General features: G+C 37.4%; 2 protein-coding genes and 1 long non-coding RNA gene across 3 annotated transcripts; 2 read left to right on the top strand and 1 right to left on the bottom strand.

Moving 5' to 3' along the window:
• The first annotated feature begins 17,751 nt into the window (after positions 1 to 17,751).
• LOC132613174 (uncharacterized) lies at positions 17,752 to 18,483 on the top strand. Its single transcript, XM_060327222.1, has one exon. The coding sequence runs from the start codon at positions 17,752 to 17,754 to the stop codon at positions 18,481 to 18,483; it is 732 nt and encodes a 243-aa protein (XP_060183205.1).
• A 16,009-nt stretch (positions 18,484 to 34,492) lies between these two features.
• On the top strand, positions 34,493 to 35,471 carry LOC132612640 (nodulin-related protein 1-like). Its single transcript, XM_060326757.1, has one exon. The coding sequence runs from the start codon at positions 34,668 to 34,670 to the stop codon at positions 35,220 to 35,222; it is 555 nt and encodes a 184-aa protein (XP_060182740.1). The 5' UTR covers positions 34,493 to 34,667; the 3' UTR covers positions 35,223 to 35,471.
• Positions 35,472 to 37,147: 1,676 nt separating this feature from the next.
• LOC132612641 (uncharacterized) lies at positions 37,148 to 45,176 on the bottom strand. Its single transcript, XR_009571940.1, has 2 exons — positions 41,163 to 45,176; positions 37,148 to 40,167 (listed from the first exon to the last, which is right to left on the bottom strand). It is a non-coding gene; the product is annotated as an uncharacterized LOC132612641 (long non-coding RNA).
• Positions 45,177 to 72,089: the final 26,913 nt, after the last annotated feature.

Raw genomic sequence — 72,089 nt, forward strand, 5'->3', positions numbered from 1 at the left:
CGTTGAATGTAAGTAACAAACCCCAAACCCGAAGGAAAGGAAAATGGTAAACAATCATAAGCTACCATTTTAGCTATTTCTACACGCTCTTTTTTCTTGTCATACTTAAAATTTTTACCGGTTCGTGGGTCTATCGTCATTTGAATACCCCTCACATTTGAACCCGTTTGCTCTCCCCAAACATCCATATGTTTCTTTCTCATATGACCATTTAGTGTACCCGTTCCACCATCCTTACTAGTTTCTTGCTTAAAAGTAAATGTTTGTCCACATAGGGTACATTTAGCTGTTTGGCTTTCCCTATCCTTAGTCATAAATTTTCAAATTTTAGCGGTTGACTTACGAGTTCTAGGCGGTTTGCCTTGTGTATGTGATTGTGCAGGACATGTATCTCTTATGGGATTTTCGGGGGGTTGTGTTTCATCATCATCATCAATTTCATTAAAAGTGTCGGTATAATGTTGTTGCATTGCCTCATGACCTAAAAGTGGATTATTTCCACCAATATCAATACCTAAATTAGGTGTTTCTTCCACAAATGTTTCCTCATTAAGCCCACGCCTAACAATACCACTACTACCGGCACCACGTCTAAATCTCTTCGCCATTATTAAATAGAATTAATTTAAATCACACTCAAATAAATCACAAGAAAATGAATTGCAACAAATTAAATTGCTAGAATTAAATTGCGAAAAATAAAGATAGAGTTGGAACGAAGGTACCAAATTGCCGGACTAATTTCCAACAAAGTGAAGGCGGCTACAATTGCAAATCCATCAAAGCTACTTCGAATTGTTGCAAAATCACCAACTCCACCAACAATATTATAATTGCAAAATTAATAATTGAAACTATAATAAGACTTTATAATATTTATTTGAGAGAAATTTAAAGTGGCTAATTGTTGCAAAGTAACTATAATTGAGAGATTGAGATTTGAGAGAAAGAGAAGAGTGAATTGGTGTGGATTAAAATAAAAATGGAGAGGGGTTTATATAGGGATGGGGGATGGGTTAAAGTGTTAAAAAAAAAGTTTGGAGGGATTTGGGTGTTGGGGACCGTTGGCAACAGCCATTTTTGCAAATGGACCGTTCCCCAACAGTCCATTGGGCTGCCAGCAACGGCTACAAACTAATTTTTTTTTTTTTTTTTTTTTAAATCCACCGGTTAATCGGTTTCAAAAAAATTGAAACCGGACCGATATAAAATAAACGGTTAACCGGTTCAACCGATTCCGGTTTCGATTTTAATTTTACCGGTCCGGTTTCCGGTTTGAACCGGTAAAAAGGAACCGGTTGACGGGCTTACTCTTAATAAGAGGGAATAGAGGAGCTTGTTCTGCTGAATTGACTGATCTACCCTTAATATTTAACTTATTTCATTCGTCATTCTGGTATAAAATGATAAATATTTTTAACTTTGGGTCTTCACTTTGGTTTTATTCCTTTTGTTGCCGCCAAAGAAGTTGCACCTCTGGATCCCATTCGACGGGGACATTTCCTGACCTCCCTGACATCTGTTTGCTATGCACTTTCTCCTATGAGATAGTAAATTGTCCTTTTGTTTGCTTAAATTCTAATTATACCCCTTATTTGGTGTAATGTCTTAAAAGTTCTGCTGGGATATACATATTTTACAAATTAATTGATTCACCAACTATATTAATTTGTAGAAAAAGTAGCACCCTAATCAATTAAGTAACTACTCCAAGTTGAAAGAACAAAGGTGAAAACATTCTAATCCCTTTATTTATGTTGCATACAAAGAAATATTCTAATATTTAAAATTCTACTAAAAATACTTAGATTAGTTCTAAAGCTTGACAGAAATTGATGCATTAATTTTTTAATTAAAATTATCATAGTGAAATTATAAATTAAGGACATAATCATTATTTTGTACTACATCTATCCCATTGTATATGGCACAGTTGTAATTTCATTGTGAATTTTAATTTATTTTACTAATTTTCATCAGAAAAGTTATGAAATTTAAAATTTAAAATAAAAATTAAATAGCTTAACCCAATGAGAGGAACCTCACTAATTTTATGATTGCATCCCAGAACTTCATTTTTCATTTTTTCTTCTTAAATTGTTACACTTAAATTATTAACTTTACCAAATTTCAAATCCATTGCAGTTAATTAAATAAGTATTGACACACATAGAGCCTGTTTGGATGGACTTATGTCTATAAGCTGGAAACAGCTTATAAGCTAAAAAAAATAAGCCGGGATAGTCTAACTTATTTTTTTTTAGCTTATAAGCTCTTTTCAGCTTATAAGCTGCTTTAGATAAGCTAAGTCAAATGAGCCCAATTATTTTTTTGAGCTTATTTTAAGCACAAAATGACTTTAAGCTGGCCAGCCAAACACTCAAAAAAATCGAAAACAACTTATAAGTCAATCCAAACGGGCTCATAGTAACAAGTTAGAGCAATAGATGCTCTTCCAAATGTGAGCTAAAAGCTATAATGGCACTCGAAGGCTTTCCTTTTTCTATTTTTATTTTAACCTTACCCAGTTAATTCTTCAGATAAAATCAATAAAACTCCACCTCAAATTACCTAAGTTGTTAAATTCAACCAAGTCTTTATGAAATCAATAATAAAAAAAACCAATATTTCAATCATTTTACTCAGAACTTCGTTCTCGGTTTGCTTTGTAACTATTGAGTTGTAATAATTTTATCTAAGTATGCCTTTTTATCCCTATACATTCTTTTACTGGAAAAGCATGGGCTCCCTTTAAATACCAAGCAATGGCGAGAGCCATCAGTCATCACACCAGGCTAACTGTTATTGTGTCCTAAAAAAGTATAAAATATGTTGTCGTAATAACAAGAATTGATGAGAAAAGACTTATTTTAAAATTTTAAATTTGTTCCTTCATCATTTATCCATGACAATAAAAACTAGAGAGAGAAAAAAAATCATGTTCTATGTAGTGCTTGGGCCCGTGCTTGCACGGGCAAATCCTTTCTAGTTAGTAAAGAAGATGCAGATACAAGATTTAATTTAATTGGTTTACTTTTTATGTTTTTAGCAAAATTTATTGTATTCTTAAAATTATGAGCTTAAAATTTTATTTTTATTAAATTCAATTTGTATTAAAATTAATGGGTTCAATTGAACCCATAGATTGTGTTTACCCTAAAAAGAGTACGGTTAAATTTGTTTGTGGTTTAAAGGATACGTAAATTAATTTGTTATAAACAATGAACAAATAGCTGATAACAAGTAAGAAAATCAAGCCAATAAGTCGATATAAAGCATAAATGAAATAATTGAGCCTGGGCCTGTATGATCCTCGGAGAGAATTCTTTGATAAGTTTTCCTCCGGTGGAGCACTTGCACGCCTTAACCTTTGATAAATAGGTGTTGATCCGAGGCAAAAGAATAGTAAAAACATGCAAATTATAAGGACTAAATTGTATAAATTAATGTAAGAATGTGTATTTCGATGCCTTTTACAATGAGCTATTAGGCTCCCTTTATAGGTGCAATCATTAACAATGAGCTGCAGATTAATTCTAATAATGAATAATAAAAGACAATAAACGCTACTTTAATTCTAAAGTGTAACGCTTGCTACGAATCTGGACCGGTCACATAACGTTTATTTTCCATAAATGGCACGAACCAACTAGTCCGGAAAGGTTGCTTCGGGACTTCTTGTTCCGACCAAACAAAATGACTAAGCAACGTTTTAACTCCAACTGCCACGTGTTCCATTCCCATCATGCCATGTGTCGAGCTTTATTTTGTCATGTATACAGATAGTCCCCCCCCCCCCCCCCTTCCTGGTGGAGAAATGTGACACCGGGGAGTGGATTTGAAACGCCACCGAGACAATTCTTATCTTATGGAGAGAAAATGTTTCCTCTGACCCTAAATATGATGTACATCTTTTCGATTCTGACACTTCTTTCTACGTGTCTTCCTTGAGTTGGCTAAATTGGACAGTTCGAATTTCGAATCGATTCATAATAATGGAAACCTATATGATAAAAACCTCAAAACCCTTCATAATTTCTCTTTACATTTCTTGAATTCCTTTCTTCATCTTTCATTTTCTAAAATTCACCTTGCCTTCCAACCAATTTTGTATCTTCCAATATTTTTAATCGTCATTTCAATCATAAAAAGTATGGCCAAGAATAGACCTTCATCCACTTTTGTTCCATCTTTTTCATCAGCTCTTTGCCGCCGTCCGCTGGCGGCAATCCCCGGGTTCCAGTCAAAGAAACCTTCTATTCATACATCCTCAGCTCGTTCAACTTTAATGATGACTTTACCCCCAAAAAGGTGCTCGCTCAAAGCGATAAAGGTAAGATGGCCAAAAACTACCATTCCTCCATTATTGCTGCTACTCTCAAAATAGTCTCTGAGGACTGCAACTGACAAACCCTTTCTAAAATCATTCTTCCTGACCATGATGAAGATGTCACCAAACTCAGGTTGGGTTTTTCCAATGTATACACATATTCATTTACATTTGGTCTGGTACCGGTAATTGATCCGATCATAGAAATGTGCAAATGCTGCAACGTTTGCCTTACCCAAATTGGCCCATCTGTTTGGAGAGCAGTAGCTTGCATTCGATGATTGGCCAACAAAGCGGACCAACCCTTTATCCTTGATGATTTCATAAGGGTTTATACCACCAGGACATTTTGGGGTGGGATTATCACCCTATCAAAACGTGGTAAATCTACTCTTATCACCAGCCTAGATGATGACAATGATCGTGGCTAGATGGAAAGATTTGTTGCCGTTCCTACAACAAAAATTGTTGAAGAAAAAGACATGCCCATACTGAAAGCATGGAACCCAACACGTAAGTCTTTATCTTTTAAAATTTTCATTTCAACTTCGTGTTCACTTATCTTCTTTTATGTTCTTAAAGCTAACAAAATCAGACCTTCCACCGATTTGCGTTTTCCAGAATAGGTGCAAGCGCTTTTAGATGTTTTAAGTCGTGAATCCCGGACGTGGAAAAGGATTTCTCGTAAACGGTGGAAACCCAAAAATCGTGGTAACTTAAGTTGACCAAGGTGACCAAGGTTAAGTATCAAGGACAGTCGGGATTAGTAAAGAGAAATCGTAGCACCGAAAGAGGTGAGAGTTTTAAAAGAGGAATATTTTTAGGAATTTCAATGATCGTCAAACAAAAGAAAGACAATATGCCTATGGATAGCATGACAGCAGTACTACCTGAGACTAGAAAACATCTCTTGCGTCGTGAAATCATAAGTCACCGTTTATATCAAATCGTGAGAGTATATGTCATAGGACCATAGAAATAACCGTCCTGATGAAATGGCTAGTAAAATGGTGTGGGGACGACAATAAATACTTGAAGAAGGATGGAAGCTAGTTGAGTCTCAATTAGCCGCTGGTATAGGAGAGCCAAGGACTTAAAGAAGGAAGCACACTCATATTGAAAGGAAGTTGTAATTAAGTAAGATTTTATTTTAGTCTCATGCTTATGAGTTATTTTGTAATGATGTTAAGATTGGAGGAGAGGAAATTGGAGGAAAGATTCAAATATGGATTTAAAAATATTTTGAATAGTGGATTAGCTTGAGATATGATCATTAGTATGTTGTAAGTATAATCTTGTGATAGGGGATAACAACGATGATAATAAAATGTTGTATACAAGTGTATAAGGAATGGTGCTGAGGATTGTTGTATAGGTCGAATGGAGTCCCATTTGAATATAGATCCCTTGGCTATGGTATTTTTAACGCATTGGATGAGTAATCTGAGGTAAAGTAATTAATGAGAATAATAAGCCATTGGCAAGGAAATGCTATTGCAAGCCATCTGGGCGCTACCATAGGTGGAACTATGATGACATTGTAAGGAATTAAGGAGTTCGACAAAAGCATTAAAAAGGAGATGGAATGATATGTATATAAATCGATTAGTACTAAGAGCATAATCTAAAATAGCACTAGAGAAGCAAGCAAGGAAAAGTGCCACAGCTAAATAAGAAAGTTGCCCACTAGTGGAGAAATAGAGGGCTGCGAAATAGGAGGGACTAAGTCAACGGAAGGTGAAGTTATGGAAGTAGATGAAGATAAGATCGCAGTAAAAGGGTTCAAGGATATAAATAAAGGAGATGGACATTTAAGGAATTAAGAGATCCGCTTGATTGATAAACCGAAATGACAGATAATTGCGTCAGACTATGGAAAAGACTTATTAAGTGAGAATCGGGCAAAGATTAAAAGTAGAAGGAGAACCCCAAAGGAAATGATCAAAGGATATCACGTTTGATTGGAACAAGCGGCTGACAATGAGACCTCGTGGAACAAGCAACATGATGGCTCTTATTGGAAAAAGGGATGAATGAAGGTTACATACAAAGGAAAGAATGAAAAAATTCGAATTCGCTGCATGACTAGAAATCTTGGTTATTCTTCGACAAATTTCTGAATGCACCCCTAAGTTATTAGCCGAACTAAGGATCAGAAACTTTAAGAGTAAATTGAAGGAAAAGAATCATTAAGGAAGAGGTTAGAGATGTTTTCGATATAAGTACAAGAATTACCGTTAGTTAGCTAAGTGCCAGACGTCCAATTGAAGGAAAGAGAAATTAAGCGAGACATTTCTGTGTTACACTAGTTGAAAGATAAAGTACCGCAAGATTAATTCGACTGTGTAGAAAGCAAAGGATGCTAAAATGTGACCAGTCTCGAGGTTATATTTAAGGGAGGAAGAATAAGAATAAGTAAACAAGAAGACAAAGTCCTGGGACATCTGTGAAACGTAAGAAAGATACGTGGAGATCGAAGAGAACAAGAATTTCTGAATAAAAAGAAGATGGGATCAAAATTGGATAAAAATATGTGGTAAGTACTAGATGAAAGGGCATACAAGAATGTAAACAAAGAAGGCTGAAGAAACAAAGAGAGCGATAAAACATAAAGAGTTAGTAGACAGATAGATAATAAGAAAAGAGACGACCTTGAGTACGACGTAAATTTGGCCACAAAAGAAGAAGGATAAACTGCGTAATTCGGATAAGTTCAATTTTAAATGAGCAAGTAAGACTGCAACTAAGTAAAGTAAATACTGACAAATACAGGTAAGAACATTGACATCTACCTCAGAGCGAACTCTACCTCAACATTCGAGGACAAATGTTTTTTTTGGGGGGGGGGGGGGGGGGGAATGTTACCCCCGCACTTTCAGTGTTACACCCTGTACCTCGGAGAAGCACTGGTTAAATTTGAATGTAAGTATGTCGAGCTATGGCTAGGTAAAACAACTGTGGAGTGCGAGGAACGAAACATTGTTAAGTATATGGTTTAAGTAAAGGATGAATTATGATCTTGTAAGTCGTAATCGAGAAGTACAGCCTTGGAACCAAAGGACATGACCATTATCAAGTATGATTAGTGACAAACATCATGTAATGAGAGTTTCAGAAGATTTTGGGACCAAGCAAATCAACGAAAATAAGTTTGTCGAAAATTTGGAACAAGTTGGCAGAATTAAGGACAGAATTTTGCGTCAACTTTGGAGGGGTATGTATATCTCCAGGTATATGGACAGTTTTAAGGTGTTTCAAAAGCTTAAAATTAAGTTCGTCGAGTCTATTTTCCAACACAACAAACCGCTCATCGATACGACGTCGGAATAGAGAATTATGAACGTTACAAGTTAGGCGGGCAGAGCAGGGCGCGCTGCTACAGTGATGCCGACTTTGGCACCCTATATAAGGGGCAAAACCCCTTGTTTTCTTCACAGTTTTTTTTTCCAAATGCTCTAGAAAATTCAGCCACATATTAGAGCATATATATAACATAAAAGCGAGGATTTTGAGAGATTTCAAGTTACGGAGCATTAATCGAGGTCCGGACAACGTGTAGTCACAATTATAGTTTTGTCTTACGTTGGAATTGGCTTGGATTCAAAGTACATATTGAAGGTATTGCTGCTCTAGAAAGAGTAAGGTATGAATCTCTCCTTATTAATATTAATTTCAGTTTATTTATGGAGATAAAGTTATTACATAGTCGTATAATAAGTTGGATAGTTGAGAAACTTGGAAAACATCGTGTGAGATGTTTTATGGAGCCTATTGGTGTTGATAATGTTGTTGTGATGTTGGTATTTTTGTTGTTGTTGTTGGTTATTGGATTGTGATTTCGGGCTAGGCATATAAACAGGGGAGATGCTGTCCGAATTTCGGCAGATTCTAAATGGATTTAAATTAAGGGTTTAAGACGAGCGTATGATGATGATCCTAACAATAGTATGAATGGTCGTATATGTAGATTATGGGGCACGAATGATCTTAAGTGAATTGCAAGACAGAGAGTAAGTTGGAAGTCGAGAAATTATCTTCCAGGTATGTTAAGGCAAGTTCCTTTCTTCTAAAGGCATGATTCCTTTCTTATGAATCCAATAGGTATTTTCCAAATGTCCCATGATCCCTTTATGTGAATCCATAAATGTTTTCTAAGAATATTATTATTCTCAAAAGCTAGAGATTCATGATTCATAGAGTTCTTATGATGCTAAAGATAAACATGTTTTATGATGACGATGATCCTATTTCTAGAAACTCCTATGTTATAATTCCTTACATATGTTTCATAACATCCTTACTTCCAAAAGTTAGAGTTCATGATTCAAAGGCATGACTTCTTTCTTGATAATCCATAAATGTTTTCCAAAATGTCCTTATTTTCCGAGTCAAAGATTTATGATTCTATAAGCTTTTATGACAACAACAACGGATATGTTTTTACAATATGAATGACGATGCTAAAGATGAGAATGTTTCTATGAGGATTACGATGATGATGATGATTTCATATTTAAAAGTCCCAAGCTTATGATTTCAATGTGAATATGAGAATGTTGAGTTATTTTCGTGATTTTCTCGATTTTATTCATTGTTGTTGACCTCACCTTATAATAATTGTTCCTTCAAGGTGAGATATAGCGATGATGATTGCTCCATAATATAAATCGAAGGTTACCGACCTTACGTCACTCCGATAGAGTCGTAGCTTTTATTTGGCTCTCATGCATGCTTTATATATATATATATATATATATATATATATATATTTTCTCACACCGCGCCGCGCTATAGTCGGCTGGGCATGGCACATAGATGTGCACACCACTGCAGTGGGCATGTTATGATATCTCCTCGAACGCGGGCTAATGATGATAACACCGAGCCTTAATGGTCGAGCATGATACTATATATATGACACCGAGCCTTAATGGCCGGGCATGATACTATATATATGACACCGAGCCTTAATGGCCGGGCATGGTACTATGTATATGTATAGAAATGTTTTTTTTATACTCAGTACATTATTCGTACTGACGTCCCTTCTTGTGGACGCTGCGCTCATGCCCGCAGGTAGGCAGGGAGATGGATCAGACCAGTAGGTGTTCTATCAGCGGATTCTCATGAGCACTCCACTTACTTCGGAGCTGCAGTCTATTTTGTATTGTCCTTATGATCATTGTATTCTATGTTGAGGCTCGTAGACGTGTGTGTACAGTTAGATGTTTTATAGCTCCACAGGTTCATATTGTTGTATAATATTTTGGTGGCCTTGTCGGCCTTATTTTGAGCTCTTGATACTTTACTGTTAGCCTTGTCAGCTTTATGATATACGTTATGTTGTGGCGACCTTGTCGGTCCGCATATGAACATATGTGCTGAATGATCAGATATTTCTATGTTGGGCCTTTTCTGCGTACAGGTGTTCTTTGAGTTATGGTTTATAATGTTCAAAGTAACGGATAAGTCAGGTGATTCCCGGCCTACGGGTCGGAGCCCGTCATACTCCTGATAGGGGTGTGACAACTTGCTACACCTTTTTGGGTACAGAGTCGGTTCCGAGCACCAGGGCATTACGTGGAGCCACCGACCTTTGAGGCTATCATGTGGAGTATTCGAGGTGAGTTACTTGGTCGATCCGTGGCAGCGGACTCCCTCTATCCTTACTTTTGATTCTGTCATTTATTTCCGGACAATTGTACTTGTTTATTGAAACTTGTATTCGCGGATTTAGTAGATCTTATACTTATAACACCAGGTTTTGGGTGGTTTTGTAGTACTTACTGTATTTTATGATTATGAGACTTAGTTTATGACTTCAAATTTCCTTTACTTTATCTTTCCGCTGACTAAATTGTTTAAGTATTTATAACTTGGCTTAAGGTTCACTTACCGTTAAGTGTAGGTGCCTTCACAGCTAGTGTAAATTTAGAATGGTGACATTTTTTCTCACACTAAACAAAATTTCTTGACTGTTAAATAAACCCGAATAGGGAAAACAGATTAAAGTCAAAAACTCAATTTGAGTAACTATCGTCTCCATCGAATTCTTGGGATCCTTCCCCAGAGTTTTTGCCACCAATTAAAAGCATGTGTGTTCTTGATAGTCACCCAAAAATGGCTTTAATAGAAAGGAGAAAGAGAATAAGTGTGAGTAGGGGCAGAAGTGAGGAAGAACTATATATGAGTAGAAATTTTGTTACGGGAGAATTCTATTCAAGAGGCAGAGAAATTTAATACCCCTCCGTCCCAATTTATGTAGTACCTTTCAGATTTTGAGATTCAAACAAGTTTTCCTTTGACTGTAATTTTTTCATATATCTGTTAACTATTTTTAATTATCAATTATTATGACTTATAATGCTTTTTTACATAGTTTAGAAATATGTAAATATTATTTCAAAAGACTGAAAGATTTCATGCCAGAATTTACAGTCAAAATTAAATTATTTGACTCTCGAAATTCAATCTATGCCACATAAATTGGGACAGAGGGAGTAGAGAAAATGATATTATTGTTTAGTGAGCAGAACTAGCATATGTAAGGATGAATGATTCTAACAATGTGTTTGGTAAAAAAACGTTGATAAGCTGTTCTTTTGTTAGAATGACTAAAATACCTTTAAAATATTTGCAAAAAATTTATAAATTTAAAAGCATCTGTGTAAGGAAGAGGAGGAACTACCCATGCGGTGTGAAAAGGTAGTTAAAAGTTTTGTTTTAGGAAAGATATTTTGAGAATGAGAAAAAATATTAAGGATGAACAGTAAAATACTTGGTCAAACTAAATGTGCTTATAAGCTGAAAAGTCGATGATCAGCTTATGACTTTTGGCTTCTAAGCACATTGGTGTTTATGTTAACGCAAATAAATTAAAAATATTCTTAAAAACCCGTTTGACCAGCTTATAAACTTAGCCAAACATCCTCTAAGTTTTTAACATGGAAGATGAGCTTAGGATGGCTCTGGCCAAAAAGTGAATTTTACTAAGTCTAGAGTCTTTTTCTCCACAGACGTTAACCAAGGGGATATCTCCCAAATCACCCAAATCCTAAACATCAAACAAACTAAATCCATTGGGAAATATCTAGGGTTCCCTATTACGAATATGACCCCTAAAGCAAAAGATTACCAATTCATCTTGGATAATATGAACAATAGACTAAAGGGATGGAAAGATAAACTTTTTAGGATGGCTGGCAAATGCACACTTGCCCAATCGTTCTTAATGCCATCCCTGTACCCTCCATGCAAATGAACCTTCTCCCTACCTCTACTAGGAACTTCCTATGGGGATCCACTACTGAAAAAAGGAAAATCCATCTTATAATTAACTGGGACCTAGTGACCAAACCCAAGAAAGAAGGGGGCCTGGGTCTTAGCACTGCCAGTGGAAAGAATATGTCATTGCTATCCAGCCTTAACCGGAGATTCCAATGCAACAAGCATTCAATCTGGGCAAAAACACTCTACAATAAGTGCAAAAAACACAGACCCCAGTATGGAGTTCATCCCAAAGGAGGTGACTCTTACGTCTAGAAAAGCATTTCTAAAACTGATAGTACTTCTTGGGAAATAGGATCGGGTAAGTCAATAACCCTTTGGTTTGACAAATGGTTACCTTCCAACAGGACTCTTAGGGAACTAGTCCAGGGACCTCTTCCTCAGAACATGGATAACCTCACCATTCAATCCATAATTTTCAATAACTGGAATATTGATACAATTCCCTTTCACCTACCTTCTCATATCACTGCTGACATCCTTAATACTTATAGCTTTGAAAGAAGAATAGATTTTAAAGCTAAATGGATTAGCGATTTAAAAAGATTCAAGAGCAATATAACTTTCTTCAAATGGTTTGAATTAACAGGACAAATTCCAAACCAAAAGAAATCATTTTCCATGTTAGTCAACAAATGGTATACAAAAAATAAAGGAGTAATAGAATCTACAGCTCCTCCATTAGAAGAAATTTATATACCAGTAAATAAAGAAGTAATTACGGCTACCCCTTTCAAAAGAGAAGGAACCAATCTTGATAGTGATCTTAAGACAAAGGACATCAACAAGATAATCCAACAAAATAAGTATACCAATCAACTGTTACATGTAGTATCTAATCAGTTATCAAAAGATACTAACAAACAAACAGTTCCTTCAAAAACTATAACAAGCTCTAAAATAGAGAAACATCCAATATTTAAGCTACCAGAATTTTCAAAAGAAAAGTTCCCAGAATTACCAGATAAATTTAATCTCAAAGATGATTTTACAAAGCTAAAAATAAGTGAACAAAAACCCTCAAACAAAGCAAGTGCTAGCATTAAAGTACTTAGTTTTGAAGAGAAAATTGATTTAGAATTAGCTAAATTAAATAGTTTGAAAAACCTAAAAGAAAAATCGTCTGGAACGGTTAAAACTATATCAAAGGATTCCGAAAAAGAAATCCAGAAATTAACTATTAACCCAAGATATTCTACAAAAAAGAATTATTATAAAAGACCTTCCTTCCCAGATGTCCAATTTGAGGAAGATCAGTTTCGCTCTAGTACATCACATAGTGGCAGCGATATAGCTGAATGGAATATAGATGGGCTAGCAGAAAGCCAAATCTATAAAATATTACTTGAAATGGGTATTGCCATCACAACCTATAAGATTAAACATGCTGGAGATAGGTGTTATACCCCATTTTAACCGGAGTTAGAGCAGAGCGGAGTACAACATATTGGAGATTCCTAAATTGCTTTGTTTTAAGGAGTCGCCACCTAATTAATTTAACGGTGAATTAGGACACCTAAATATTAACTAAGGGAAAGTTAAAACTAAACCTCAATTAATAGTCTGCTTAACCAGTGTGATTCTAGGTAAGGGTTCTATATTATCCTAAAGGGAAGGGGTTAGGCATCCTTTAGAATCCGTTAACTTACGGTTATCCGACCAAACTTAGGTTAATTAATAAAGATTAAATATAGCGTTTAGATTTTAAGAAAAATAGCTTGTACATATTACTAAGGTTTTAAAGGAGATATAATAATGCCGTCTAAACTAACTTATAGAAAAATATAGTAATTTTCATAAAGGAAATGCTTTTAAAATGAGACTTATAAATGATGTTTAAACTTAAAAAATTAAAATATTAATGCTATCTTAAAATAATACTTATAAAAAATATAATAATTTATATGAAAAAGGTTTTAAATACAACTTATAAATGTTGCTAAGTTTTGAAATAATATGCCATTGAAACTTACAAAATATGAGTAAATTTCACATAATTAGGAAATGTTAAGAAAAGACTTGCCAATTTAAAGCTTGAGATAAAATTGCATTATATACAGAAAATCTAGACTCATTATAAACAGAGTGCAAAGAGGTTAAAATGATGGAAATGAAGCTTCAAAATTCTATTGATTAGATATGCTTTGTCTGATTTAAATTTCCCCTTTTTATAAATAGAATGCAAAGGGTGATGAATTCTCTTTCTATTTTCCTAACTTTATTTAACTAGGCTCGGATAAAATATGTTCAGTTGAGATGAATCTTGAAAACAATGTTTTATAACATATGCTTACATTATTATCTACATATTAATGACGTTTCGAAATCTTTAGGATAGTAAGTATGAATCATGGTTCCCTTTAGCTTAAATATATAATTATGCCATTTTGTAAATCAATTATTCTAAGAAAGATAAATGTTATAGGTATTGTAAATAGTTTAAACATAACAAAAGAGGATGAAACTCGGAGAATTATTTGTTGGTCTACCTGACTACCCCATCGCTAAAACTAAACCTACTAATTTTGCTAAGGTTAAGCTAAGAAAAAGAAAATAACAAAGAGTTAGCTGCATAATTAAATACACAAAATAAAGGAGGAGTGAAAATATAAATGGGCTCAGCCCATTTTAAAAGGGGCTGCTGCAATAGGACTGTTGTTGGGCTTTGGCCCCATATGCTGCTGCGTTTATGGGCTTTGGCCCGGATTTTCGTTTTCCATTTTTTTGCTGTGGACAGGACTGGGCAGAGAGGAGTAATATTTCATTGGGCCTTGGCCCAACACCGAATGCAGAAGACTGAGTCCCTCGGACTCGAAGGTCATGCATAAAACAAAGGAAAAGAATTAGTGCATGTCTAAATATTTATACTAAAGCATAAACAGTTTACATTTTTTTATCTAAACAAGCACACAAGTTGGACAAATGAATCACTAAGCGATAGCATAGTATTTAAGAAGAACAGTTAAGGCCTAAGGAATAACGGGAAGGGGAGCCCAAAAACCTATATGGGTCATTTATGAAAACTCAGCCCAGGGACAAACAAGTTTTAGCATGTAAAAGGAGGGCGAACAGAAGACCAAACTAGCACAAGACTATCCCGTATTAATAAAATATGGAAGTGATGTACCTTTGGTATACGGGATATACTCACTTCTATACACCCGTGAGGGTACAGCGATGAGTATACTCCGTGTACCTTGGTATATCCAGCAGAAAATCGACAGATTGGGAGGGAGGTAATGGGAAAACATGCCGAGATTTCTTATTATTCGAAATATCACATGAGTTGGCCATAATAGAATCAAATACGGCCAGCGATAGGTAGGTCTAATACGCAATGATATACAAGTCCTAGTAAACAGTTTCGGATGTAACCTTAAGCACCAACTTTTAAATCAAGGAATAAGAGGCATTCATTCGCAGGTATGCTCATAGAACAAATTGTGGGTAACTGGGCAAACAGACCCTGAAAGACTCACACAAAATGCATTCTTGTCATATTTGATCAACAGAGGACTCAAGGATTTTCCTAGCACATATCTAGCAGGCTTGCATGAGTAGAGGTTTAATACAGACAGCTACAGATCGATTGTCACAGGGGACATAATATGCTTGCAGGTTTCTTTAGACCAAAACATGACATTTAAGGAAACACCTTTAACAGGGTTCCAAGTCGACACACAGTTCAAGTTCAAACAGGACAGACAATAGGGTCTAAAAGGGGCTGACTGTATGAAAATCAGAAAGGATTATCAACAACACCAATTCTACTGATACTAGAGACCTTAAGACTCATTCTCAACTTTTCTTTTATCAACTGAAAAAGATCACTTAATCACAACAAGGCTATTCCTAGCAGAAAGCATCAGATTCTGATTTTACTAAAAAGGTATAAGGTTATACTAAAGAAAAAAAAAACAGAAACTAAAAGAAAAAACTTAAAAGAAAACAAGCAAATGAGGAGGAAATCTTTGAGAATATGATTCACAGATTCTACAGGTTGTATTTTGAAATCGATCAAGTCCTCCCACACAAATTCTGAGATTTTAGAATGCCAAAACCAAATCAGACTTAACCCAAATCATGAGCTTTATGATCTGAAACAGAATCATTGGGGAACATATGATAGTTTGGTTATTTTCAACACAAGCAAATGCCATTTAGTCTTAGCAATCATTTTTAATTCATGGGCTTACGAGTTATACTTATCATTTATAGAACAATACGAAGGCAGATTTGAACTCAAACAACACGCCATAGGGGAAATAACCACATTATGTCTGGATAGATTATAAGTGATTTTAAACTCCGATACTTGAACAAATATATAGGCACGTTTCAAATATCACATAAGTCTGACAAAATCAAACTTAACCAAAACCGGCACAATGTACTTAGTTAAAATGTATTAAGCTAAGCTAATCTACCAGACATGCTCAAAAAAATAAACTGAACTGAGACTGGTATACGCACATATCTTACTATATTGAACTGTCCAACATACCTATTGAAGCAAATTAAACCCAACTCAACACAGGAACATGCTTGACTATATAGATTAGTTACATTAACATATAACATGCCTAATTAATGCTAAAATTAATATCAACACATAGGCACGGATAATTTAAACCAGGAAGATACCAGAAAATGCAAACGAATAAAAGGGTAGTGAAATTACGGACCTTCTTCAGGTGCAGCGAAGTGAGGTTTCGAGTTTTCGATCTACACTCGAAAGATATTAAATCGGAGCTTGCGATGGTTTAGAGATTCTCGAGATTTCAAGAGCTTGTTTCCGAACTCAATTTCAGGGGATTTTGCGATTACAAAAAAAGCTTCATTTGCCAGCCCCTTCTCTGCGATTTTGAAAGTTTCAGTTTCTGGGGGTTTTTTTTTAAGTCAAGAAAATCTCCGTCTCTTCCGGGTTTTCTTTTCAAACCAAAAATTCAAAATCCCCCTATTTATAGGGTTCTTGGTTGAAGAACAAATGACGGAGGGAGAAGAGGAGTGGGGACAAGAGTATGGTGGAGCAGAGGGGAAGTGGGGGTGTCAGACGCGTGGGGTGTAGATGGTATGGGGTGTGTCAGTGGTGTCGGGTGAGCGGAGTGTGTCAGAGGAGAACATGGGTGTGACGAAGGTAGTGGAGGTGTCAGAGATGAAGTGGAAGTCACGTGGGGGGTATAGGTGCGGTGGAGATGGTGGCGACAGGATGGGGGGTGTGACAGAGGTGCCGGGTGGGTGGAGAAGTGGAAGGTGGATGGAGTTAGGGCGATGGCGACAGAGGTGGGTGATGACGAAGGTGGGTGGCGACGGAGAGATGGATGGAGACGGAGGAAGGAGAAGGCGATGGAAGCGATGAGGCGGAAGAAACGAGAAAGGCGATAGAGAGAGAGAGAGAAAAAAAATGAGCGGAAAAAATAAGGGAAACCCTACTTTTGGATGAAAAAAAAAATGGATCGGACCCGGTCCATTTGTGGACCGGGTCAATTTTTAGACTGAGTAATAAAAGGATGGGCTAGTGAATTAAAACATAGACTGATCTAAAAATTGAGATAAAAGATATGGGCTAGCCCAAAAAATATTAGGAGTTAATCGGAATTTGATTTGGGAGTCCGATAAATTAAAAATACGGACTGAGTGCACGAAATAGTTTGGCTTCTAAATTTAAATAAAAGGCCTGTTTAAACAACTTGTGTTAAAATATTGCTCAATATGAAATATGCAATCCTTAATGCTCAGATAAAAAATGGCGTTGCAATAGCCGTGCAATAATATTTCGAAAAATCCGCAATAAAATAAACACTATTATTTAATTATGCAAAGATACATGCAATGCGTGTGCCTGAGCTGGTAAAATGCCAAAATGATAAAAATTGTGAATTATAATAATAGTAATAAATAATAGTAATAATAATAATAATAATAAAATGATGGCTAGTGACTGTAATAGAAAAAATGAACGCCGGTATTGATAAGAGGCTAGTAATTATAGTAAAATACAATATATATATATTTTTTTAATTTTTTTCCAAAAATATTAGAAGCGTAAATAGGTATTTCGGAGGAGAGGCGGGACAAAATTGGGTGTCAACAATAGGTACGCAACAACCTTAATTATTTTTGGATTCACAGGAATGTTAAAAAATTGGTGGGATAACTATCTCTCTGAATATAATAGAGAACAAATTTTAGGTGCTGTATCAATAGACACCATAGTAAAAATGGATGGAAATAACCAAGTTGCAGAAGAAGAAGCAAGGGAAGATGCTTCAGCAACATTAATATATAGTATTGCTAAACACTTCATTGGAGAACCAAAACTTTTCCAAGATAGGAGTTTAGAATTATTAAACAATCTTAGCTGCCCAAAATTAGATGATTTTAGGTGGTATAAAGATATGTTTTTAGAAAAAGTCATGATAAGAGAAGACTATGGTAATGATTTCTGGAAAGAAAGATTTATTAGCGGTCTACCTTCATTATTCACCGAAAAGGTTAGAACCAAGATTAAAGATAGGTTTAATGGAAGAATTCCCTATGAAAACCTAACCTATGGAGATTTGATTAGTTTTATTAATGTGATAGGACTAGATCTATGCACAGATTTAAAACTAAAACATTTCTTGAAAAAAGATCAGCAACAATCTCGAATGGATCTAGGAAGTTTTTGTCAAGACTTTGGTTTTGAAAAAATCTCTGCCCCATCCAAGAAATCGAGTAAAATGGCTAAAAAAGCCACCACATCAAAATCTCATTATAGGAAAAAAAATTCAGATAAACCTTACAAGAAGAAAAGGTTTAAAAGATCACCAAAAAGGAATCTAGGAGATACATGCTGGACATGTGGCAAACCAGACCACAGATAAAGTGAATGTAAAGTCACTAATAAAAAGAAGAAGAAGATAAATCTTCTAGATGTAGATGATAAGGTAAAAAATGAACTCTACACTATTCTAGAAGAAAATGATAACACTTCATCTTCTTCTGTTGAAATTAGTGATATTGAAATCAACACAGACTATAGTTCTGATGAAATTAAGCAAAAACAAATATATTTTAGATCACACGAGGGGAAAACAATCAATGAAGATGAGACTCAAGAACAGAGACTACTAAGATTGAGTATCCACTAAGAGAATTTAAAATCATACGAGAGGAAAGATGCATGTCTAATATGTTGTAGCTTTCTATCCAAGATCGTTGGAATACCTTGTAGCTTACTAGTAACTACTCGAGATGCTAGAACTAATTTAAGTTCAATAGGAATAATATAATAGATTTCAGAGTTGAAACTTTAGGTGTTAATTATGTCGCCAACTTGTAGTCATTTTCATCATCCCAAAGCCAAGGCGAAAATTTCAATATTTTTACCTTGTTAAGTTGCGGATCTCCTTCATTAGCTTTGAGTTCATTGTTGTTCTTCTGGTTCTCCTTTAAAAGGGGTCGTGGGGGAAAAGCCCCAACCCCCCTATATATTGTATGTAAATATATAAAATATATTTTACAGATATATACTTATTCGATTCGGTTCGGTATTATTTCGGTTTATTTTTATAAAATTAAAAATCAACCTAATTATTCGGTACGGTTATAAATTTATATAAAAACCGTCGATTTTATTAAAAGAAACCTAAAAATCGGTTCGGTACGATACGATTCGGTCGGTTAAGTCGGTTTTTTGAAAACTATTGACACCCCTAATTAAAGCCATCAATAAGCCCAACTCCACTAATGATGCCTCTCCTGCATTGACATTAGTTGAGGGAGCCCTTCATGCACTTCAAATTGCTAATGTGTCGGAAGGATAAATTGCTCAAAACTCATATGGCGGAGCCCGGGGCAATCAGCCTTTGATGGCTGAAAGAAATCGAATCAAGCTTCCTCCCAGGCCATTAGAAATCGTTGATGGAAAGGTTGTCGTTGTATTTACGAAAGAAGAAAATAATATTATAGCTAGCCTAGTCCTGCACTAAATAAATTTTAAAAAACAAATTTACTTATAATACACCTAATAAAAAATATGGGGCCTCCTAAATTATGGGGCCTAGGGCAGCTGTTTCAGTAGCTTTATCCTTCGGCCGGCCACGAGCAGTGTACTCTTATTCAAGAAACTAGAGAAAGTAGGGAACTTCTTATCTTTTTTCAATATGGTAGAACAATGGTCGCAGATCAATATATTTGCTCATGGAGTGGTCTTATTAGTGAAACCTTTGTTATTATATTTTGTATGAAGTAAGGCTGATGAGTACAACTAAAAGCCTAAAACAGTGGTAGAATTGATGGCATTGTTAAGGTCTTCAGCATGCATTTTATATCTACGCTTTTGACAATGCCATTTTATCTTCTAGGCAGTTGCCAATTTTTATTTCCTTGTTGGACATTAAAGAGTCCTAGAACCTGGTATACAATACATTAAGGAGCCAAAGTAAGGAAAGAAAAATTTCTCCCTCCTTCCTGCTATATTCCCTGTTGAATTAAATGCTAAGAAATTAAAAAGATATTTTATCCTAACAAGAGTTTTAACCAAGACAGTAGACAACAGAATAACTAGCTCGTCTAGGAGTGTTTCTTAATGAAAAAAGAAGAGTTCTTCAGTTGCATCATCGTATTATGAACGATAAAATGAGAACTGCTCTTCAAGTGTTACATATATTTCTATAGCATTGTCAGACATCGATTTAAGTATTCCTTGTTTAAGATGTATGGCAATAAGATTGAAATTTTAATTTCTTTGTGTCAAGCTAAACCTTTTTCTGGTGATGAATCGGTAATGATCACTCTTGTATAACTAAATACAACATTGCTTTGAGCAACATCTAAGCAACTTTCAAGGATTAACACTTTAAGCCATGTCAGTTGCATGTTAATTAAGTTGTTCTTCTGTTAGGAAAATATGCTAGTTAATGAGTTTATATTTAACACGTCTAATCATGTTGGAAAAATAATACCTCTTCTCGTGTCTTTGACATCATCTCTTTCTATGTTCTATTTTTCTCATTAGCAGACGATTCTTTGAGCTCCTTAAGGTTATTTCTTTAAGAATTTTTGCTTTTACATTTGCTCATCTAAGCTATAGAAAATTTTGTTATTTGTCCGGAAAGTGTGATAAGTTGGGAAAAAAAAATTAGATGTTGCTACATCGAATAGCTTTTTTTTTTTTTTTGGGGAGGGGGGGGGGGGGGGGGGGGGGGGGGCAATAAACTGTAAATATTACCATACTAAACAAAACTGCATACACCTAAGAGGCACCTGATGTTTCAACCACCTTCCAGGAAGGGTGTTGAAGCTATCAACCCTCAAAAACTAAGTACAAAGTCTCTCAATGAGCCCCTCACACTTCCTAGCCTTCCTAGATCATCTGAAAAGGTATAGCCTTTCTCTAATTACAGTTTTCAGTTGCTGTACTACAAAATCAGTATTTACAGTGTGTCCTCTAAATATCTTCCAGTTTGTCCAGATGTAGTAGACAAGAGCCCCTAACACAGTTGCAGCTATCTCTCCTTCTTGAGACCTGTCCAGTGCTTCTGCTTTATCATCTGTAATGCATCCGTAATGCATCCGATATGGCCAACTTAGGTAATTGAAGTCGAGTCATTCGCTGCTTGCCATAGTTCTACAGCCCAGGTTCACTCTAAGAACAAATACCTGCTATCTTCAGGGGCTTGCAGATCACACATAACACACTCATCAGTTACACACACTATGCCCATGCTAATCAACCTTCTTCTAGTTGATAACTTTCCCTGAGCAGCTAACCACATTATGAATCTGTGTTTTGGTTGTAAGACTTTACTCCATACAAAGGCACTAGTTTCCAAAGATGGTCCTACACCTACCATGCAGGGGCGAATTTGTGTGTAAATTTTGTGTCACGCGAACACATCAGTCGACTAATCTCGATATATTATGTGTATAATTCTGAAAATATATCTAATATTAACTAAGTGAACACATGGTCATTATAGACTAAGTGGAGCACTGGTCAAAAGGTTATCTTTGTATTCTTAAGGTCACGGGTTCAATCCCCAACTTGGCCAACTTTTTAAATTTTTGCTATTATTTTCTAAAGCTACCTTTTTACCTTCCTTTTATATTATTACTCAAGTAAAAAAAGTGTTTTCACTTCATATTGCATCATATATTTTTCTTTCCTTTATTTCTAATTATACCAAGTCCCCCCCCCCCCCCCCCCCCCCCAAAAAAAAAAAAAAAAAAAAAACTCCATGGTTGCACTGCAACGATGAACTCATGAGTCATGACAATCAAGAAACTTAGAAACCCATAGTTGATAGTTAAGCTGCAAGCCAGCAATGAACCCACCAAAATCCATCAAGTAAAATTAAAAAGTCCCAAGTTTCAAAAGGCAAAATCTATTCTCCATTCCCATATTTATTCTCTAATCCCAAAACAAATTATCTCAGAACAACAAGGTGTCTGGTAAGTCTTGAATTCGAATTTCGAACACCATTTTGGTCTTTTTATTGATTTTTGAATTTGGGTTTTTGAATTTTATTGGTTTTTTTGAGTTTTTGAATTTTGGGGTTTATGGGTTTTAAGGAATTTGACAAATTTTCATTTTTATGTTGGAGTCATCATTTTGTTTCGCAGGAGAAGTACCATTTGCACTGCGGCCGTAAAGTTTTGGACCTCTTGGATCGTATTTGCACTAAATTTTGAGCTCGATAGACGGTAATGAATACTTCTCTATAATTTTGAATGCGAAAGGGGTGTGATTCCTCTAATTTATTATAAATGCGGAAGGGTGTGATTCCCTTACATTTGAATGCGAAAGGGGTGTGATTCCTCTATTTTATTATAAATTTCGAAGGGTGTGATTCCCTTATTTTTGAATGCGGAAGGGGTGTAATAGAAGGGTGTTTAGTTTTTTGGATTTTATTAGCTCTTTAGTCTTATGATAGGCCCTTGGATTTGTCAGCTCTTTAGACTTATGATAGGTTTTTGTTATCTTTGTATGAGTTGATATTTCCTCTTCTTTTGTAACTATGCATCTCTTTAATGCCATTGTAATTATAAAACAACTTACTTCTTAAAAAAATGTAATAATTATCTTTTGCTCGGGAAGTTGATGTCCCCATAGAAATTTATATCTTATCTTAAAGCAATGGTGAACCCATCCTCATGAAATCCTGGATTCGCCTCTGCTACCATGACTAAGTAACTATTACTCAGAGTACTTGCCAGTAGAAGTAAGAGCATACCTATCACCATTGTACCAGCTTCCCAGTTTGAGCTTGTTGAGCCTTTTCCAATATCAACTACAATCATTAGGTGCTACATAGTCCCAAAAACTCTCAGACCGTTTCATATAAATACCATGGATCCATTTCACCCACAAGAGTTCTTTGTTAGTCAATAACACCCAAATCAGTTTGCCTACTGCTTCCATGGTCCAGATCTTGCAACATTTTATGTTCAAACCACCCTGTCTTTTTTATTTACATACCTTGTCCCATGCTACCAGAGCCAATTCCTCTTCTCCTCAGTGCTGACCCATAAGAATGCTCTACACCTCCTATCCACTTCCTTCACAACACTCCGGGGCAATATGAATGGTGCACCCCAGAAGTTATGCAAGGAAAACAAAATGGAATTTATCACTTGCACTTCCCAGCATAAGACAAGTACCTAGTTGATATGGATCTGATCTTTTCTGTAATCTTCGGGCATAACTGTTGACAATCAATCTAATTCCATTTCTTTGGAGATAAGGGGAGCCCTAGGTATCTCATAGGAAAGGATCCAATAGACAAACCAGTTAACTCCAATAATCTTTGTTTCATTGCATCAGTAACCCCAAAAAAGGCAGCCCGGTGCACTAAGCTCCCGCTATGCGCGGGGTCCGGGGAAGGGCCGGACCACAAGGGTCTATTGTACGCAGCCTTACCTTGCATTTCTGTAAGAGGTTGTTTCTACGGCTCGAACCCGTGACCTCCTGGTCACATGGCAGCAACTTTACCAGTTACTCCAAGGCTCCCCTTTAACTTTACCAGTAACCCCAGCAACATACAAATTTGATTTATCAGTATTAGTTTCCAGTCCAGTTGTTTTGGAGAAATGATCCGATGCTTCCATCACCCTCTTGATAGATTTTTCATGTCCTTTACAAAAGATCATTAGATCATCTGCAGAGGTAAAATCAGTGTTTTAAAAGGCGTGGGCGTATAGTAAGATATTTTACATATGCCTCTGTAAGGCGTAAACCTTATGAGTATTTAATTTATAGTATTTTATCAATTAATAAAATAAACATATAAATAAAAAATACATTAATATTATAAAAAAAATTAGTAGGATAATCTATATATATATTATTAGTATTAGTATTATTAACATTCTAACATGTGCTCGAACCATTAAATAGAATCTTGAAAAAGTGAATGATGTAACGATCCATTACACCAATGGCACGACTATATGATGAAACATAGTTAGAGTCGTCAAAATGATGCTCTATCCTAATAATTCAAAGAAAAAAATGACAATAATATAAATTTATTGTTTTAAAACCTAAAACTACATAGCAAATTAATACTCATTATAATATAAATAGCCATAATAGAGTCTTCAAAACATTATTGAAACTAAAGCGATACCAAAAAAAATTCTAAAACCAAAAAACTATCTTAAAAAAGATATATTGAAGAACGCTAAAAAATCTTGAAGAAAAAATAAAGCATAAAGAAGGAAAATGCAAGCATGAAAGCATAACAAGATTGGAGGACAAAACTCTTTGCCTTGTAGTTTGCACTTTACATATAAATGTCTAAAGTGTATCTGTTACTCTGTAAGCAAAAATAAGAAAAGGTTATGAAATTAGGATAAACAACTAGAATTTTTTTTTGACTTTTTGAGATTTTTAGTGTGAAATTTACACTGAGTTAACTTTTAAAAAAAAATCATTAAACAATTTTGGCTCAGACTTGAAAAAGTTCTCGGGACTTACACCCAGAATGTTGGGGCTTACGCCTAGGCAAATGCACGTAAGGTTGGAGCTTACACCCCACGAGTCTTACCCCCATCGTACACCATGGGGTGTTTTTGATACGCCTTGCCCCGAAGATGCCTTTTAGGACATTGGTTAAGATGAGTAAGCTGTTGTTCATTGCATATGGGATGATATCTAAAATCCGGCAAGTGGCTCATCTTCCTCAGCACCCTAGACAAGTAATCCATAACTAGGACAAAGAGAAGGGTTTGTCTCAATCATTCACCAAGAATCGTTATTTTTTAAAGGTGTTATTTTTAATATTTAAGTTTTCAGCTTTCTTGCCTCGACTGTTTCTTAATGGGTTTTCTTTCAAAAATTATTATTATAGCATTTATATCATCTTTTGTTGCTTTTAGGATGCTATAATGTCTAAAATCACATCTGCCACTCAATCTGAAGATGGAGGCAATGAGCCTCCTACAGTTGATTTCTCGCAAATTTATTTGGAAGAAGTTGGCGAGGTTAAGAAGACACACATGTATGGTCTTATTCTCAAGCACCTTTCTACGGATGAATGATTGTGCAGGACAACATATGCAAAAAGCCAAAAAGTGAAGGAAGAGATGAAGAATGAGATAAGACTAGAGATCAAAGAAGAAATTAGACAAGAAATGGGAGAAGAAATGTGACAAGAATTGCGTGAAGAAATTAGATAGAAAGTGTATCAAGAGGTGCATGAGCAAGTTGATCAAATACTACAAGCACGTCTGTCTGTCATCATAGCCCTCTACCTACACCTCCTTGTAGATGTGACTCGTCAAATAATAACACGAGTCCTATTTGGATTTATTTTAGAGTCTTTTACGTTAGAACATTTTGAATTGTTTATGAAGAATGTTATTGTTTATAAAATAGCTACTGTTTTTGGTTTTATTTCAGTTTTTTAATTTTTTTTCCAAGCTTTAAATTTATATGAATATTAAAAGTGAAAATTGTAATATCGAATATCTATTCGGTTAGTAATATTTGCTAACAGAATCAGTATCGGTTAGTAAGCTTTCTAACGAATTCCTAATGGAAGTTTTTCTATTACTAATAACATAACTATAACCATACTTAATAATGAATTTGAAATTTGTTGGTAAATTACGAACATAGTTTTTCTGTGACTAAAATTACTAACTGATTACCAATGTATTTTGAAATAATTACTATTGGACTTACCAACCAAGTTGTTATCCGTTAGTATAGTTGTTAACGGAATACCAATGACACTTCTTTCGTTACTATATTTACCAACCGATTACAAAACGAAATTTGAATAATAAAGAACCAAATTTACTAGCCTCTTTACTATGTGTTAGTAAAGTTACTAATAAAATACCAACCGAATTTTAGTTAGCAGATTTACCAACGAAAATCTTATTAGAGTCAGGATTAAAAAATTACCGATGAATTTTTTTTTGTCGTTAACCAACCGATTTTTCGTTGGTAATGTTACCAACGAGCCTTTTAGCACGGATCAATATCCATTGATAATTCAAATTGCCAACTGATTTTGTTAATTTACCAACAGAGTTTGTTGTTGAAAATTCGGGGTTTTTTTTGGCGGTGAATGAAGAACAACTTTACCTTCTTGGATGACCTAAGCGGAGACGGGATAGATCATAAATGTACTAATCACTTTGAGTGAAGCAAATATGTCAATATTTCAAAATAACAAAGAGCTCTTAGAATTAACTTCTCCAGTATTTGTTCAGTCACCGCAATAAGCTAAAAGCATGCATGCATCATGTGTGATTTTCATATTCAAAGTGTTCTCCTTTCAATTGAATTCAACTCTACGCTAACTTTTACTCGATTTCTATTTGCCCGAAGAAAGCAATAATTTTGGATTTTTTTTTTGTGGCGCAGTGAAACGGGGATATATAATTCCATTTTAATGGGTTTAATTTAGTTTCAAAATAATAGAAAATGAAGTCGTGTACACTGTAATTTGCAGATCGGAGCGTATTTGCAGCAACCACGACTCATGAGTCATGTTATTGATTGTCGCAAATCCTCATGAAGTCGATCAATTCCCCTTTAACATATATAATACCGTTTTCTTTATTAAACCCTAGCCATCATGTTATGGTGGAAAAACATGTCTTTTTCAACACCCATAATGATGTATTTAACATTACTAGTCTCTATTAACGTGTCCCAAACTATCTCAATTATAATAAAAATATTAGATAAATATTATTTATAATTACATACATTTATTTTATGAGTTAAAAAATATTTAACTTTAAATTTTCCATTTTACTCTTAATAAAATGATTATCAACGAATGAAAGAAGGTACATCCATAAACTAAAAGAAAAAATAGAAAAGAAGTAGACATGATTTTTAGTTTAATTATTTAATATTTGGAATTCGATGGATAAATTTATTCAGAACATATTCAAGAGAGATGGATTAGTATGATGAGATAGTATTTTACAGGTTCGAGACTTAGAATAGAAGTAGATAAAGTTATATGTAGTCCATTGGTGTATTGTAAATCTAACTTGATCAGTGAATTCCAACAAAAAACAGATACTAACTTAAATAAAGCTTGGCGCAGTAACTTACATAATTTCAACGAACAGATATCCAAGCAATAGTCAAAAGTTCAGAAACCAACTGAAATATAAAATTTGAATAGTAACTTTCATAATTTATTGTGAACAGATATAGTCAGTAGTAGTTACCCATAAAGTTTGGCATAATCACTTTCATAAATTCAGTGGACACAAAAAGTAAGTCCTATAAAATTATTCACAACAAATTAAATAATATTAACACATATAATTTATCTTCACATCATCATAAGTGAAAGAGATTAATTCCGTGATTATTCTCATTGATGGAATTGGTAAATATACCATAGTTACAATGTCCTAATAGGATACAAAATATACTAACCTAAATTAGAAGATTTACAAAATATTCTATGACTACATATTTACATTATTTATCACACCCCCGCAGTCGAAACGGGAGGTTTACGAATGCTGAGATTGTCCCGAAAATCCTCAAATAAGACCTGCGGCAGTCCTTTAGTGAAAATATCGGCGAGCTGATAGCGGGACGGAACATGAAGGACACGTACGTGGCCGCGCGCCACCTTCTCACGAACAAAATGGATATCCATCTCAATGTGCTTGGTGCGCTAATGTTGGACTGGATTCTCAGACAAGTAAATGGCACTGACATTATCACAATAAACCAAAGTAGCCTTAGGGACCGGACAATGTAGCTCCAAGAGCAGGTTACGTATCCAGCATGATTCAGAGACAACATTAGCAACCCCCCTATATTCTGCTTCCGCACTGGAGCGGGAAAGAGTAGGTTGGCGTTTGGATGACCAAGATATCAAATTGTCTCCCAAAAACACGCAATAACCCGACGTTGAACGTCGCATGTCGGGACATCCCCCCAATCAGCATCAGTATACGAAACCAAATCAGTAACTGAAGATGGATAGAGATGCAAACCATGATCAAGAGTACCCTGAATATACCGAATAATCCGTTTAAGAGCAAGCATATGCGTATCTCGAGGAGCATGCATATGAAGACAAATCTGATGCACGACATAAGAAATATCCAGTCTAGTGAAGGTTAGATACTGAAGAGCACCTGCAAGACTCCGGAAATGAGTGGGATCTTCATAAAGATCGCCAGAAGCGGCACTGACCTTCGGCTTAGTGTCAACCGGAGTGGAAGAAGGCTTACACGATGACATTCCTGCACGCTCAATAATCTCCGTAGCATAAATTCTTTGTGAAAGAAACATACCACCCTTGTGACGGGTCACCGCAATGCCAAGAAAATAATTCAAAGGACCTAGGTCCTTCATTGCAAATTCTGAGCCAAGAAGGGCCATAATCGAACAGCGGAGAGTATCAGAAGAAGCAGTAAGAATAATATCATCCACATATAGTAAAATGTAAGCCAAGTCGTGCCCTTTGCTGTAGATGAACAATGAGTTGTCGGACCTGCTATTAATAAAACCAATGGAATAAACAAAGTCAGCAAATCTTTTATACCAAGCTCTCGGTGCTTGTTTAAGCCCATATAAGGACTTGCGCAACAAACACACATAATCGGGATGAGATGGGTCTCGAAAACCCATTGGCTGATGCATATATACTGTCTCCTTGAGCTCGCCATGAAGAAATGCATTTTTGACATCCAACTGATGAATGGGCCAATGCTTAGAGAGAGCTAGACTCAAGACAGTGCGAATCGTAGCTGGCTTTACGACCGGACTGAAAGTCTCACCACAATCAATGCCAACCTGATGTGTTTTGCCATCACCTACAAGACGGGCTTTATGCCTCTCAAAAGCACCATTAGACTTTTCTTTATGAGTAAAAATCCACATAGACCGAATAACATTCACATTAGGTGGACGGGGTACCAACTCCCACGTCTTATTTTTAATAAGAGCATCATATTCATCATTCATGGACAATTTCCAATTCGGGTCACGTAGCGCATCCAACGGATTACGAGGTATGGGGGACCTGGTAACTGCCGTATGTAGATTAAATGGGTGCTTGGGCTTAAAGATCTCGCGCTGACTACGAGTGACCATGCGCGTTTGGGTAGGGGGCTGCTGGATAGGAGGAGGATTGGTGGAGTTTTGTGGGCTGTTGGCAAGCTGGCTGGGCGTAGGTGCGGGCTGGTCCAGCGTAGAGGAAGGGAGACGCTGCTGCCCAGCCGAAGGTGGCGTGGGCAGCTGGCCCAGACCAGGCGGAAAACCACTGGGCAGCGGGGGAGGGGGACACGGCTGCGGTGGAGAGGGGCTGGTGGCGAGATGACGGATCACATAAGGGGAAAAACCATCATCAAGGAAGTCATACGTGGTGGGAGTGGAAGTGTGGATTTTAGAAAACGGAAATTGAGTCTCATCAAATAACACGTGACGACAAATAATGATTTTATTGGAGGATAAATCAAAACATTTGTAGCCACGATGGCTTGGTGGATATCCCAAAAAGACACATGGAGTTGACCGAGGTTGCAACTTGTGAATAGTAGTAGACGGAAAAAGGGGATAATATAAACACCCAAAGACCCGGAGATGAGAATAAGATGGTTTCCGTTGATAAAGGACTTATAAAGGGGATTTGTGACCCAACAACTTGCTTGGTAAAATATTAAGGAGATAAGTCGCCATTTGCAATGCATGATGCCAAAAGAATTGAGGAATGGAGGCATGAGCAAGAAGAGTTCGGATGACATTATTTATTGAACGAATTTTTCTTTCGGCTTTCCCATTTTGAGAGGATGTATGAGGACAGGAAAGACGGAAAGACATCCCGTTGGACACACAAAATTTTCCGAATTGATCATTATCATATTCCTTCCCATTATCGCATTGGACATTTTTGATAGGACGTTCAATTTGAGTAAGGATATGAGACTTAAAATCTATGAATTTTGAGTAAACATCAGATTTTCTAGCCAAAGGGAAAGTCCACAAAATATTAGTAAAATCATCCAAGAACAAAACATAATAACGATGCCCCATAGAACTCAAAATGGGAGAAGTCCACAAATCACTATGAATAATGTCAAACGGAAATAAAGTCTCGGAAATAGAACTAGCAAAAGGTAACTTAACATGTTTACCAAGAACGTAAGAATGACAAATACTAGATGAACTAGAACTATTACATTCAATGCTTTTATTGTGCCTAAGAAAATCCAAAATAAAAGCTCCCGGGTGGCCCAAACGATCATGCCAACGTGTAGAAGACAAGGCAAAAAAAGTTGATGGTGAATGGATGGGGTGTTTGAAGGTGGACAATGGATAAAGAGCACCCTTACTATTACATCTCATGAGAGTCATCCCCGTCCGGAAATCCTTCACAGAAAACCCATAAGGATCAAATTCAACACTTACATAGTTATCAGTAGTAAACTTACGAACCGATATTAAATTCTTTATGAGTTTTGGAGCAAAAAGGACATTATTTAATAATAATGGAGGGTTCGGGGGAGGCAATTTAGCACGACCACAACCTTGAATTGGAATTGACTTACCATCACCAACAACAATGCCAGTATTATGATTGCTCAAATTAAAATAAGACGAGAGAGTACCTTTTGTGGATGTCATATGGGATGTGGCGCCGGTATCCATATACCAATTTGGATCGGGTTGGCTCAACGTCATCGTGTGCATGGCCGACTCAATATCAGTCGGAGTCCACTGCGTCGTTGGGCCTGCTGCTGCATACGCCTGCTGCTGTGGCCGCGAGCCCAAAATTCCAGGTTGGGCCATCGACCTGCCACCAGAAGAAGGTGGTTGCGGCTGCCACTGCTGCTGTGGCCGAGCCCACTGCTGGGTGGGATACGGGCAAGGGGGAGCCCATTGCGACATCCACCCCCATGGCCACGGTGAAGAGGACTGCTGCTACTGCTGCTGCATGGGGGACTGCTGCCGGTCGCCTGAGGCACGACCACCATGGCGACGGTTGGAACTGCCGTCGCCAGAACCACGGCCACCGCCGTTATTTTTCCCGCCGCTAGAGCCACGATTTTTGTGGTTATTTTTGCCCCGATGATGGTGAGCACGACCTGAATTTTCCATAGTAGTGGAGTCATCAAACTCACGTTGGGAATTAGCCACCATAGCCGTGGGCGAGTCATCATGCATTTCAGCCAACGCCTTTTCCTCAAGGCACAGACTTGACCGAGCTTCGGAGAATGATGGAAGAGGCTTACTTTGCCGGATGTAAGTGCCCACATTCTTGTACGCCTCGGTGAGGCCAGCCACCATTTGAAGAACGAGGCGGTTGTCGGTCACCGGAGCCCCCACGCTCTTGAGTTGATCGGCCAAGGTCTTGAGTCGTTGACAATACGCCGAAGCCTTCGGAAAATCCCGCAACTTGACATGAGAGAAATTATGTTCCAATGCAACGGCACGGAAGTTGTCATAACAGATAAAAACATATAGAACTGTGTAACATTTGCGGCCAGCCAGTAGCATCTATGACAAGGAAGAGAAGGTAGAAGATAGAAATTTAATCAAACTTGGATGGACGCCTGATTGTCATTTCAGAAGATATAATATCTAGGGTATTAGCCGAGCTATTTATTTTCAAGGGAGAGAATATATCAGTAGTCAATTAGAGTTGTGGTTAATGACTGATTGTAATTTCAACGGAGAGAAAATAGGAGCGGATAATGTAATTAAAGTGGTATTTAATGATCTTTTATTTATTATAAAGTACTTTTACTGTTTCGGACATTAATGTAACATTAATTGATTTTTTAAGGGTATAAAAGTCGAAAGGAAGCAAGAGAGTACTTTGGTATAGGATTTCAATTGAATTTGAAGTCCTAGAGTAATAAGATTTTACGTGAGTTTAGTTGTAGTAGTAATAGGATTACTAAAGAATATTCCTAACATCTAGTAGTAATAGGATTAAGTTTTTTATTTACCAAAATAGACAATAGAAATATGATAGAATTAGACTAAAAGGGTATAAAAGTCGTTCAATATTTGAAGGATATTTTGGTCAACCAACATTTATATTCATGCTTTTAAAATAATACCAGTCTCTATAAACGTGCAGTTGCACGTTATTCCCAGACAATTTAATGGAATGCTTGAATATAATTAGTCTCTATAAACGTGCAGTTGCACGTTATTCTCAAACAATCTAAAGGAATGCTTGAATATAATTACTCACCATACATATTGCTCACAAGTTCCTACTCGCTGCCTTCTGTAATCAGTAATTGATTCTAAATTCGTGCATAATTATAGTAAAAGAAATAGGATTAAAAAAATAGTAAATAGTTAAGGATAGAAAAGGAGATCAATTTACTAAAATTAATATAGTAAATTGGTATGTTAATAAACTTACGGGCAAAAAACATATATGTACATGGTAAGGGGGTATATTTACAAAACATGACTATATTTTTCAGTTTACAAAATATATCAATAGACTTGTTACAAAATCTATACGAATTAGGTAAATTAAAAAGAAGCAACTAAACACATTAAATAAGGTAAGGAAATCGTTTTACTTATTTTATCCTCTTTTCTCTCTCCATTCAAAATTTAGAGATATAATTCCCTGATTTTCTCCAACTTTTGCTTCCTTATTTAATTCACTTTTCTCTCTCCATTCAAAATTAAGAGATATTGTTACTTAATTTTCTCCAACTTTTACTCAAAAAGTCCATTATAATCGGTAATTTTTATGTACAAAGTTCATACACCAAAAAACATATATGTATAATTTTCGTATGCAATATGTATAACTGTATAGATTCTTATAATTTTTATATATGAAATATGTATAAAAATTATATGAGTATTTTGATTATTATAAAGTACACATAAATTGTATAAAATCTAATCAAAGTATGTATAAATTTTGAGAAAAATATGTATAATAAACTTGTAAGTGATACAAACCAAATTTCATACAAAGTCCATACACCAGAAAATAAATATATATTAATTTTTGTATGCAATATGTATAAATGTATAAATTCGTTATAATTTCTACATATGAAATATGTATAAAAATTGTATATATATTGTGATTATGATAAAGTACATATAAATTATACAAAATCTGATCAAAGTATGTATAGATTATGAGAAAGTATATATGTACAATAAGTTTTTTGATTGATACAAATCAAATTCCATCCACATTTCATACACATATCAGTTTTCAACATTTTAAAGACTAATTGATATCGAATTTGTTTGCATTTCATACACATTGTGCCGCATATATCTAAAAAATGACACATAGCAGACTCCATACACATTTCATACATATATTAGTTTTCAATTTTTTTTTTTAAAAACTACAGTTTATATAATTTATACAGATTTTCAAAACACACAATGATCATATATATCTCAAAACGATACAAATCAATTTTTATATACAATTAATACACAAGTTAGTAATCAAAGATACTTTGTAATATTGGTTTGAAAAATTAGACTAGGAGAGAAAATGAACTTTAGGTATGAAAATGGTGTCTATCATAGAGGGAGAGATAGAGAGGGATTTTTTTTTTTTTAAAAGAAGAAGAAGTTGAATGGTAACTATCCTAGAATTAAGTCCACATTTAAAATTAGATTTTCTTCCTTAAAAAAAGCCTAAAATTGTGGGTATCCCATTAAGCAAAAATTTGGTATACTTTGTAATTTTGTTGGTATATTTTGTAAATAAGGAAAATTATCCTTATGTTTTGTTATATAGAGTCTTAAATAGGTATTACTAGGTCATTTTCCCTAAACTTAAAAGTAATAAGATTGGGTCTTATTATGTGAGTGAAGTTGTAGTTGTAATAGAATTCCAAACGTTCTAGCAGTAATAGGATTAAGTTTTTTATTTACCAAAATAAACAATAGAAATATGATAGAATTAGACTAAAAGGGTATAAAAATCGTTTAATATTTGAAGGATATTTTGGTCAACCAACATTTATATTCATGCTTTTAAAATAGTATAGATAGATAGATAAGCAGATTTTAGGAGGAGGGTACCGCTAACAGACTAATTAACACCCCTTATGGGTAAACTCGACCCAATAACTATTTCCAAAAAAATATTTTAGATTTTAATCCTATTTAGATTCTCATTTTAGCTACTTTATAAGTAGTCCAGTAATAATTCTTTTAGAATGCTATTTTTGAAACTTAGATTATCAAAAAATAGAAGATTTCATTCCTAGTCAACCCTCTTTCATTGACGAAGGGACTCGGGTTGGTACACGGATACCACACAAAGTTGTCTACTCGTTTAAGCTTACCACGACGTGTTGACTTGTATACCACAAATACGAAATTACCATGATATAACCTTTTCCTTCACCTAAACAATTTAAGACCTCTAAACAACTCCTTTATATTTCAATTAGCAACCATATTGTCCCTTCACCAATAGACGAAAAAATCACTAGTTTTTTCTTCCAAGTTCCAACTTATTGTCCGAAATTTCTCATTGTCCAAACAATACTAGTTTGTCCATAGTTCCGTGATCAAATCAACTTATTTGCATCTCAACTATTTCATTCTATGGATCCAACACACACCAAGACCAACTCCGGAGCCAGTAAGCCCAATAGTCATCCAAAACCGACCAAATCCGAGCTGATGTCCAGCGCAAAGCTAGTGGCTGACGCGGCCAAAGCAAAGCTCCATCACGATCAAAAAAAGGTGGAAAAAGCGGAGCTCGCTGGAGCCGCCGCTGACCTCCTTAACGCCGCCTCTCAGTACGGCAAACTAGAAGATAAAAGTATGGGAAAGTTTGTTGGTAAAGCAGAGACTTATCTCCACAAATACGAAACTTCTCATTCCACAACCACAACCACTAATACAGCCACCGGCACCACCACCACCACCACCACCACCACCTCGACGACTGAACACACGCAGTCGTCTGGGTATTCAGGAGGGAAACATGAACAATCTGGAAGTGGATATGGTGAGTATATTAAAATGGCTGAGGGAATTTTCAAGAAACATTCTGATGGGACCCATTCATCGGAATCAGGTGATGATCATGGCCATGGTGGAGGTAAAAAAGGAGAGTATCTTAAGATGGCTGGAGAATACTTGAAGAAGCATTGACATGTACCATAGAAGATTATCTGATTTTCCCTTTTCTAATTAAAACTCAAAATTATGTTTTTAATGTTTTTTTCCTGAAGTTGAAGAAATTTGGCTATAGTTGGTAGTGGATGGCTGTAATTTGTAATGTGTGGCCTAGGTCGTATCAGCACTGGTGTGGTGCTAGCCAATGAAAATAAATTTGTCCTAGAGAAAGTACATAAGTTGCGCCGTACAGTAATTTGAAAAAGTTAATTTACTCGCTCTGAATTTTTAGATTTTAAAATTTGTGATTTAAAATATAGTGGCCAAAAATAACCCTAATGTATGAAAAAATGACTCATAAGAACCTTTTATCCGCTTATTAGTCTAAAATAAAATACCCCCAACTTATTTTTTGGCTCAAAAATATCCTTCAAACTAACACCTACCTTATGACTTTTTCCGATTTTAAAGAGTCATGTGACTTATTATAATTGGCCATACATATTATTAAACTTAAAATCAAACTCACCCACTTTTAAATCTAAACATGCAAACCCGTTTAATACTCCATCCTCGGTGACGATGTGGAGTATTATGATGCCCATGCAAGTGATGAGGAGAATGACGTCAGGAGAGTGAGGCACGGTGGGCCTGTTACGGTCTGCTTTTACGCTCGCGCATAAAAACTTCTCATAACTTGGCATCATGTCGTGAACAAATAGAGTCGTCACCTAATTTATTAAATGGGAATTAGGAAACCAATTTAAATGTTAATATTTTGGAAAACCTTTAAAAAATCAAGAGAACGGGTAAGGGTTCTGGTGATCTCCCGAGGAAGGTTTTAAGCACCTCGGTATTAAGGATCCGCCCAATGTGGTTTACCTACGGATCTAACATTTAATGACTAAAAATTTGTAAACTTGTTTGTAAAAAATGTGCTTAAGGTATATGTATAAGGTTTGAAAGAGGCATATTCATGACTAATTAATTAGAAAAAAGAAAATATATTTTATTTGGAAAATGAGCTTTAGAGGTGTTTTACTTTTGAAAATCATCTTTAGCATTTCAATTACGTCATTAACTCAACGAGTGAATTAACTCATAATTTAGCTAATCATGAAGGAATTAATCCCTTCAAATGTGCACGGCTTATCGAGATTCTGAATTTTATATATTAATTCAACTTTTTAACCCGTTAATGAATTCACTTGTTTACAACTCAAAAGATACTAAAGATCTTTAAGCTATTTTAACAAGTCCTTTATGAGTTTCCTTATTTTAACAACTTAAAAGATATATATAACATCCCAAAATTATTTAACAAGTATTGGATGTTAGTCCATTTTAAAGATCTGCTTTGAACAAAATTGCATTTAAGTCTCGAAATTAATTTGAAACAAGTTTATTTCAGGAAATTATTAAAAATCAGTTTGGACCTTTAATGACCCAACACTCTTTTGGCTGATCGATCATAAGATCCGCTCTTTGTAATCCATTTCTTCAATTCTTGAGTAAAACCTGGAAACTTGATTTTTGACATACCGTGCGACAAAATGATTCCTTATCATTTTACCAAAAAATGTGTGCTCGTCCTTTTCGAAATCTCCTTTCATCACTTAAACCCATTTCCAATCCAATTTTAAAAAAGAAAAACAAAGCCATTTGTGGCGAGATTAAATCATGAAAAAACTAGTCGGTTATTTGGCGACTACAATTTTCACGTTCTGCTCGGGATTCATGTTGAGAAAATAAATGCAAAGTAAAGTGTTAGTCATTTAATACAACTCAAATGCATAAAATAAAGTGAAGTAAAGAAAGAGTTAGTTAATTGGGCTCTTGGCCCATTTCTGCGATCTGGCGTCTTGCTACTGCTGATAACCCGCAACTGGGCTTCTGGCCCATATCCTTTATTTATCTTTTTTTTTTTTGGGAAATCTATATGGTGTTGCTAACATTAGACCTTATTTTTATTTAGTAACTATACTTTAATTTATTTACACCTCATAGCTAAAAAGTGTATATCAATTACACTCCATAACTAAAACATACAAAATAGGATAAACTAAAAAAGCAACCCCTGTATCCACATTTTTCTCTCTCCTCCATCCTTCTCCCTCCCTTCTACCCTCAATATCGCCGGTCACTGCTCCCTCATCGTCACCACTGCTTCATGCGAAATCCAGACGGAGAAGTAAGCTCCGGTCACTGCTGTTGGCTGTGGTTCGTGTTGTTGTTGTGGTTCGCCGGACAACAACAATCGGCGATGGCTGTTGCTGTTGAGATTTTGGATTTTTATGGTGAAATGGAGCTTTACTTAGAAGAAAAATGAGCAACAGAGAGAAAAAATAGTATAGAGAGAGATGTAATGGTGGTGGAGTGAAGGAGGGAGAAAAAAGATGGTGTGACGGTGTTGTTGGCTGTGGTGGTGGTTGTTGTTCACCGTCTCTCTCTCTTCTCCCTCACGACGAAGTCAGATCTGGCCGGAAATGACTTTCTATTTTGAATACAATTCGGTGTTGATGACGACGACGGTGACAGCGGTCAGATATGGACGAGAACAATCAAATTTGGTCGGAATTTTATTTCTTGTATTCAGTTTTGAGTGTATTCGTTAATTTTATTTCTTGTATACAAATGAATAGAGTGAAATTTATTTCTTGTATTCAGTTTTTGAGTGTATTCGTTAATTTCTTTAGTGCAAATTTTTGTGTTTAGTTGAATACATCTGATTTGAATACAGCAAAATCTAACTCAACCGAATTTTGAATACAATCCGATTTCTGAATACAATTAACTGTAGCAAACTACTGTAGCGCGCACTGTAGCTACGAATGTAAATAGCTAAAATGTAGCTATGCCCAATTTAAAACCCCTAAATTTTAGTCATTTATGTAAAATCCCCCCACCCCCAGCGAAGGGCAATGCTGCAAATTGCCCTTTATTTATTGGGAAAAAAACACTGTGTGTCCACTCAGCCAAACTAATCCGACATTTAATCACTGTTTGGGTTTAATCCCACCAGGAGTCCGGTCGGCCCAAATTAATGCCAAAAAATGGCCGGTCGGCCCAAAATAATGCCAAGGCTGGTCGGCCCAACAGCCCAGACGCTTAAAAAAATAAAAAAATAAGACTTTTTAGTCGCCACAAAAACGTCACCACTAAAGGGCTGCTACAGCATATATACATATGTTGGAATTATATATACACTTTATATACAAGAATGATACAGTTTATATACATATGCTGGAATTAATCACACATTTATTATACGTTAATTATACATTTATTATACACATATTATACAATGATGATATAGTTTCTATAATGCATTTTTTATACGTACGATACACTTTCTATACAAGACTGATACAATTTATATACACATGTTGGAATTATATATACACTTTCTATACAAGAATGATACATTTTATATACATATACAATAGAGATACATATTATATACACATATGATATAATTTCTATGCATATACAACAGGGATACATATTATATACACATATGATACAGTTTCTATACATCAAAGCTTTTTCAATCCTGCAATGACGTCTTCATATGAATCCTCTGCCATTTTCGTAACTTGCAACTCACAAAAAACAACGACAATCATATGTGTCCTTTCCTACGTGCTTCCTTATGAACTGTTGATTTTTTATCTTTTGCACTTGTTCGTATATTTTACTCATTCTTCCTTTTGTTTATTTTATACTATTTTATTTGCATTCTTCAATCTGCTTATTTAAAATTTGGAGCAACATGGCTCTAGATATTACTTTTGGTTTGTCATTTGCCAGTTTTGATCTTTGATGAGGTAAACATTTTCCTGTAAAAGTAATTTGTATCAAATAAAACTGGAGAAGGTAGAAGAGGAAAGAGGAGGAGAAGAAGGTGCAAGAGGAAGAAGAAAAATGGAGAAGGCAGAAAAAGAAAGAAAAGTGGCTAACGGCTGGAATTATTTTAGTGGCTATAATTTGGATTTGTACAAAGTTGGGCCATTGGGTGGGATAAGTTTGGGCCGACCGGCCATCTGTGTCCTTTCCCCTTATTTATTCAATGAAGATAGAGGCTGACTCGATAACGTTGGCCCAACACAAAATGTGATGGAGAAGAGATGAGTGCATTGGACTCGTTCGGGAAACTTCCATGCATAAAATAAATAAAAGGATTAGAGATCTAATAATATGATTATTTAGTCTCAAACCAATTCATAGACACACCCATCAACGCACTTTTAAACATGGAATCAAACGAACCCAAATGAGATGTTTTACTGGAGAATATGGGTAAGGCAAAAAACGATCTCTAATACATTTTAAAGACAAAAAAAACAAGGGGAAACTTGAATCCAGAGAAAGAAAAGAACGCTGCTCAACTTTTTAAGCTAATTTTAGTACTAACAGGAGACTAAATCCATACTTAACTACAGTTGATGAGAACTCAACATTCAAAATGGAAATGTTTCTACATTAGCTGGTGGATAATGTCTTAGCTTGGACTTAACACACTTTAGACATAACAGACCCTCTCTTTAAGGATTTCGGTCAAGATTCAAATGTCTAAGGACGGATATTTACTTATTACAACTCAAAGTGCTAACACTTGATGAACGAGAGCACGTACATGGGAAGATTTAGTTTCCAGAAATTGGATACAAGAGCATGGTTGAAAACAGCTTTCAGCAACTAACATAGAAAACTAAAGAGAGGAACAAACACTGCACACTTAGATTATTTGCTCACAAGAAGCCAGTTGGACATGGAAAGATTTTACATAAAATTAAGAGCAGTGCTTGGCCACACATAACTTAAATAGCTAAAACCCCATATTAAAACAAAGTTACTACCAATTTGTAGAGGGTTCAAACTTAAAGGGGTTATGCTACAAAACACGCAAAGACGTGACTTCAAACTTCTTCAATCTTGTCTAGCTCTTCTTATGGTTCCACTTCAGTGAATTGCAGGTGAGCTAGATAGGATTTGAAATAAATTATCACGGTGATATTTTAAGAACATGCTTTCTAAGTCGTAGCATAAGGAGAAAACAAACTCATATCAATTTCTCTTCCTAAGATAGCACCAGATATATTATCGAGTTTGTTCATAACAATCAGTTTACATTCAACTTCTTAAAATCCATTTAACTCAGTTATGCACACTGGAGTTGTAGAACTTAAAGGTAAGAAGACAGAAGCTCATTTTTTGCTGCCATTTAAATAGACCAGGAAAGGTACTGCCTACTCTGAACTTAATTCTAGTCATAACTTTAAACGATATTCAGGCATAAACACAAGAAAAGCAACAACTGGATAAACAAATAAGATTCCACTGATCATATGTAATCAAAACACAACCAGAAACTTAATCCATGCTTAAACATATGAACCACTTAAAAGGGAGCTAATATTCTAGTTTGAATAGAACAAGAACTAAAACTAATTCACACAAAACATAAACAGGAACAAACATGAAATACTAAAGCAGAAAAAGCAAAAGTACATCTAACTCAAAATGCAAATTGAAACAAACTTAATTGATGGAAATGTACAGAACTGGAGAAAATAAATAACTAAAACGAGGAAGGGAATTACTTAACATCAAATCTAATACAGCAACAAAACTATGAAACTGAAAGCAAACTAAATACTACTCCCTCTGTCCCAAAAAGATTGTCTTCCTTTCCTTTTTAGTCTGTCCCAAAAAGATTGTCCCCTTTCTATATTTAGAAACTATTTAACTTTATGAGATGATTTACAACCACACAAATATCTAAGGCTTATTTTGGACCACACATTTTAAAAGTCTCCCTTTATTTCTTAAACTTTATGCCAAGCCAAAAGAGAACAATCTTTTTGGGATGGAGGAAGTATAAACTACATCGAAATCAAAAACAGAAAAGAAACAAAACTAAAATGTTAAACACAGAGAACAGAACTAAAAAAGGTAAAAGAGAAGGAGAATTACCTTTTTTGGAGCAGCGACTGAGGCGACGAGAGTCGAGATTGGACCTTGAACTTTACCAAAGATTTGAACACTCGAAATGAATCGAAAGAAAAATATTAAACTTAACCCGACGATTCGCGAAAAAAACTATAACAATTGAGAGGCTTGGGTCGGGTCTAAAGTTTGTCTAATGTCGTTTGGGTCCTTTTTATTTACATTTTAGTCCCTAGAGTTGATCACAGTTGTGGTTGCCACGTGTTAGGTTAGTTAGATTATTTTGGGTCTTGTTAAACACCTTGTATTTGCATTGTGCGGAGATATGTTGAATGAAAATCTGAATTTTATCTTATTATTTCCTTTTCTCTTTCCCTGTGTTCTTTCTTTTATCCTTTCATGACGATTCCAACATGGGAATCGTTTCAATTGGTATCAGAGCATCCTTCGTGGCCCAATACCCATTTCCACGGAGCTCTCGGTTCGTACGCAACAAAAGAATGGGGCAGTGAGCAGCAGCTTCCAGCAAATCCATATGCAAGTCAATATTGTAGTTCACATCCTAATGTCTATCAATACACCTACTGTATCTAGTCCAATGAGGACTCATATGCTCATCTCCATGCCCATTGCAATGAAAATGTAGCTTTCGGAGGATGGAATTATCTTGATCCATCTACAAATTCACATTTTCTACAGTGGCTCAATAGGATGGGAACCGGTTCGACACAAGTTCCATATGCTTATTGTTACGACGGTAACAATTTAGGTTACTATTACATAGCCTTCACTGATGGTTCGATACTGCCGATATCATGTAAGAGTGATTTAGAGACCAATTCATCTGTTCTTGGGAATGAAAACTACACGGAGACCATCAATGTGTTAAACCTCTGTTTATGGAAGGAAGTGGAGAAAATGTGACTCTTCCTGATATTTATGGTGGAACTCGAAATCATTCAGGTTGTAGTGTGGATGAAGTGTTTGATAAAATGCCGCAGAGGAATGAAATCAAGGTGAAGGATACGCAATGGGATGAAAGCGAACGAGATGAGTCTCTAGAGGACTGGGGAACGTGGTACCAGTTGACACCAAAAAAGAAGATAACAAATATCAAGTGCTTGACCAAATTCTCCAAATGTATGGAATTTGTGTGACGGAATTGCATTGGGATGAAAGTGGAGGAAATGAGCCTCTAAAAATTGAAGATAGCCAAGAGAATAAATCTGAAATTAACGATGTCCAAATGTTCGACAAAAGTACTACGACAAGAAGATAGAAACTTGACTCTGAGCATAAGAAATAGTTCTAGCTCTATAGATGAGCTTATGGCAGTGTGGGAACTGAATCACTAGGAGGGACTCATCAGTGGACTTGGTCTAGGTGCAGAATTGCAGCTTATTGTGGAAAACAACAAAAGGTTGGCTAAAATTAAGGGAGTTGAGGGGGCACAAGATGGACTGAAAGAAATTGTTCATTATCTACTAGACCCAAAAGGTTTCACTCATCTCAGTGGCCAGTTCCCAAATGAGGTCTTATTTGATGATTTTCCTAAAGCTAGTGCTCGAAGAGTGACAGACCATTTTGAAGAATTGAGGAACATGAAGTCAATTCAGGCTATTGATCAATATAGCAAATGGCTTCATCATAACTTTGGCATAAATGCTAGGATTTTTCTGAAGAGAAAAATGTCACCTACTTGACTGCGGGAGGTCATGGGGAACCGTCAGTCATTGCATGGTAAAACCGTCACAAACCATTTAGTTGCGGGAGGATCAGCTAAAGTCTTATATGCTCTAGATGTTCTTGAAATGCCCATGAGAAATATTATATGTTGGACGGAATTGATCTTGGTTGAGCAGTTACCTCCTTATGATTTTGTAGTTCTTGAAGATCCTGGTGTTAGCTGCAGTAGAAGCACTAGTTGTGCTCGTAATCTAACATTGCATGCAATGATGCTGGATGAGGTCGATATAAGGCTTGTCTCGACATTCTTTCGCTGGATTATCTTTCCATATACAATTACAACATCATTTCTAAACTTTCAGGTTATCTGCTACCTCTAGAAGGTATTACACTAGAGGTTGTAAACATCCTGAAAGAAGATGAGACTTTTAAATGGCAAGCTACAGAAGGTACAACTTGTTTCAAAATTATATTACAAATAAGTGAATTTATCGAGATATGTTCTAGAAGGACAAAGGTAGGTTGTTGTACGACCCAAGGGATATCTCCCTATTATGCTCTGCATCTGAACCTAGTAAAGAATCAATCAATTGATTTTGTTGGAACCAAAGAACCTGGGTGGTGTGATGAAGAGGATATTGGTATTAATAGCCGGTCTATGCGCTTGACAAATGATAGCACCTTTTTGTTTGTTTATGATGCTCAACTATATTTGCTCGTGCAAGCGACTGCAATATCAATTGTGATTACTCTTATTAAGGTATTACTTCAGTGGTGGTTGGCAATGGTAGCATTAGCTACTTCACTGATTTTTCATGGAACTTATTCTTAATGCCTTTTATATCCACCTCTTGATATCATTTTTGCTCAAGGTCATAATCATTTTGTGACTTCACTGCTAGAGTATTACAACTATGGTTCCTTGCAGTTCCACAGTGCCTTAAGTTCTAGCATGGTGGGACTTGTACAGTTGCTCTTAGTTTTCAGTAAAATGGGATACTTGGTTGAGAATTTGGCTGTCCCTAGAGTGGCGAATTGTTCGACAACTAGAGTAGAAACTTGTTCTATCATTTAAACTGGTAGACGGACCTTCAACCTCTGAATATGTTCATGATTCGGACAAGTCCATGATTGCAGGTCTACTGGTTGTTGTGGCTGCTGATCCCTCTAAGATATCAAATGAGTCCTTGGAAAAAATAATCATTTCCGATGCTGTAACTAATTTCATTGCAGGTGGAATTCTCTTGGTGGTTTTTGAGATGAAATCATATGGTGGTATTACTGATGGATCAGGTTGCAAGTGGGTCACACTTCTATTTAGGAGTAGAACTGATGCAACTGCACTTGATCATCCTTGTGGAGATCATTGGTTCAAAATATGTGGTGCCATGACATATTCAAATGGTGTTGCAATTGCTACTTATAGGATTGGTTGAATAGTCCGACTGTGCATTGGTTTTTGGAAATTTGAATGATGTTTTTGGAAGCATATGTCAATGTTTATAAATTATTATTAAATGGGCAACAAAAGTTCAAGGAATTCCAGATTTATGAACCTTGCGGACAAGGCTCTTTGAAGAGGGATGGAATGTAACAATTGAGAGGCTTGGGTCGGGTCTAAAGTTTTTCTAATGTCGTTTGGGTCCTTTTTATTTACTTTTTAATCCCTAAAGTTGATCACAGTTGCGGTTGCCGCGTGTTAGGTTAGTTAGATTGTTTTGGGTCTTGTTAAATATCTTGTATTTGCTTTGTGAGGAGATATGTTGAATGAAAATTTGATTTTCTTTCCTTTATCCTTTCATGGCAATTCCAACGTGGGAATCTTTACAAAAAGTCAACTCACAAGAAACTTTTTTTGTTTTAAGTTGAATAGCTGAAAATCTCATAATTTGGGGGTCTGAACCGTTGGTCTGTTGAATGAGTATTTAGAGAACCCTAAATTCTAGGGTTGAACAAAAGGAACGATGTGGGACCTAGTCCAATTTGAAATTTGTTCAGCCTTGAGGGAAATTTGAAGTCCGGATTTCGAATCCGACTAAAAAAAAAAAAATCGAATTGTAGATAATAAATGATCTTCGTCCTTGTTGTACAAACGAAAGAGGGGAGAACCAATGAGAAGAAAGAGTGGGAGCAAAGTTACCTTTTGAAGAGGAAGAAGACACCAAACATTCATGTTTTTCCTGAAATCAACGAATAAAAGCTGAAGACGATGAAAACGCGTTGAAGTTCTTGCCAAATTTGGCCGAAGACAGCTCATTACAAGCTGAGGTTTACGTTGAGAGTTTGGGAGGCTAGAGAGCTTAGGGTTACACTGTTGATTGAGGAAAAGGAAGTGAAAAATGGGGTTTGGGAGTTAATAAGCTAGTGGGCCAGGTTTATGTAATTGAATTGGACTGGATATTTATTTGTTTGGGCAACGATTTGGGCTGGTTCGTCTATTAGACTTTAGAAAGTAATACTTTTTATATTTCAATTGTAACTCGTTTCTTGTAGAAATAGCCAATTAAAATACAATTAGAGATGAATCATTAATCAAATAATTAATCAACCTTCTTAACCTCGACAAAGTAAAATATTTATTTGCCAAAATAAACTAATTGTAGTAGTTAACTCATAAATGACTTTTATCTTGACAATTTGAAATAAGTACTAAACCAAATACTTATTTTGAACATAATTAATATGTAAAATAATATATATTAGGATATTTTGCAAAATGAAATGGTAAAATATCTCCAAAAAAACTAGTTTAACACATATTTTTGACTTTTACAAATATGCATTTCACTCTGTTTGAAATTCAAGAAGCTCGACCATTTGATTAAAATGTGAAGGGCCAAAATTGGGTGTCAACAGGACTAAGCCGCTCCAAATCTCCATCACTCCATTGGACCGCAAGAGTCACTTCAGTCTTAAAGCGGTCGTGAAACTCTTGTTAGTCGTACACAACCAAATGGCAGTCCAACAGAACAAAATGGTGATGTAACACAACTAGCTGATGGCTCAACTGTAGCAGGTGGTGACTATTGATCCAATAATGGTAATCTAGGAACATCGGCGGCGACAAATGTTGTTGTGGCTCAAGAAGCTCCCGGAAAAGGGCAAAACAATTCTGATACTGTGTATCAACCGGACGACATTGGAGCTGGGTGATTTAGGTCCGGGATAGTTCAAGGACAGGTATAGTCACTCATAGCAAAACTTCTGAATTATGTGAAGGAAATTCATTCCCGAATGGATCAAATCGCAGTAGCTCCGCCGATTATCCAAGGGGTAGACACTAAGAAATACTTGTAGCTGTCATGCAAGACGAGCGCAGCTCGGTGCTCATTTCGAAGAGGTTCAAGATGCTTGATATATCAAAGTATGATAGTACTACGAATTCACGGAAACATGCTATAGTTTACATGACCAGATATTTGTGATGAATGATGACTCACGTGAACCAATGAGAATCACTCAAGACAGTTCATTTACACTTGGACTGCCTAGTCCCTATAACTAGAATTATTGGTGGGAGGGGGGGGGGGGGGGGGTTATATAACTCTTTGAGGACATTGAGAATTGGAGAGAATCATAATTAGATGATCATCTGAAGAAGAGGAGAGAAATACATACATTATCTCTCTAATGTTGATCTGCAAATCTTCTACATACAAGAAGTCTTCATCTCTAGTGGTGATTCATAAATATTCCACAAACCAAGAAGCCTTCATCTCTAGTGGTGATCCATAAGACTTTCGCAAATCAAGAAGCCTTCATCTTCGGTAGTGATCCACAAGTATTCCATATATATCTCCGTGTTTGTGATCAAAGCCTAGCTCTGTATTCTTGGTCAAATCCTACCAACAAGTTAGTCTATCAATTCAAGAACAAGCGAAGCCCTTCAATTGATGGTCACAAGGAGAAGAATCACAGGACTACATATTTTGATAAAGCTTTTCTAAAGATTGTAACCCGCACAAATTATTGAAATCAAATATAATACTTGTCGCTATTTTTCTTGAACGAAATTTATCACAACAGTTTCTTTAAAACCATGGGCACGTTTCACCTCAGAATATATATGGGCACAGCTTCAACCAAATGTATTGATTGTAATAAATTACTCGTCATACAGATGAGTGGTGTCACGCCCCGAACCATGGCCTGGGCGTAACACGACACTCGGTGCCTTGCTGCATGTGATCGAGCGAACCACATGGCTTGTTGAATCAACAAGAGACATGTACTAATGCGGAATACACTTTAAAACAGGAATAGTCTGAATAACATGAGTCATCATGTAGCACCTCGTACCTTTAACCTAAGCTACGTTCATGGATCAGGACTTAGAAACCTAGACGGGAAGTGTTAGAATTGAAAATTGGCCTTAAATCGTTAAAATGACATTCTATGTCATTTGTACGGGCCATACATTTATGTATGAGCCGTACTTATGGGAAGTACCTCGTGAGGAGAAAACAGAACTACAGGAATTTGGCCTTTCAGGTACGACCTGAATGTACAGGCCGTACATTATTCTACGGGCCATACTTCTTGGCCGTAAAATTTATACGAGATGTACTTTAAAGTACGGGCCGTACTTATCGTCTCGTACCTCACCAACGAAATATCATGATTTCTGAAATTTGACACATGGGGTACGCCCAGATTGTATGGGACGTATAATATTGTACGGGTGTATATTGTGACTATACTTTCCCCGCTTCAGCAAATAGTATAAATTCGGGACTTCAGTTTTTAATCCCACTTTTCTTATTCTCAAGCCCTACCACGAAGTTCTTCTCCTCCTACCATTAGAATATATCAAGGCAAGTCTATTCTAAGCATCCCAAGTGAATTCCAACATATATTCTTGAACATCAAATAGGAAATCATTATTCTCAACCTAGGGTTTTTAAGAAAATCGATCACAAGGATTCAAGATTAAAGCTTTTGGGATTCTTCTCAAGCTCAGACCATTAGTTACAAATTTTGGAGCATTAACAGGTATGTAGGGTTTCTATCTACGTGTGGGAATATCATTGTTCTTCCCCATGCCATGTTCTTCCATGATTATATGAAATTTCACCAAAACTAGGGTTTCCAGCCATGTTCATGATAACCCTAAATACATGTATCCATGTTATACCCTGTTGTATTAATAGTTCGTTATTCTGTTCTTAATAGTCCATTTTGGTTATTGAGAATCTGCCCTTAATCCATGAAAACCTTTACTTTGCATTCCATGAGTTCTTAAATGCAAGATATGAACTGCTATGTTTATTTTCATGAACTTCTACATGCATCCATGTTTTCATACAAGTTATACTATATATCTATCTTCATGTTATAATGCAATCATGAATCTTGTTTACAATCATATTTATATAATTCATAGGATACTAAGCCAATTATATCCACCTTCATGTTTTAGAAGTTGCACAGATTATCGAGAAGGCTCAGACAACCTCAAACTACGTATGCCAGCATAGGATAAGGATCGCTCCACCCAAGTAGGACGATTCCTTCATGTTTACCCGTTGTGGGTTATTGAATCCATTTATGTGGTGGTTATATGTTGGTTATACTAAGGCTTTCCCACTTAAAATATTTTACTAAGACTTCTGTATAAGACTTCTGCCGACTTTGAGTTGTTCTCAAATGCTCTTGAATCAACTTAACTTTCTCTATGGCCTGATAGACCAAATCTGGTCCCAACAACACTATTTCACAAACATCAAATCAACCAATGGGTGATCTGCACCTTCGCCCATATAGAGTTCCAAACGGTGCCATCTTGATGCTAGCATGATAACTGTTATTATAAGAAAACTCAATGAGAGGCAAGTGATCATACCAATTATCTTTAAAGTCTAAGACGCATGCCCTCTACATGTCCTCAAGGGTCTGAATAGTACGCTCTACCTGGCCATCTGTTTGCGGATGAAAAGCTGTATTGAGGTTAACCTTGGTACCCAATCTCTTTTGAAAGGATTTCCAGAAGCTCGCTGTGAACTGAGCACCACGATCGGAAATAATGGACACTGAGGTCCCATGTAGTCTGACGATCTCATGATTATACTATTTGGAATATGTTTCTACTAAATCTGTGGTTTTAACTGGCAAGAAGTGTCCTGACTTGGTAAGTCGGTCCACAATCACCCAAATCAAGTCATGTCTACGGGATGAGCGAGGCAGGCATCTTATAAAGTCCATGTTTATCATCTCCCAGTTCATACATGAATATCAATATTCTAAGTCAACCCACCAGGCCTTTGTGCTCGGCTTTCACTTGTTGATAATTCAGACACTTAGCCATAAAATCTGCTACATTTTTTTTCATATGATTCCACCAGTAAATTTCCTTAAGGTCATGATACATTTTTTTTAGAACCTGGGTGGATGGAATACATGGAATTGTGGGGTTTTGTCATGATTCCATCTCTGAGCCTATCCATGTCTGGAACACAAAGTCGGCTTGTGTACCTGCAATAAAAAGGGATCATTAAATTTCTTCTCTTTTACTTCTACTGCTAGGGAGGAATATGCCATGTTCTGAACAACAACTCTACCATCTTCGGAGTCCAAGAGTAGAACTCCTAGGTTAGCTAAGCGGTGAAATTCCTTGGTCATAATTCTCTTATCTGCCTCAACGTGAGTTAAACTTCCCATGGAATGCCGACTAAGAGCATAGGCTACAACATTCGCCTTCCCTGGATGATGGAGGATATCTACATCACAATCTTTAAGCAATTTGAGCCATCTTCTCTGTCTAAGATTCAACTCTATTTGCTTGAAATATACTGCAGGCTTTTGTGATCGGTGAAAATATCAACATGCACTCCATACAAATAATGACGCCATATCTTAAGTGCAGAAACCACAATTTCCAATTCCAAGTCATGAGTTGGATAACTTTTCTCATGAGCCTTAAGCTGACGGGATGCATAAGCTACAACCTTACCATGTTGCATTAAGACGCATCCGAGACCAATTCCTGAAGCATCACAATAAACTACCAACCCTTCGGTTCCCTCTGCAACTCTTCAAAACTTATCTCACACGCGCCTGACCATTGAAATTTGACCCTTTCCAAGTCAACTTAGTCAACAGAGCTGAGATAGAGGAAAATTCCTCTACAAAACGTTTGTAATAGCCTGCCAGACCCAAGAAACTTCTTATATCTAAAACTGAGATGGGTCTGGGCCAATTCTTTATCGCATCAATTTTTTGAGAATCAACTTCCACACCTTCACCTGAAATCACATGGCCGAGAAATGCCATTGACTTAAGACAAAATTCACACTTTGAAAATTTCGCATAAAGCTCACGATCCTGAAGTATCTGCAACACTATTATGAGATGTTCTGCATGTTCAGTCTCACTACGGGAATACACCAAAATATCATCAATAAACACAATGACGAATAAATTAAGATAAGGCTTGAAGACTCTGTTTATAAGGTTCATGAAAAAGCTGGTGCGTTTGTCAACCCAAATGACATGACAAGAAATTGGAAGTGATCATAACGGGTTCTAAAAGTGGTCTTAGGAATATCAACGTCCTTAACCTTTAACTGATGGTATGCTGGTTTGAGGTCAATTTTGGAGTAACACTAGGCACCTTAAAGTTGGTCAAATAAATCATCCATTATGGGGAGAGGGTATCTGTTCTTAATGGTGACCTTGTTCAACTGATGGTAATCGATGCGCATGCGTAAGGAACCATATTTCTTTCGGACAAACAATACTAGTGCGCCTTAAGGTGAGACACTTGACCTAATAAATCCCTTGTCAAGAAGATCTTTCAACTGGGATTTTGACTCTTTTAAATCTACTTGATCCATTCTGTTTGGGGAAATATATATCGATTCAGTGCCGGCAAGTAGATCAATTCCAAAGTCTATCTCCCCGTCGAGCGAAACTACGGGAAGATCTTCTGGATAGACTTCTAGAAACTCATTAACGACTGGCATAGACCGGAGAGTTGGGGTCTGGGTATCTGTATCCCTGACTCGGACTAAGTGATAGATATACCCCTTGAAAATCATCTTTCTAGCTTTAAGGTAGGAAATAAATCTACCCCTAGATATTACTGAATTGCCCTTCCATTCTATGACTGGTTTATTAGGAAACTCAAATCTTACTATTTTAGTCCTACAACCCACTGTGGCATAACATAAAGCTAATCAATCCATACCCATGATTATATCAGAGTCTACCATGTCCAATTCTGTTAAGTCAGCTATGGTTCAGCGGTGATAGACTAAAACTGGGTACCCCTATAAATATGTCTAGCTATAACTGACTCTCCAACTGGAGTGGACACCTCAAAAGGTTCATGCATCTTTTCTGGTTCTATCTCAAATTTCATAGCAATAAATGAGGTTACATAAGACAAGGCGGATCTTGGGTCAATAAGGGCATAAACGTCGAAAGTGAAAACTGTTAGAATACCCACGTGGCTCTGTATCCTGACGACCTACTAAAGAATACAAACTATTTCGACCTCCGTTTGCATTGCCAGACTTAGCTGCACCATGCCCTGAATGGGCTTGAGAATTCCGAGGAGCTGCTGAATTAGTGGATAGAGCCACATTACCATCGGCACCCTGTCTCGCTGATAGATAGTCCCTCTGAAAATGGCCCCTCCGGCCATACCCATAGCATATATCCATACCCATGCGACACTCCCCTGGGTATCTCTTACCACATTGTTGCAGAACGGATTCTGAGAGTCCTCAGCAGTAACCCTTTCACTAGTAGTTGATGTCCTCTTGGTGTACTTTCTTTTTGCAAGCATTGTCTGAAATACGTAATACGCTCGAGTTAGAAGAGTTCCTAAAAGCATAGTTCTAACTACACGATCTAGTATATGAAAGAAGTGAGACAATTCTAGATGTCTTGGTAGTCAACTGTTTATATGTGTGGCGCGCAAACATATACAAAAGTAAACGCACTGGACACGGTTTCATAGATTTCCTACAACACATGAACCTAGGCTCTGATACCCGGCTTTGTCATGCCATGAACCATAGCCTGAGCTTAGACACAACACTCGGTGCCTTGCTACATGTGATCGAGCGAATCACATGACTTGCTGAATCAACATGGGGAATGTACTAATGCGGAATACACTTTAAAATAGAAATAGTTTAAATAACACGAGTCATCATAATACCAATGAAAATACTGTTTAAACATGATGCTGAAATAGTCTGAAAATATAATAAGTACTATACGACTCTAAATATCTGACATGACAAAACTGAACTAATTTAGGCTATGAAACCTCTGACATGAGTCTGACTGCTAAACAGTTTACCGAGACAAGGCCTCGGCATGGCTTAACTACATAACTGACATGAAGTAAATAATGATAAATCCCCAAATGCGATGGGACTCACGAATAACTGATACGTGCAAGGTCCTAATGAGTTGACCTGTCGTCATGTAAATTTGCACCGTGAAATGTAGGCCCCCAAGCAAATAAAAGGGGATGTCAGTACATTCGAATTGTACTGGTATGTAAAGCGACTGAATGAAACAAGCATGGCATATGAAATAACAAAACTGAAACTGAAACTATATGTGTAAGCTGAACATGAACATGAATATCATCTGACGTGAATAAAATAATTTAAGTCATTAAAGATATATGTGGGAGAGCATTCGTATAACCGACATGTAACCACCACGTAAGCACGTGGCATCTAATCTCTGCCCCATCTGCTAAGCCATCTCGTACCTTGCCGGGGTACAAGACATAAACATGATATGAATGGATCCAATAATCCGCAATGGGTAAACATGAAGGAATAGTCCTAACTAGGCGAAACGATCCTTATCCTACGCTGGCATACGTAGTTTCAGGCTGTCTGAGTCTTCTCGGTAATTTGTCCTAATCCTAAAAGATGAACATGGTTATAATTGTCTTAGTATCCTATGAATTATATAAATAGGATTGTAAACATGATTCGTGATTGTATTATAACACGAAGATCGATATATAATATAACTTGTATGAAAATATGGAAGCATGCCGAATATCATGAAAATAAACATAAAAGTTAATATCTTGAATTTAAGAACCCATAGAATGCAAAGTATGGGTTTTCATGGATTACAAACAGATTCTCAATAATGAAAATGGACTATTAAGAACACAATAATGAATTAATAATACAACATGGTAAATGTACTTAGGGTTATCATGAACATGGCTGGAAATCCTAGTTTTGGTGAAATGTTGTATAATCAAGGAAGAACGTGGCGTGGGGAAGAACAATGATGTTCCTACACGTAGATAGAAATCCTACATACCTGTTAATGCTCCAAAACTTGTAACTAATGGTTTGAACCTGAGAAGAATACTAAAAGCCTTAGTCTTGAATCCTTATGATGGGTTATCTTGAAAACTCTAGGTTAGGAACAACAAATTTCTATTTAGTAATCATGGATATATGTTAGAATTCACTCAAAAGACTTGGAATAGGCTTACCTTAGTGTATCTTGATGGTAGGAGGAGAAGAACTTCGTTCTAGGGCTTGAGAATATGAAAAGTGGATTTTGGGATTGAACCCACGTATTTATAGTATTCACGGAAGCGGGCAATGTATATGCACCATGTCGTACAATGGGGTCATAACTGGATTGTCAAAATCCAGTAATCATGATTTTTCGACTACATGGTACGGTCTGAATGTCCGTCCCGTAACAAGTACATCTTATATAATGATGTAGGACGTGTACTTCTTGACCGTACCTGGAATATCAAATTCCAGAAACTCTGATTTTCTCCTTGTGAGGTACGTCCATAAAGTACGGCCCGTACAAATGAGGTAAAATGTCCTTTTAACGATTTGAGGCTAATTTTTAGTCCCAACACTTCCCATCTTGGTTTTCTATGTCCCTGAATCATGAATAAGCTTAGTTAGGAGATACGAGGTGTTACAAGTGGAGAATTATCACCAAATTTCATTGAAAAACACAGTAGAGTTAAATTATTGGTGAGTCTTGGCTGTTAGTGTTTTAAAGGGCCAATATGAGTTAGTCCACTAGCAGTAAGCACAGTAGCAAAGCGATAACGCTAACTACAGGGTCAGTAGAACCACTTATAATTTTGCCAATGAGTAATCAAAGGCTAAACTATTCTGGTTGTTGAGACTATTTTGGCTTAAACTCTGTATTTATATTAAACAATTATTTAATATGTATAAATAATTAGATAATCTATTCAGAATCCAATAAGTTAATACAATTATCCAACACTTCTAAACCAAAATCTCTGACGCCGCCTCTGCTTATTTCTACCCCTTTTCCTCTTTATTGTTTTTCCATAATTTACTCTAGCTTTGTTTTTTCTCTATCTTCATCCCATATGGCCCCGTTTTTTTTTTTTTTTTGTAAAATAAAAATAAAAAATTACATCTAGCCCATCTCTCTAAATAGTATTTGCATGTCAATTTAATATTTGAGCAATGATATAGGTGAGACATAGGGTTCTAATTATATGTCAAATAGTTAGAATTATTTGATTATTGTTGATAATTCAAGTTGCCATAAATTTTGGCGACATTGATGGCTTGTTTATGAATAAAAAATATTGTCCTGAACCAAACAGAAATAAACTGAGTAGATTGAGTCGATTAAATACACACTCCAACTTCGTCGTTTCTAGCAAGTTTTCACAGTGACACAAGTAAACTTTATATTTTGATTATGTCTATGAGCTCCAATGTAGGATAGATATAAATGGATAACTCTTCACGCCTGACGCTGATATAATATGTATCTAAGTGTTTAAATACATCTTAATTATCTTATGATTCTGTTCAAGATTTGAATAAAGTATGAACTGACCTCTAAATAATGAGACCTTACAAATATATAGAGCATTCAGCATGTGAATCATGTTATTCAATACCAATTTAAGTTATTCTTTAAAAATATCTATGTGATTTGAGGCTAAAAACATGTTAATATTGAAAGATAGTTTATGAGAACTTATGTAAATTGTGTTAAAATATATTAATACTACTTATGTAATGTAAAATTGAAATGAAGAAAGAGATAATTCATTGATAGAGTCGTATAGAGGAAGAAGAGAGAAATTTGTATATTTGGTATTGATTACAAATGAGAATACAAAGAAACTAATAGCTAACTAACTAACTTCTTAGTCTAACTAAATTTAGGAAGTATTAACAGATCTTGGTAACGGGGAAAAAGTCTAAACTATCCCTCATACAAACTAACTCTTAACTAACCTTTTTATCACTGACTCTACACTCCCCCTCAAATGAGGAAGTGCAAATATGTTTTGAACTCCTTGTTTGGAACTGAGTTGGTGATGCTAAACTTTGGTAAGCCCCTTAGTTAAGAGATCAGCTGGTTGTTCTTGTGTTGGAATGTACTTCGTAACCACTAGGCCTTGAGTGATTTTTTCCCTTATAAAATGACAATCAATCTCAATGTTCTTAATTCTTTCAATGAGAACATGATTAGCTGCTAGTTGCATTGTTGCTTTATTATCAGTAAACACTTCTACAGGCTTCAGAACTTCAACTCTCAAATCTTTCATCAGACCTAGTAACCAATTGATTTCTCTAAATGTGGTTGCCAAGCTCCTGTACCCAGCTTCAGTTGAGCTTGTAGAAACAGTTGATTATTTCTTTGATTTCCAAGTCACTAGTGAATCACCTAACATCAATAAATAACCTATGACAGACCTTCTAGAATGAGGGTAAGATGCCCAATCTGCATCACAAAATGCAGTGATGGTTTTTCTTCTTGTTGCTAAATATAGAATACCCTGACCAGGTTGATTTTTATAGATCTTACAATCCTCAAAGCTGCTTACATATGTGTCTTTTTGGGCTGTTGAAGTAATTGACTCAGTGTTTGGGCCCCAAATGAAATGTCTGGCCTTGTCATTATCAAATATAGTAGTTTTCCAATTAGTCTCTAATAGACTCCTTGCTATGCTGCAGGATCACAGACAACTTATGTGGTTTTCACAAATTCATCATTTTTTTGTAGCGGTCAGTTTGCTGTTAGTATCAATAGGAGTTATTGTAGGTTTTGCAGGACTCAATCGTGTCTTTGAAATAAGCTCCAATTGTAACACTCCGTAAATTTAAGTCAGGTGTGAATATATTAAATGAGAAGTAATGTGACATTTTAGGCATGTGAAGTCCTATCAATATGAGTTTGGCTGGAAATAGTTGATTTAAGATCAATACCAAATAGTGAAGTTCGTAAAAGTTCTCAAGCTCATCTAAATTTCAGTAAGTCTGATTTATAAGCCATTTTCGTGCAAATAGGTTAGGAAATTGGGAAAACTTCCTTAATGAAAGTTGTAGATCTTTAAAATACCTTTCCAGCGGTAGGTTTTCCAGCTCCAACAGAGCTCTGTGCTAGGAGTTATGCCTATTTTACTGAGCATCATTTGTGCAGTGCGAAAATTAGGCGTGCGCGGCGCCCTAGGCGGTGCCCAGGCCAAATTTCCAGCAAACTCAAAATTTTGACGCCGTCGAAATGGATACACTGTGGGTGCTGCCCTGGGCGACGCCCTAGGTGACGCACCGGTCCATTTTACGCCTGAAATAATATTTTCTGAATTTTATAAAGGCCTAACTTCGTTATATTCATTCGCACTTCGTTTTGGCCGACTTCCTGAGAGGAAACAACCCTAAAACATATAAGGTATGTTATTGATCAATTCCCATCATTTTAACATCAATCTAACATCAAATTAATACTAATTCATCTTTCACAAACCCTAGATTCTTGAAACCCTGGAAAGAGAAGAAGAAAGGGACGTTGGGAGAAGTTAATATTCCTTCAATAAGGTATGATCCTTGACTTTTTTGATGTTATTGAAAGGGTTTAGACTAGTGTAGGTTGTCCTATGAGATTAGAATCCATGATTTATTCATGAAGTGTTCTAATCATGAAAACCCTAGCTTTTGTTAGTAAGAAGGGTTTATGGGTAGAAATAGGTTAGAGTTCTGACCTTTCCTATCTAAAAATATTGTAGAATAATTCTTGGATTGTGGAAAGTACGCTTGAGCGGGAATTAAGGTATGTCTCTTTTGAATATACTCTTTCGGTCGGTTTTTATGAACTCCTCGGTTGTGATTTTTATGTCTCTTTTAAGGTTGTTCATTGAATAAAAAGATTAGCTTTTCACGAATTGAAACTCTATTTCTTGCTTTAATTATGGTTAATGTGTGTGAGGGGACAAGCCCACATTAAAACTAGTTTGTATCATGCTGTACGTACATATATAAGTTATAAATGTTTTTCCTCTATAAGAGATGATCAATAATGATGGCTAAGGGTTGGTAATGATGTTTTCATATTGAACTATGGCATTGAAATCTTGGTTAAAGAAGTGTAAACATTTTCAAGTCATTCTTTGAAATGGTTTATCTTTACGATATGGAATAATGAACTTTAATGCTAATTGATGGTGTGGCTACTTTGAGACAAATTGTGAATCGGCTTCTATGCTATGAACTTTATTGTTGTGTTTGGCCTAGCTACTCGGGAGGAAGGGTAGCCACTATGGATCCTAGTGTGGTAATTTCCTAGCCATTCGGGAGGAAGAGTGGCCACTACCGGGTTCGCTACCCGGAGTGGGGTTAATGCCTAGCTATTCGGGAGGAAGGATAGCCACCGAGAATTCCATATTCCGGTGTGGTGCGCTATGACAAGGAAACCTCTACGGTCACCCCTTCGATGTGCTTGATTCTTGGGCTTGTATTGGCATGTGTGATATTCTTATTCTTTCATGGCACTGTTGTTGACAATCTTGATCAATTATAAAATGCATATTTGAAAGTTGTAATTGACAAGAGGCTTCCTAATCGGTTTTGATAATGCTTATTGAGATACACGAGTTGAATAACTGTTTTTACACTGATTTCATACGATTTTCAGAACTAACTTCTTTATGTATTATTGTACCTTATTTTCATATTACTTGTTGTCCCCGAGGCATTCATTGAGTACGAAGTACTCAGGCATACCATTGTTGTTTTTGATGGTATGTTAGGTAACGGTGAAGAGCAGGTTCTTGATACTCCGGGCGTTTAGGAAGGACTTGCGGTTGCTGCTGATTTAGTGAGCCCACACATTCATTTGTGGGACACCTTATTTATTTAATTCCATTTATTTATCTTAGTTTCCGGGCTGCGTCCCGATGAGTTAGACATTTATTCCTTATTCTTAGAAGCTCCTTAGTATACATTCGAATGTGGGTAGAGGAAGAGTTGTTGGTTAACTTTTTCGGGCACACTATCATGTTTTGGTTGAATTATTTAAAGACTTCCGCTGATTTAATTCATATGTTCATGATTTGTTACATTTACTTTATAAACTGTTGGAGGCGAATATTGAACCTGGCGGGTTCAAGTGTTATTACTGTGTCGTTAGGTTCTTCCGATGTTGTTCATGACGTCGGATGCCGGTCACGTCTAGGGTGGGTTTTGGGGTGTGACACCAATGTATTCTTCCTTTGTTGCATTCCAAATCCCTTGTTTTGATCTAGCAAATTCAATTCCCATAAAATATTTTAACTTACCCAAGTCTTTCTGTTGGCATATCGCCGTGTGTGAAGTTTTGATGATTAACGAAGTAAACCTGCAATGCAAAGAAATCGGGTCTAGAAACATGGTCTATACAAAGTATTTGAACAAAGCTAGGCAGAGGGTTGAGGTTCAGAAGATGTTCTAAACACAATGATATGCAAGCACAAGATAGTTAGAACAGGTCCATAGACATGTTCCATTGCTAAGAAGTAGCAGGGACAAATGCAGATACATGAACACAGATGATCAACATATGTGTGTCAATGCAATGACGGGTGCAATGATTAGATTAGCGAGAGAATGAGCCCATCCATATATATGTTCTGTTACAAAGACAGATACATAGCAACGGAGATGAAAATAACTCAGTCCCATAGCAGTTCATTAAAGAATAGAGTACGCACGTAACATGTTCTATCACAAAGAGACTTAAGGTGCAGTTGATGAATGAATCAGAAGAGAAGAGATCATGAAGTAGAAACGGTAAAGATGACTCGAATCTATTTTGTTTGAATAAAGAAAGTTGCAGACAAAGCATATGAATCAGGTTTGCAAACATGTTCTAGCACAGAGCAAGAACATAATCAGAGTCACAGAGTGAGACAAGGCTGAAGACATGATTTATTCAAGCAATGAATAAATCTAAGTGAAGAAATACAAACATAGAGTGAAGAACAATGATGCATGCAACAGGTCTGTCAATATGTTCCATCATACATCACAAATAGAGGCTCAAGATAGAGTTGTAGGAATGAACAAGAAGGGGATGATGAAATGGGTTCATGAACATGTTCCATCTCAGACAATGCAGAGATTTAGAGGCAAACAAACAAGGTGGATGAAACAGGTTCGCGAACATGTTCCAGCGCAAGTTCTACAATAGGATTTTTGGAAGACCCACAACAAAATCTATGGAAATCCTCTCCCATTTTCACTCGGGAATGGGCATTCTCTGAAGCACACCACCAGGTCTCTGGTGCTCATACTTGACTTGCTGGAAATTCTCACACTGTGCAATAATATTTGCAATAACTCTCTTCATCCGACCCCACTAATAATGCTGTCTCAAATCACGATACATCTTAGTTACCCCTGGATGAATAGAATACCTGGAGCTATGCGCCTCCTCTAATATCAATTGAATCAGACCACCCAAACGAGGAACGTACACATATCCCTTGATCCTTAGAATCCCCTCATCATCAAGCACGGCCTCCTTGGCCTCACCTCTCCAAACCTTATCATGAATATTACATAATTTAGCATCATCAAACTGCGAGAGACGACCTCACATCAACACATGTTAAAACTCTGCTCGGATTTGAAATATCAAGACGGACAAGATTGTTAGCTAGATTCTGAACCTCCATGCTAAAGGACACTCCGAAGTAATCAACCAAGCTAAACTACCCATACTCACTGCCTTTCGGCTCAAGGCATCAACTACCATATTAGCTTTACCCCGATAGTAAAGAATAGTGATATCATAATCCTTCAATGGCTTTATCAACCTATGTTGCCTAGAATTGAGATCTATCCGACTGAACACATGCTGAAGGCTGCGGTGATCGGTAAATACCTAACAATGGACCCCATATGGATAGTGCCTCCAAATTTTCAAAGCGAAGACTGCCGTTGCCAACTCCATATCATGAGTAAGGTAGTTCTTCTCATGGATATTCAATTGAAGCATAGGTAATGACCTTGCCCTCTTTTATCAACATGGCACATAAACCAACATGGGACGCATCACAATAAACTAAGAAATCCTTGCCCTCCTTGGCTAATGCTAGAATAGAGGTTGTGGTCAATAAAGACTTGAGCTTTTGGAAGCTCTCTTTGCAAATATCAGAGAACTGGAAAGGAACCTTCTTTTGAGTCAATTTGGTCAGCTGAGAAGCAATATAAGCAAACCTTTTCACGAACCGATGGTAGTAACTAGCAAAACCCTCGAAGCTTCGAATCTCGATCACTGTAGTGGGCCTCGCCTAATCCCTAACGACCTCAATCTTCTTGGGATCAACCGTGGTTCCGTCCTTTGACACCACGTGGCCTAAGAATGCCACTGAATAAAGCTAGAACTTACATTTTGAAGACTTGGCATAAATATCTTTCTTTCTCAATAACCTAAGGAAAATCCTCAAATGACACTCATGTTCCTCTCTACTCTTTGAATACACCAAGATATCATCGATGACGACTATGACAATGGAATCCAAATATGGCTTAATAATGCAATTCATTAAGTCCATGAAAGTTTCCCGGGCGTTCGTATGCCTAAAAGACATAACAAGGAACTTGTAATTACCATAACGAGTCCTAAAGGCCATCTTTGGGATATCCTCGGCCTGAATCTTTAGCTGGTGATAGTTTGACTTCAAATCAATATTCGAAAACACAATAGCACCCTGAATCTGGTCGAACAAGTCATCAATGGGTGGAATAGGATACTTATTACGAACAGTGACCTTGTTCAACTGACGGTAATCCATGCATATCCTCATCATCCCGTCTTTTTTCTTAACAAATAACACGAGACGCATGGACTAATGAATCCCTTACTGAGAAGATCCCTGCATTTGCTCCTTTAACTCTCTCGGCTTAGCAGGTGCCATCCTATATGGCAAAATGAAAATAGGGCGAGTGCTCGACTCTAAATTGATGCACAGGTCAGTGTCGCGGTCGGGTGGCATACCTGGAAAATCAGAAGGGAATATCTCCATGAACGCGCATACAATAGGCGCAGACTCAATGGGCGGAGAATCAACACTAGTATCACAAATGTGGGCCAAGTAGGCCAAACACCCCTTGTCAACTAATTTCTTCAAGCGGAGATAGGAAATAATTTTCTTCGAAGCGGGACTCGAAGTACCCCTCCACTGAAGTCTAGGAATCCCAGGCATGGCTAAGGTGACTAGGTACATCAAGACAGTCATAAGTCAAATTCCAACCAACAAAATAATAAGTAGACACATTTGAAAAAGTAGAACCGGGATCAAATAAGACTGAAGGAACAAAAATGGTACCTGAGATCACAGCATCGGATGCCTCTGCCTCAGTCCTATCGGGAAAACATATGCAATGAGCACCACCATGGCCACTCTGGCTAGACTGCACTCCTCTCTCGGAGGCATGAGAACCACCCCCTATCGGATTGATGTCCACCCCTGGATGAATGCGAACCACGACAGCCTGACTGAGCATCACCTCTCATTGAAGACCCACCCCGGCTACTAGAAGATGCCAGAGTCCTTGGGGTCTGAAATTGGAAACCCTGCTGAATCCTACTCTGTCTAGGTCGGGTGCAATCTCTTATGATGTGACCGGATCACCAGATCTATAATAAGATCTGGGGGTTGGAGACTGATACACAGAGGCTAAAGAATCGATAGACCACTCGATAGGCTGGTCGAGAGAAAAAACCTCCATGAGACCGCCCGACCCCATAACCACTCTGTCTAGAAGGGCCACCAGAAGATGCCTGCAATGTAGATTAAACAGGATAGCTGGGGGATCACTAGTAGGTATTAGAAGACTAACCCTTGCCCCTATAACTGGAACCACTGTATCGACTATGCTGACGAGGCCTCTTTCACTAAACACTCCAAAAGATAAAGCCTTGGCCGACTCGACACTCACGGTATGATCCACTACTGCCTGAAAGGAAGACCCCAAGGCTACAAGCTTAAGACAAGCAATATGAAGTGGAAGCACAAGTCCACCTACAAACCTATGAAGCCTCTCTGCCTCTGCCGAAATCAATTGTGTCGCATATCGAGCCAAAAATAGGAACCGGGCCTCATACTCTACCACTAACATATCTCTTTCCTATAAATGAAGGAACTCATCCCTGCACTGAGCCCTCAAAGTACGCGGCACATAATTCTCCAAAAAAGCCTCGTGAAACTGTGCCCAGGTGAATGGAGGTGAACCAAAAGATCTGCCCTCAATAAAATACCTCCACCACGTCTTTGCATCCCCACGAAGCTGGAAAGACACATAATCCACATAATGCGACTCCACAATACCTATCTTTTAGAGCCTCTCATTAATCTCCATAATGAAGTCGTACGCATCCTCACTAGGCGTACCAAAGAATCTGTCCGGCTCCAACTTTAAAAATCTACTAATAAGCTCCTCATCCCCAAGTGTCATGACGTAGCCTGCTACTAGCCTAGGAGCACCCTCAGGGGCTGATATACCATCAATGCATGGGGCCATGGTAGCAGGAGGCATTATCCCTGGTGTCTGTCCCTACTCAAGAGTTCGTACTCCTACTCTGGTCTATGAACCACCTGGAGTAGTGGAACCACCCACGTCATGGTGGGTATCGAGATGCAGAAGGATAAGGCCATAGTGTCCTGGAATTCTGGATCGGACATAACCTTGAGGTGAGTCTGGGCTGTCCCCATACCTCCTCTAATTTCTTGCTCTCTCGCGAGCTGGCGCTCTAGTTGATGCTTATAAGAAGCTGAGCGAGCGAGCCTCTGTCCAGCCTCAGGTGCCCTACCCCAGGACGGTGAAGCACCACAACCTCCAACTTGGCCGTGATCTCTAGCCTATCCTCGTTCTCTCGTGCCAGCCCCAGCGACAGGCTCAGGCACCTCATCCGTCATGATCGTAGCTCGAGTTCTCACCATATGTGAGAGAATAAAAATGAATCAGATACTAATTTGAACATTCTAGATACCAATTTGAATAATGTAGCATGAAAGAATGAAAGAATTTGAAGTTTTCTAAATGTCCCATAGTATCTTGCACATAAGTATGGAGCTTATAGTATCAATCCGCAAGACTCTACTAGACATGCTCTTGTACTTATAGACTGGGTAACCTAAGGCTCTGATATCAACTTGTCATGACCCAAAATCATAAGTCGTGCGGGCACCTACCATTTCCCACCTTGGTAGGCGAACCCTTTCTCAAATTATTCATTCAACCACAATAAATAAATTAAGACAACAAAATTATAAGTCTGAAACGTAGATATAAATAAACATAAGTAGATAAGTGCAGAAATAATACATACAGTCTCAAGGAATCTGACCTATGGCAGTACAAGAGCCACTAATACGTTACTACAAGTCTGAATAAGAAATACATAAGTCTGAATAAGTGAAATACTATCTCGAAATAACAAATAAGACAACTAATAAATGAAGAGTCATTCGGGATGTTGATCCATCCATGTGCTCACCCTACACGAGAATAGGATGTGGAACCTGTCACGTACTCTGCACTCATAAATGAATTTAGCAAGGTAGTATTAGTACATTCATTGTGTACTGGTAGGTATCATAGGCCGACAACAGTTAGCTAACATATGCAAAGTAAGAGACTGAAAGATAAACATGCTCACAATCAAGTATAAACACAACATAGTCTAAGAAAAGCAACTCAAGTACAGAAAGATCAAACAACCAAATCATAGCCTATGGTGAAGCAACTAAACCCAAGTCTGCCATGTTTCCCATAATTCCTCAGAATGACCGCAACCACAAGTACAACCAACGATCAATAGATGTAAAATGAGATGATTATGATGAATGCATATGCAATGTAATGATATTCAATGGCCAATGTAATCTCCGTACACATATGCCCTGGGCGGAATACCTCCACGCCTCAACAGTCACGTCCCATGGGGGACCCGTGAAGGCCATGTACCTGCTATAGCGATCAACCCGATCCAATATATGTTGTGGAATGTGTAACCCGATCTAAATATATATTGCGGCATGCAACCCGATCCAAATATATATTGCGGCATGCAACCCGATCCAAATATATATATATATATATATATATATATATATATATATATATATATATATAGATATATATATCTGTGTGTGTGTGTGTGTGTGTGTGTGTTGCGATGTGCAACCCGATGTAAATATATGAGTATGAATGCATGAATGATATTAATGACAGTAAGAATATACCAGTTCTAATAAGAATATATCAATATCAATTGTGGCACACGTGGACACACACCATAATATCAAGAACAAGTCAAATCCTTCCTCTATATCAGATAATACCCAATAAATGAGAGATACAGTTTCACAACCATGACAAGGCAACTAAGCATTAAGTCTGATATTATCGTGGCGACAAGCCAATTGATCACAATAAGGCAACAAGCTATAATAAAACAATAATGCCAACCTAGGTAGTCCATCCCAGCTTCATACCCGAAGGCGTAACATGCTTTCTCCAACAATAACTAACTCTACATATGCTTCGCTAACTGAAGTCTAACCATAAGGTAAGTGGTAACGTACCCAGTAGCCGAGCGGGAGCCACGAACAATCATACTTTTGCCTTTCCTTTTCGGAGAACCTCCAAGTACTCAAATTCTATCCATAATCGAATTCCAAGTTAGAAATAAGGAAGAACAATACCCATATTGCTACACTATCGTTTGAATCAAAAATGGTATTTTAAGGGTGAAATTGGTAACCCAATGTTATAGAAGTTCAATTCTACTTTTAAATTGCTAGATTAACTCAATAATATGCCAATTTCATCATCCAAGTCAAAACCCCCAATTTGGGTATAAACCTTAATTTGCAAACCTTCAATTCGTCAACATAAATGGAAGATTCAAGCCTATTAGTCACTAATTCATTAAATTCCATGCTTAGATTAGTCAAATCCACCAACAAATATCATTTAGAATGACTAAAACTCAAATAATGAAATAGACCTCAAAAGCCATCTTTTTTTTTTTAAAAAAAAAAATCAAATATATCAATAGGACATGACTATTGATGTGTTTATTAATAATCAAAGAGATGTACAGAAAAATCCAAAAAAGGCAAAAATAAAGAAAGAGCAAAAATAACAAGAAAGTAAAATCATAGTGCTCAAGAATGCAACTAGCTAAAAACTGTTGTAGCATTGTAACTGGAAATTGTCATATGCCTGCATCTTTACTTCCATGATGCAGCAATTCTATCCAAGCTGTAGTTTGCTGATGTTCTAATAGTATAAATAGGAACCATGCACAAATTGTTGTCTTTGTGATCATCAACATCTTATCTTCAAAGTTCTATTTTTGATATTTGGATACTGATGGTTATCCAAGCTCAGCAGGCTTCTTGTTACATCCGACATTTTTCGCTTATTCGAAAAATTCAAGATAAATTGACTTGTGATGAATAAGGACACAATTGGACCTTACTTGGTATGAATGTGTAGGTCATGAATTCAATGGTGTGGAATTACGAAAGGTGGCCAAGGGCAAAATTGGAATTTTGGAAACTTGCCTTATGAATTACAAGATGTAACCACCAAATTGGGCTCAACAAAATTAATAAAATGAGGCCCAATAAGAGAGGCCCAACCGGCCACAACCTTTTGACCCAAGCCATGGATTAATTAATTTCCATGTGGACTTATAAGATCATACTTATCCAAAGAAGGTTCAAGAAAAATCAAAAGAAAACAAGAACAAAAGAGAAGAGCATTTCGGGTGGAAGAGAAAGAGAGAAAAAGAAAAGAAAGAAAAATTTTGGGAGCCAAATCCTTGGTTTAAAAATCAAATTTTTGTGGGAATATTACTAAGTGCAAAGCCCTCTACAACTTGGTACAATTAGTTTGGCAAGAGGACAACTTTGTAGCAAGTGGAAAACTTGAAGAAAAGGTAAGGATTTTACCATTTTTATGCCATGAAATGTATGTATGTATGTTGTAGTGTGTGGAAATGAAAGAAAAGTATGGAAATTTTGTGTGTTGGAAGTGCTTGTGTTTGGGCCGTGAGTATGCTTATGTTGCATGGTTTTGGTGACTTGAATTCATGTTAGAATCTAGTGTATTATGGTAGGAATGGTATTAGAAATGAAAGTGGAAGTTAAGAATTTTAAGGGGGTGGCCGTGAGCATGGTTAGTCATGGAAGGTTGATGAATTGATTTTATGTAGTAGGTTGCATGTCATTTTAATGCATGGAATGTGAATTAAATCTTGTTAGTATGTTAAGGGTGGTTATGGAAAAATGGTTATTAAGTTGTTGTAAGAAAACATACAACTTTGTTATGGTTTATGTAAAAATGGAAATGAAAGTATCAAGAGGCAAATTATGATTATTGTCGATGAATTTGGAAGATGGAAATGTATAATTAACTTGTATGTTGAAAGTTAGGAAAAATTGGATAAGTAGTGGCTTAATGGAAAGTTGGTATGTTTTGCATATCTTGTGTATATTGTGTGGAAATGGTATGATATGCCTCCGACGTATGTTGTGATGATTTGATGGTTGATGAATATGAAAATGATAAGTTTGGTTTGGAAATGTAAGTTTGAAACGAAAGATGTTTCGTTATGTCGAAAGATGGCTAGTGATGCCATAGTGTATGTTTTAATGTCTATTGTTGTTTTGATGTCATTCTGGGTTGTTGTGTTGATGAATTGAGCCGAGCTAAGTCTCGGGGATGTCTTATATACAGAGGAAATGCTGCCGAAATTTCGGTAGGCAAGTATGTGTTAAGTTGGATTATTGAAAAGTTTGAAACTAACAAATGGTAAACTTGACCATTTCTAGATTTTTGACGAAATTGGGATTGACGCCAAGCGAGCGTAAGGCGCTATCGAGGTATGTGAAGCATTCCCCTATGTTCCTAGGCATGTTCTGGATGTGATAGGCTCGGCCGCGAGCCTTAAGTACGACTCCGTTCCCCGAAATTCGAGACGGAAAACCGCTCCAATTCCTTCAATTCATTTGAAGCTATTTTCTTGCAAATTGCCTTTAAAGTGAGTTTTTGTACAAAACCTCCCTAAACGGAGTCGGAACACTTCCAAACGATTATGGATGACCTCATAAGGTCTATTAGCGATAATTTACATATGTTGCCTCGAGTTGGTCCGAGGCGGGCCCACAAGGCCCGATATCTTCTGTAATACTTTAAATACTTCCCTTTTGTCCGATTTTCTCAGAAAACAATTGAACTATTATTTTGATTATGATACAACTATTTTTATGCAATTCTTACAAAATGATTTCTGAACATCTGAGAATCTGATTCTGCTAATAATCTGTCGTGCCTTCCCAAGTAGGATATAGGCGCGTACTATGCATACTATCTGGATACTCTGATTTTGCCTCGCCGTTTGGCACCCTTCAGTTTGATTGAGTCTGTATGTTGAGTCTGTATGTAAGTAGTTTCTCATTTATCGGTTCGTGTCTGTCTCAATGCATTCCTTCACTGCGTCCCGGGCCAGGTTCTGTTATCGTGCATATTTCTCTGCATTGTTCACCGCGTCCCTCGGCGTACGAGCCGGGATCTGTATGTCTGTATGACATTATGATTTGTGTATGGGGATGGCGGCCAGGATGGCATATGATCTGATCTGATTCTGTCTGTCCACCGCGTCCCGTACTAAGAGGGCCGGGTTCTGTTACCGCGCCCCCAGACAGGGCCGGGATCTATATAAATGTATGCGTGTGCTATCTATATTTATATAAGCACATGCCTCTGTATGATTCTGTATGACTCTGTACTACTCTGCATGCATAATTCTGTCCGACATACTTCTGTCTGTCCGTCTGAAAGACGACTACGTCTGTATGTCCGTATGGATTCTGATTCTGCTCGTCTGTCCGTATTATGATTCCGTTTGTCTGTCCGAACCATAATTCTGTTTATTTGTATGGTACACGGTTTTGTATGTCTGTCTGGATCATGACTCTGTCCGTCAGTCTGATTTATGGTTCTGTTCGTTATATTTCTGTGACTCCGGTTCGGACTATGTTTATATCTGTTATGTTCTGCTTTACATACTCGGTACATTTTTCGTACTGACCCCCGTTCTTCGGGGGCTGCGCCACATGCCCGCAGGTACCGACGCACCAGGTGATACGCCGCCAGCGTAGGGTTCAAATTCTGCTATTTGAAGAGCTTCTTTGATCCGGAGCGTATACATTTGGTATATATATCTTCTGTCTTCTGTATACTCTGTATGTATGGATATTCTGGGTACGGCAGGGCCCTGTCCCGTCATATGATTCTGTATGTCTGTAGAGGCCTGTAGATAGATGTGTGGGTTACGGGTTTCGTCTGTATGTTAGCCTTAGCGGCTTATCTGTATGTTTCTGTATGTCCAGATATATATATATGTTTGCGCGCGTGCCGTAGTTGGATCGGCCTACTTCTGTAACTTCTGTTTTAAACAAAAAAAAAATCTGTATGATTCGAATTCGATCGGGTAGGTACGTATGGGTACCCAGTTAGGGTACCAGTCGTGGCCCACGGGGTTTTGGTGGTGACAAAAGTGGTATCAGAGCAGTTAGTCCTCGGTATGTCTACAGGCCGTGTCTAGTAGAGTCTTGTTTATCGATGTGTTGTGCACCACATCTATAAACAGGAAGCTACAGGGCATTTAGGATGTTACCCTTCTTTGGATTCTTAGATCGTGCGATAGAACTGTATTAGTAGGATGATCCTCTCCTAACGATCTGCTATATTTCAGTGATGCCTCCGAAGAAGGCAACAGCTGCCCAGAAGGGCAAGGCGAGGATAGAGGCAGGAGAGACCAGCCGGGCCCCGAGGGTTACCAGGGCCAGTGTGCAGCCTGCATTTGAGGATGTGCCCCCGTCGTCTGGATCGGTTACACCCCCCTTGCCGGAAGATATCAGAGCAGCAGAAGCTGCTAATCGGGAGACGGCTCCACCGCAAGCTCCTGAGGTTCCAGTGCCCGAGCCTCCAGCTCCACAGGCAGGGGCGGGGGGTAGGGCCATGCGAGATGCGGTTCAGTTATTGACCACGTTGATGACAGAGCAGGTTCGCAGGCATGGATTTGGGGGTGGTCGTGCGGACAGGTATGAGAGCTCCAGGGCTCGGGAGTTTTTGACATGTAAGCCTCCAGAATTCTCCGGGACAAAACCTGAGGAGGACCCCCAGGAGTTCATTAGAAAGATGGAGAGCACACTACGATTGATTAAGGCTTCGCCGACTGAGTCTGTGGAGTTGGCTTCGTATCGATTATATGAGGTGGCGGCAAATTGGTATGAGTCTTGGCAGCTCTCCAGGGGTGACGATGCTTCCCCAGCGGTATGGGCCGAGTTTACTAAGGCCTTTCTTGACCAATTTCTACCACCAGAGCTACGGAGAGCTAGGGTTGATCGGTTCTTAAACCTGAGACAGAATGGTAGAAGTGTTCGCGAGTACAGCCTAGAGTTTGACTCACTGGCTAGGTATGCGCCCGCCATAGTAGCCGAGATGGCCGACAGGGTGCACAGGTATGTGATGGGACTAGACTCTTATCTGATTGACGGTTGCTTGGCCATGGCTTCTCAGCCAGGGATGCATGTAGCCCGGGTACAGGCATACGCCCAGGGCATGGAGGACCGACGTAGGGAGCGTCGGCCTGATAGGGGTTACGATAGGGGCCGACCTAAGAGAGCCAGATCGGCTGGATATTCAGGGGGATTTCAGGGTGAGCCTTCCCAGCGGCAGGGTAACAGGTATTCGTCCCAGCCAGCCTACAGTACACCCCCACAGTTCTCGGGACAGAGCTCCAGAGTCCCAGGCCCACAGGTGAGCAGAGGTCCCGGTCAGTCGAGGCCACCCATACCCCCATGTTCTTACTGTGGGAGACCCCACCCGGGGGAGTGTTATCGCGCTACGGGCGCTTGTTATTTTTGTGGAAGCCCAGACCATCGAGTCAGAGAGTGCCCGCTTAAGGGCAGTTCAGGTTCAGCCCGGCCTGCTGGGTCCGTTGCAGGCTCATCTTCTCCTTCGGCGGCCATGCGCCCCACGGGGCGAGGAGCACCGACACCAGCACCAGCGCCAGCGGGTCGTGGCAGAGGACGTGGTGCAGCTTCTGGTTATAGCGGTCCTTCGAACCGCGTGTTTGCTTTAACCGGCCGGCAGGACCCAGGAGCGTCTGCGAGCGCACGCCCAGGTACGCCAGCGATTCTTTTTGAGAGATGTATGTATGGATAAGTCTGTATTTTGTTGCATTACGTGATCTTATACTTCTGGGTATTAGAAACAGTAAGGTAAATGTTAACTTGGTAGGTACCAAGATTCAGAAAGGCAATATGGTAATTGTATGACTTAGCCGGGGGTGAGACCCGCTACAAAAATTTTTCGAAAATTTGCTAAGACCCCGATTTGCTCTAAAATTACGCGACAAAGGTCGTGCGGGGCGATCGACGAAATTATATCAGCCCCCTAACGCGTCGAAATGCATGAAAGTTTTGGAGTTAAGCGTGCTCAAGGCAGCGCAATTCTGGGATGGGTGACCCCCTGGGAAGTAATGCAAAGTTTTGCACAAGTGTAGGTATGATGGATATAAATGAAAAGTTTGGGGTAATCTAAAGGAAAAGAGAATGTGTGGAGTAATTAGTGCCTTTACAAAAGCCACACAGACCGACGCGGAATTAAATGGGCAAAAAGAAAAGGGTACAACCCCGCTCGGGAAATTGAGCGAATTCGAATAACAGTCAGAGACGTCCGCCAGTAAGATAGTAGTAAATATATGTGTATGTGTGTATGTGTATGTGTACGTGCGTATGTATGATTTTCGTCTGGTACCCATATGGATTGAAAGCCGAGTCCCGACAACTAATATCGTGATCGGCGAAAGGTTTTACTGAACCGAATACATGAAACGAAGCTGGGGTGAGGGCACAGATGCTGTCAAGGACTAGGAAAAAAAAACCCCTATCCCATTATAACTCAGTCTGGTATGACGATGTCTGAAAAGGAAAATGAGTATGGATGGTAGGAAAGACGAAAGATAAGAAATGCGAATAAGCGGAATCTTTGAAAGAGTCGATAAGCGACACGCGAGACGATTTGTATGATAACTTGGCTAACCAGGTTACCAATAAGGGAATTTTCCATAAATCACTGGAGCCTTACTAAGAGTGATCTGATTCGGCTTCAGATTCTATCTGTTATACTTCTGCACTTCCGATTCTGCTATGGCTCTGTCTATTACGCCTCTATGCTTCTGAACTCGATTATGTTCCCACCTGATAAATCTTTGTACATCCGATTCTGAATATGTTTCTGGTCGACATACTTCTGTATGATTGATTCTGAATACGTTTCTGTCTGACATATCTCTGTACGATTAACTCTGATTACGAATCTGTCTGACACACCTCTGTATGTCTGACTCCGGATATGAATCCGTCTTATATGCCTCTGTACATCTGATTTCGATTGCACGCCTGTCTGATACATCTCCGTATGTCTGATCTTGATTACGAATCTATCTGATACATTTCTGTCTGTCTGACTTTGATCATGATTCTGTATGATACATCTTTGTACGTCTGACTCCGATCTCAAATCTATCTGACATACCTCCGTACCCCTGATTTTGACTACGAATCCGTCCGCCATGGTTTAGTACGTCTGCCTCCAATTACGAATCCGTCCGATATGCTTCTACGCGTCCGGTTCTAGTTCTGAATCTGTTTGGTATGAAATGTTTGGCATGAAGGGGGATTATGATAATGTGGTAGGGAGCTCAGGAGTGTAACAAGAAATGATATGGACTATGATGTCTGGAAAACGTTTGTCTGTTACAAGAATATAGCTCATGGTTCGATGATTACGCGGGATATGAGAAAGTAAATCATGAAGGCATTTGAATCAGTGTCGAGAAGAATTACCCTCTCATGTGGGTGAAGAAGCCATGTCGGAAAGTCCACGAAGGACAATTATAAAG

This window comes from Lycium barbarum, chromosome 10 (genome assembly GCF_019175385.1).
Source record: "Lycium barbarum isolate Lr01 chromosome 10, ASM1917538v2, whole genome shotgun sequence".
NCBI classification, from domain to species: domain Eukaryota; kingdom Viridiplantae; phylum Streptophyta; class Magnoliopsida; order Solanales; family Solanaceae; genus Lycium; species Lycium barbarum.

Coding starts and splice junctions, on each gene's coding strand:
- LOC132613174 (XM_060327222.1), top strand. CDS start 17,752: ATGTTAAAAAATTGGTGGGATAACTATCTCTCTGAATATAATAGAGAA.
- LOC132612640 (XM_060326757.1), top strand. CDS start 34,668: ATGGATCCAACACACACCAAGACCAACTCCGGAGCCAGTAAGCCCAAT.